The 72,089-nt window shown below is 34.8% G+C and overlaps 1 long non-coding RNA gene across 1 annotated transcript; it reads left to right on the top strand.

Annotated features, from left to right (window-relative positions):
• Positions 1-71,080: 71,080 nt before the first annotated feature.
• LOC110687595 lies at positions 71,081-71,566 on the top strand. The gene is made up of 3 exons (XR_002504454.1): positions 71,081-71,150; positions 71,248-71,350; positions 71,457-71,566. It is a non-coding gene; the product is annotated as an uncharacterized LOC110687595 (long non-coding RNA).
• Positions 71,567-72,089: the final 523 nt, after the last annotated feature.

The following is a 72,089-nucleotide window of genomic DNA, read 5'->3' as shown; positions in this document are numbered from 1 at the left end:
GCTACTATTGAGGATCTGCCCCCTTCTTAAGCTTTATGTCTTCTTTTCACGGCCTGCGTGCCGTTTGTTTCTATTTACCCGGCCAGGGGGGCGGGGTTCTGAATATTTGGCCGGTCTTTAATGACCGGCTTCTTTTTTATGCCAAAATATTTCGTTTTTGTTTTGTTTCAAATTTGTTTAAGTATCGAATACTCTGATATCCAATTGCACACTATACCGACTGTTTTGCATGGCCGATAGTTGCGGACAGGTACGAGATAGTTAGTCACGCCACCTATTCCCCTGGACGACTGGTTGTCTGTTTCCAGGCTAAGCGATCAGTCGGCCACTTCAAAGAATGAGTTTCCTTTAACAAAGTAGGAAGGTGATTTCCTACCTGCCCTGTTTGTTTTTTTTTTTGTTTTTTAGGCTAGAGACTCTAGTCGGTCTAGGCCGACTGTTCCCCGCCACATTTAATCTAGTGTGAACAGGCGCTTGTATGAACACCTTTCTAGTTTCATACTAAATTGTTGCCAAGTCGCCGAGTGACTGAGTAGTAGAGGTTTCAAGCAGTGGGTACCGGTTGTTCCCCTTTATTTGCCAATGTTTGTTGGCTATTAACTCATAAGATACCGACTGTTCTTATCCCAAGTAGTTCAGTCGGTTTGGTTGATACGGATGGTTACTGCGAACACTTGTTTGACCTGATTAGTCAGTTAAGTGAGAGGTATCCTTGTCCGGGAAACGGCTACGTGGTTGTCTTGGTTAGACAGTCGTATGGGTGCCGTGTAATGATTTTATAGAACAATGTTCCACCCAAAAGGGAGCTGCTCTCTGCGATGAATTTCATCAGGAGGGATGCCGTCGGACGCCTGCTATAATGTTGGGATAGGTCGAATTGAACTTATATTTGGATCAGTTGGCTTGGCGCCTGGTCTGATCATTTTAGCTATGAGCCTTTGATAGTTCTTGGTGAACTGTGTTATGGGAGAGTAGCCGGTTGTATGAAACAAGCGGCGTGCCCCTCTTAAGTAAGAATGAAAAATAAACATGGAGAGTAGCCGACTGTTTGTCAGTAGGCATGCCCCTCTTAGGTAAGAATGAAAATTAAACATGGAGAGTAGCCGACTGTTTGTCAGTAGGCATGCCCCTTTTAGTACAAAATTGAATGAAACATCAAACTTTTATTAAGTAGCCTTCGACTGTGTACATTATTCAAAAGAAATATTTCTTAAGATTATCTACATTCCAGGTTCGAGGCAACGGTTGGCCGTCTGGTGTTTCCAGACGGTAGGTATCGTCCCTGACCTCTTCATAGATTCGGTAGGGTCCTTCCCAGTTGGGAGTCAATTTGCCAGACTCATTAGCCCTACCAACTGCTTCCATTTTTCTAAGTACAAAGTCCCCCACTTTGAGTGGACGCCTGTGTACTTTTTTGTTGTATGATCTAGTCATTCTCAAGCGGTATATTTCATGGCGCAAGACAGCATTGCCCCTCCTTTCTAGGAGTGAGTCTAATGCCAAGCGCATGGCTTCCCAGTTTGCCTCTTCGTCATATAGCATTACTCGAAGAGTCGGCTCGTAGTGTTCTATTGGAAGAACAGCTTCCGCACCATAAGCTAGGAGGAATGGAGTTTCTCCAGTCGCCCCTTTTTCAGTCGTCCTAATGGCCCAGAGAAACATGTGGTAATTCATCCGCCGATAGGCCGCCTGCTCGTTCAATCTTTTTCTTGAGACTGTCTGAGATGATTTTATTAAAGGCTTCTACCTGGCCGTTTGCTTGTGGACGACCGACTGATGCAAAGTGGTGTGCAATTCCTTGGTCACCCAACCAGTTTTTGAGAACAGGCGTCTCAAATTGGGGACCATTATCAAAAACCATAGACATGGGAACCCCGAACCGAGAGATGACATTTTTCCAGATGAATGAGATTACATCCTTCGTCTTGATTCCCTTTACAGCCTCCGCCTCCACCCATTTAGTGAAGTAGTCGACTGCAACAAGTATGTACCTCCTTCCGCCTGTAGCAGGCGTATAGGGACCCAGAATATCCATGCCCCACTTAGCAAACAGTAATGGGCTATGAATGGTAGTGAGGTCAGTAGCCGGACGGTGAATTAGTTTGCCAAACCTTTGGCACTTGTCACATTTTTTCACCATCTCCATTGCATCTGCTTCTAAAGTAGGCCAAAAGTAGCCCTGCCGCCTTGTTCGTTGAGCAAGCGACCTACCGCCTATATGGGAAGCGCAGTAACCAGAGTGAAGATCGTCTAGTATCTCTCGTCCCTTTTCTAGAGTAACACACTTTAAGTAGGGTTGAAGGTACCCTCTTTTGTGAAGTTCTCCCTTTATCATTTCAAAACTGGCTGCCCGTTTTTTCAGCGCTGCCGCCTGGTGATGATCATCCGGCAGGGTACCGTCTGTTAGATATGCCCTGATTGGATCCATCCAGGTTGAACTTCTGTCTAGGATTCCAATAGGGTCTTCCTCGATGCTTCTCTTCTCCATTACGTCCCAAAAAACAGTTCGAGGAGTATCACAAGAGGCGGAAGATGCTAATTTTGAAAGTGCATCCGCCTGGTTGTTTTCTGATCTCGGCACTTGAGTCAGATGAAAATCTTCAAGGGAACCGACTGCCTGTCGTACCGCCTGTAAATACTTGATCATGGCCAGATGGGTTTCTTCGTATTCGCCATTATACTGACTCACTATCAATTGTGAATCGGAACAGGCGTCTATCTTTCGTGCCCCTGCCGCCTTGCACATGCGGATTCCGGCTAGTAAAGCTTCATATTCTGCCTCATTGTTTGAGGCCTGAAAACTGAAGCGTAGAGCATATTCGTACCTGTCGCCTTCTGGCGACTGACATATGACGCCTGCTCCACAACCGTTTGAAGTAGAGCTTCCATCCACATATACCTTCCAGACTTGGTCTGGATCTCGAGAATCAGGGGGACGAGTCATCTCAACAATAAAGTCAGCAAAGGCTTGCCCCTTCACTGCTTTTCTAGGCTCGAAAGTAACTTCGAGGCTCTGTATTTCTATGGCCCATTTGATCATCCGGTCTGACGACTCCACGGTGGTCAGTGGCCGCTTGATAGGTTGATCTGTATAAACGACGACTGCATGTGCCAAGAAGTAGGGCTTCAATTTTTTAACAGCCATGAAGAGTGCAAGACCAAATTTCTCTACTAAGGGATACCTCAACTCGGCATTTTTTAGTACATGACTGACAAAGTAGACCGGGAGCTGACAGCCGTCTCTTTCAGCAAGAAGAACAGCGCTTAACGCATGATCAGAGACGGCCAGGTACATGTAGAGTACTTCTTTGGGCAAAGGGCTGACCAACCTTGGCAAGGAATGCAAGTGAACTTTCAATTTCTGGAAGGCCGCCTCAGCATCCGGCCCCCATTCAAACCTTGCCTTCTTCTTAATGGCCTGGAAGAAGTATAAGCATTTGTTGCCTGATCGGCTTAGAAATCTTCCCAAGGCCGCCAGACAACCTGTTAACTTCTGAACCTCACGGACGGTACGAGGCGACTGCATGTTGATGACCGCCTGCACCTTCTCAGGGTTCGCCTCTATTCCTCTCTGATTGATAAGGAATCCGAGAAATTTCCCAGACTCAACTCAAAATACACATTTCTTGGGATTGAGCATGACATGGTGCCGCCTGAGTGTGGCGAAAGTTTCTCGGAGGTCCGACAGATGATCTGTCTGAAGCTTAGACTTGACAATCATATCATCAATGTATGCCTCGACGTTTCTCCCGATTTGATCAAAGAACACAGTGTTTATCATTCGCTGGAAGGTGGCCGGGGCATTCTTAAGACCGAACAGCATAACCGTGTAACAGTATAACCCTTGATCAGTGACGAAGGCCGTTTTCTCCTGATCTTTCTTCCATAAAGGAATTTGATGGAAACCAGAGTAGAAGTCCATAAAGCTCATTAAAGCATGGCCGGCTGTTGAGTCGACCAGGTTATCAATTTTAGGCAGAGGGTAACTGTCTTTGGGGCACGCTTTGTTTAAGTCTGTGTAGTCTACACACATTCGCCAGGTGCCATTCGGCTTTTTAACAAGCACCACATTTGCAACCCAGTCTGGGAAGTAACATTGCCGAATGAACCCTGCACCAAGTAGTTTTTTGACTTCGACGGCTGCCGCCTGACTTCTTTCTTCGCCATGGTTCCGTTTTTTCTGCCTTATCGGCTTCTTTTTCGGATCCACCGCCAGTTTATGTACCGCCAGGTCAGGACTAATGCCCGGCATTTCGTGGACTTCGAATGCAAAGATGTCCTTGTATTCTTTCAATAATTTGTGCAAATCGTCACCCAGGACTCTCAGAGCAGTCGTCCCAACTTTGACTGTTCGGTCAGGACGTGAGTCGTCTAAGGTCAAGTCCGTATGCTCACCAGCCGGCTGAGGGCGGAATTCATCCGACCGCTCCTCTACCAATGATTGCTATTTTCTGTCTTTTCTTGCGGCCCCCGTTTGGGCTGCCTTTCTCTTCTTGCCGCCTGCTTCTTGAACAGGCGCACTCTCCTTGACATTGTCAAGGTCTGTTTTTCCACCACTTGACCCAGCGGCCATAACAGTGGGCTTGATATCCGAGAGATAACACTCTCGGGCCATCCTTTGATCTCCCCTTAGGGACCCGACTGTTCCATTATCCCTCTCAAACTTGAGCAACATAAGAGATGGAATTATAACAGCCTTGGAATTATTCAGGGTTGGTCGTCCCAGAATCATGTTGTAGGCCGAGAGTTCTCCTACTACCAGGAACCGGACTACCATGTGTCGACCTTCCCCTTTTTCACCCAGGCGGATGGGTAAATCCACTCGTCCTACTGGGTGGACGACTCCTCCCCCAAACCCTACTAAAGGGTGGGATGCCGGATGTATGCAATCAGGCTGATATTTCAGTTTTGACAGACATTTGCTACTGATAAGATATGAGGAGCTTCCAGTATCTATAAGGATGCGGCCAACCCTCTGGTTGGCCACTTTACACTCAATAACGATAGGGTCGTCATGCGGCCCCCTTACCCCTCCTAGATCTTCTTCAGTGATGACAATCTCAGGAAATGAATATTTGGAGGGCCGTTCTTGGTGAACGGAATTTACATCTAGCCGCCTGATATTGTCTTTGTTGCCCCTAATAGTGGGACCGCCTCCTGCGAAGCCGCCTGCAATGGTGTAGACGACTGCATCATCTGTATCAGAGCTGTCGGCCTGTTGTCTCTTTTTGGCCGACTGCTTTTTCGAGGAAGTGTTCCCCGTAGATTTCTTGACATAAGGGTCAAGATCGCCTTGCTCAGCCAGGCGGTCCAGATACTGCATGAGACTGATGCATTCGTTGGTGTGATGACCAACATCTTCATGATAATCACAGAATTTTTCCTGGTTCCGGTTGCTTGCAGAACCCTTCATGGGGACCGGCTTCTCAATTGAGATCCGTCCCTTGATTTCCTTTAGGATAGCTTGGCTATCCTTGTTAAACGCATACTTTGGGGAGTATGGTTTGAATTCTTTTTTCTTCTTCTGGGACGGCTGTTTACAGGAATCAGCCGCCCAGACCTCTTTTCTTTTCTTCTCATCTTTGTTCGACAACTGTTTCTGTCGCCCTTCTTTTTTGTCGAACCTTTTCCCGTCCAACTGTTTTGTACTACAAAGATCAGTCGCCTGTATATAGGCTTCCGCTTCAATCAAGGCATCTTGAAGAGTCGCCACCCTCTTTCGGACCAAATCAAATTTGAATGTCGATCCGTCTTTCAGGCCTCTAAAAAAAGTCAGTATAGGCTACCTCATCCGGTAACTCTTGAATCTGTATTCTCATCAGGTTAAACCGCCTGATGTAAGAACGAAGTCCCTCCTTCTCGCCCTGCTGAATCGTTCATAAATCAAGGGTCGTCTTCTTCGCAGGTATGTTCATGGCAAAGTTGGAGGTGAATAAGTAAGCAAGCGTCCTGAAGTTATTCACACAACCAGTCGGCAGGTTGCCAAACCATTGTTGTGCGATTCCTTTGAGAGTCGCTGGGAAACACTTGCACCAAGTGGGATCATCCAACCCTTGAAGGTACATCAGGTTGGTGAATGCCATCAAATGGTCTTCTGGGTTAGTAGTGCCGTCATAGGCGCCTACTAATACATTTTTCACTTTGGCTGGCTGAACGGCTTCAGCAATTTCCTTGGAGAAGGCCAACGGCTGTTCCCCAAGTCTAAGCAACCGTAGCTGCCAGTCCATAGGTTGGGCATTCTTTGCTGCATGCCCACCAAACAGGGGTGGCTGCAAAAAATATTGTTGTTGCGGTACAAATGGTAAGTTTGGTACCGCCTGGTCACTATGAAAGCCGGACTGACGGGAGGTACCGCCTGACTGACTCTCATGATGCGACTGAGTATGCCTCATTGAGGTATTACGCAGACTGTCTTGGAAGTTTGAAGTAGAGGCCGACTCTGACAATCGGTCATTCTTTTTCTGCTCTAGCAATAGCCGAGCATCTGTGTATGTTTTCTTCGACCCGTCCGCCTGAATATGACGAACAGGTTTCCTCTTTCCTGGAGTAGGAAAGCGGTACTTTGTGAAATCAAGGGCAGGCGGCTCCCTCTTCCTAGAGTTAGGATGAGGGGTCGCCTCTCGCCCTTGAACTGGCTTCTTCCCTGAAGTGGAAGGTTTCTTAGCAGACTACTCCTTGGCCAGAGCAGGCTTCTTGTTGAGCAACTCTTGAATCTCTCCCTTGAAGCCCCTCATGAAGGTCATGAGTTCGTTTCTTGTAATGGGAGCAGACCCATCAGTCGGCTGCTGCTGAACAGGCGGTGCGCCTGCTGGATCACTGAGTCCGGTTTGAAAATGTTCCCGTTCCCTCCTTTCGGTATGACGGGTGCGTCGGGCCCTTAGGGTCCCGTCTGAAGCTGTGTGAGCTTCAACTTCGCATTCATTCTCAGTATCATGGTCCGACTGAACTTGAGGATCGTCTAGGGGACGCCTCTCGTCAGGAGTCGGTACAGACGAGGATGCCATCTCAGAAGTACTCTCCCCACAGACGGCGCCAAAAATGTTTCGGGGTTTTCTGATGTCCTGCGGGAGAGTTACAATTCCGAGACTGGAACCGGACGCCTGTACCTGCAAAACAAACGGATGCTCCGGATGATTGGAGATCCGCCTCCGACGGTCAAGTTAGTACTTGATTAAGGAGTAATTAATGCGGAAATTAAGGTGATTGGGTCTCTCTAGGTGAGAGCGTTAAATGTGCGTTATCCCCCTTAATGAGGATTAAGGGAGGTATTTATAACCTTGGGAAACGTGCCAATCCTAGGTTTAGGTTAACCTAGGGTTGATTGGGCTTCCCTCGGAAGTTGGGCCTAGGTGGTCGGTTTTTCCATTAGGCATGGAGTATGCCACGTGTCATGACATGATAGGTCCAGGGTGGACGAATAGGCGTGTGCCACGTGGCAAGCCCTGACAGTTCCAACTGGGGGACACTTGGCAGGACCTGATTGGCCCACGTGGCGCATTCCGATTGGTGGGAGCAAAATCCCCTAATCAGTTTTTAGGAGGGATTTGATACTTTAGAATGTTTACTTTACATTTTGTACAAAGTAAATGTTATAATTTAGGTACAAACCTTCTTTTTATGTAATAATGTTTTTGTAATTAGGCAAGCAATTTTGAAGGGAAAACAATTTATAATATGTTGTCAAGTGTCTTTTATAGTTTCGTCTTTAATAGTATGTAATAAATAAATAGATTACACTCACATTAAACATCCTGTTGCACTCCTTATCAATCTAGAGTCGCATACCACTACTTGCTAGTTGTAGAACATATGTTTCTTACAGGACTTTGGTTATGCGTTATAGTTTGGTGTGCTATTGATTTTGCAAATTTGCCTACAAACTATGCATATATAAGCAGGAATTATAGCAACAACATACACAAAGATTACAATGGCATTTTATTCTTGATTCGGAACAAACACAACTTAACAACAATACAGATAAACTACTGCTCCATGATTGGATAATAATACTTAGCATACTCCAAGAGTTCAAGATAGCATAGCTTCGGAGTTGTACGTGTTTAACGGCATATGCCATTAAACAAGCCATCACAGGTTAAGCCGAGGCGGGGGCAGCACGGGTCAGCCAAACCGCAAGGATCTCCCTTTCTTGGGCACCATTGGCGTGTTCCGGTAATAACAACATCGCAGTCGTAGCCATCACAGCATTGTTGGCCACTAAAATGGATGCAAAATTGGCCTTGTGGATAACAACTGAGATTATTATCATCACTAACTCCCGCCTCTAGCCCCTTGAAGCAGTATGTTTGAAAGCTTTAAGAGCAGTTGCTTCCCCTCCGGCTGCTCGGAAAATTCATTCCGGGCAGCCGCAGAAGTGTCAACCATTGTAGTAACAATGGCTATTATAAGCAGGAGAAGCACCTTACTTCCTACCCATTTCTTCATCTTCTTTCTTATGCTTCTTTTTTTCCCCCCCTTTTTTGAATGTGTAAGTGTAATTGTGTGTTTCAAAGAGGAGAGGAGAGGCCTCTTTTTATAACCCATATTCTTGTAATCAACTACTAATTGGAGTTCACATTCAATAAAGTAGGGTCATTAATAGTCATTATGCATTCTACTTAATAGTAATTGTCAATAATGGTTAAAATTTATATATAATTTCAACGGTTGGATTATATGTAGTTGGTATTTTATTTAGAACATATTTACTTTACTTTCTAATAAGTAATTCACGAACCCTGTATTCTCATGCATCGACATACACTATTAATGTAAGAATAATGATATATGTAACATTAAATAAACTTTCTAAAATGAAATAAAGTTGAAAATTTATGAAAAAAATCAATGAACTAAGCTTAGATTATTTTTGTTCTTATAAGCTTAAAATACATTGGTTCTTCTAAGCTTAAATTATTTTCGTTAACTTTACTTATTTTATTAATTTATCATAAGTTAACTAAATTTTTTTATTGAATTTTGCCAAAATTTTATATAATAAAATTGTTTCAAAGAGGAGACCCATCGATCCTTGCATTCAACTACTAATTGAAGTTCACATTCTACTTAATAGTAATTGTCAATAATTGTAAATATTAAATATATACTCCCTATGTATTTTATTACATGCTCTATTTCTCCATGCACGCAATTTTAGGGGAATGGTAGAAAGTAATAAAATATGATGGAAGTGAGGTTAGTTGAGGAAAAAAAATATATAAAAAAAGCAAAAGTGAGTATAAATGAGGAGAGGAGAGAATATGAAAAGTATTAAACTATGATATGAAGGGACCACTAGTCAGGAGAAGAATAATGAAATATTATCAAAAGTTTTTTTAAAAAAGGAAATAAAGCAAGTAATAAAGTATAGCCGTAAAAGAAAAGTGGAGCAAGTAATAATATACAAGGGAGTATTCATTATACTCCTATTGGATTATGTATAGTCGGTACTATATTTTGTTTGGAGCATATTTACTTTTACTTTTTAATACGAGTAATTCATAAATCATGTATTCTTGTACACAATGCAAGAATAAATGTAGCATTAAATAGATTTTATAAAATAGAATAAAGTTGGAATTCATGACAATATTAGTTAATTAGGCTTAGATTAATTTTGTTCTTATAAGCTTAAAATAGTTTGGCTCTTCTAAGCTTAAACTATTTTTGTTAAGCTCTACTAATTTTGATAAATTTATCTTAAGTTAATTATTTTTTTGTTGGATTTTCACGCTTTATTTATTTTGGTTAAAAAAAATAAATAAATTATTAGTACGATGTTGAATTGTACAATGTTGAATAAATAAGTTGAATAATTATTTAACAAAAGAGCGGCGGCCGGCGATATATAAATCGTTTATTGTTTTTTTTGTTGAAGTAAGAGACAATAATCATGCTAATTACATAGTTTTTAAGTAATTTAAATAATTTATGTGTGCTGAAATTTCTTGTTTGTCCCTCCCATTTTATAAGAATGAGATAAATAATACTACTATGCCTACAAATCAGCACCATTATTGTTGCAACGAACTGTATCAACAATCAACTCCAATAATTAAATTTAATCGTGATTCATGATTTTTTTTGGTAATACTGTACCCTTGATGCCCTATTTTTATTGTAGGTTCACGTTAAACACTCTGTAGTAGTCTTATCAATCTCATTAATTAGTAAATGACAATAGGACCAAAGATTTATCCTATTCTTAATTGCACACTCACGTTATCATGCACCCTCTAGAAACTCTTTTTATTCCATTAATATATTTGATTGTTTTTTATAAATTTAAAAAAAAAAAATTCCCATTTAAATAGTTTGTACGTTACTCCCTCTATTCCTTTTTTTTTTTATTTTTTTGTCTCATTTGCCTTTATACATAGTTTTCAATGCATATCAGTTTACTATTATCTTTGACTATGCATTATGAAAAAATTAGACTCGTAAAAAGTTAATATTTTGAAACGATACATAATATTTATATGAATCCAACAAAATTTCATAGGAACATATGTTATTTTTCTTATATTATCAAAGGTTCTATGTACACTATTAAAGTTTCTCAATTCACAAAATAATGATCCAATTTATAAAAATAATACAATTATACAGCGAATACTGTACCCCTTGAAGCCCTATATATCATTATTCCAGGTTCAAGTTAAACACTCTGTAGTAGTCTTATCAATCTAATTAGTAACTGAAAATACAAAGATTTATCCAAATCCCAATTCATAATCGCACACTCACATTATCAAACACCCTCTAGTAACTCTTTTCATTTCAATAACAGTGCTTATAAAGACAATTGATTTAAGTTGACGAACAACTTCAAGTACCCACAAATCCACAACAACCCATCTACTGTATGTTTGTAACCTAATCAATCAAGGAACATGATCTACTGTATTTTTGTAACCTAATCAATCCGTAAAATTAGCAAGCACGTACTAGTAAATTAGCAAGAATACGAGATAATATTTTTTTGTTTTGGTTTCTAATAAATAAAAGACTCATCCCCCAAAGAACCCGTACAGGCGTACATGTTATTAAATAAGAGTCTCGTTTCTTATTTAGACAGGGGCCTCCATTAAATTGTTGATCGTTCCCTTTAATCAAATAAACATTTCTATTAACAAGTATAATTTATTTTATTTTATTTTATTTTATTTTATTTTATTTTTTAATTTTAATGCACAGCTAGATGTAATATTGACTTATGATATATGTTGCGTTTTTTTTTAAAAAAATAAAAAAGTAGATTATTGTATTGTGTTTGGAAGAGTGAGGAAATTAAAGTTCTCTTTTTATAACCCATCAATAATGCATGCATGCATAATTTGATGAAACGGCAAAATTGGAGTTCACATTCATGATAGTAGGGACAAGAATAGTCATCATGCATTATACTTAATTAATATAGGAAAAATTGTCCAAAATAATTCGCAATTTGCCTCATTAAAATAATCCCAACTTAGGATTATTTTTTAATAATCCGAACTTTAATGTGAATTTACTTCTAATGGTCCCAACTGGTCACCTAACTTGTTATAACAAGTTACCTGACACGTGTCATCATGTAATTGGGTAAAAAAAAAATTCTAAATTTTTTTTTTCTTAAAAAAAATAATTAATTAAATAACTAAAAAATTGACCGCCACCTTTACACCCAGCCAACCACCCAATCCGCCCAGCCCTCCGTCCCTACCCCTACCACCGCGCCCAAAACCTTCCAGCGCCAGCGGTGGCACCGGCACTCTTCCTATCCCTTGCGCTGCCCCCTAAATTAAACCACCATTACCCCATCCCGAAACACACTCCCTCCCCCGAAAAACCCCTAAAAAAACTCCCCTCCCCCACCCACCGCAAAAAGCCCTCAAATGCCCCTCTTCCACCTTCAGGCTGGGGTTTCAAAGGTGGAGAGGGGCTGTTGAGAGCTTTTTGCGGCGGGGGAAGAGTTTTTTTAAGGGATTTTAGGGGGGGGGGGAAGAGGGGTTTCCGGATTGGGGTAATGGTGGTTTAGGTGGTGGCGCAAGGGGTAAGGGGAGTGCCTGCGTTGGCGCAAGGGATGGGGGTCTGGAGCGGTAGAGACGGGGCAGAGCAGGGAGGGTGGCAGTTGCCTACTGCCTGCTGGTGGTGGGTTTTGTTATTTTTTAATTATTTTGAAATTAATTTTTTTTAGTTAAGTGTAAATTAGTAACTAAAAACCTTTTTTTTTTTTTTTTTTTTTTTTTGTTGTTGTTGTTGTTGTTGAAACTAGTAAAAATCTTTTCTTAAGTGTTAATTAGTATTTTTTGACTTGTAAACTAAACTTAAAAAAAAAAATCTACCTATTCAACTGGTTGAAGGTCACTTGGGACCATTGAGAGTAAATTCACATCAAAGTTCGGATTATTAAAAAATAATCAAAAGTTGGGATTATTTTAAGCGAATGAGGCAAAGTTCGGATTATTCTAGACAATTTTTCCATTATTATAAAGTAATTGTCAATAATTTTTAAATTTATGTTTGCTACAATCTATTTTCTATGTTGTTCAAAATATCAAATAAAAAAGGGAAAATTCTCTCTGATAACCACAAACTTTTATTTTTTCTCGTTGGTAAAGTCTGAAATTTTTTATTATCAATAGTAATCACAAATTAATATTACTAAGCCAATGATAACTTAAATTAAACAATTTGTTAATTTCTTAACTATGGTTTAGCTATTAGACTGCAAAAAGACACAACTACCCCTATTTAATAACCCCCAACCAATTATGTCTAACCAATTCTTTCTTCTTCCTTTCTCATCCCCCTCCATACTTCCGGCCAACTTCCCCTCCGCTGCACCTTCATTTCCAACCACCCCTCCCCTGTCGACTCCTTTCCCTACACCCCCGCCGCTGCCCACCTCCCAATTATGTCCTTGCATCACTGCTTTCCCCTCATTCCCTATTATTCTCCGTCGAAACTCAGAAAAATGAAACAAACCCAAATAATAATAATAATGTAACTTGTCTTGTTGTTGTTGTTGCGACGACAACGATGATGATCTTCCTGCCATTTTTAACCCCTTTAAGCACAATTATTAGTAAAAATGAAACAAACCCAAATAATAATAATGTAGATGATATTATATATATGAACAGGGGGAGGGGGTGCTCGTTTTGGGATTGGGGTGTCGGTGGTGGGGGTCTCCGGCGGGGAGGCGGTTGAGACGCTGTAATGCGGGCCGAGTTGAGCGCCGGCAAGGGGAGGGGTGGCTGGCTGCCTGGCTGGTGGTTGGGTAGGGGTTTGGGGTTTTTTTTTTTTTTTTTTTTAAATAATTTGAAGGGTACTAATATAAATTCATTGTTACTTAACTAAGATTAACCCTGGTTAATTGTTTAATTATGTTTAATTATTATTAATGTTACCATTTGATTAGTAATATTAATTCGTGATTACATTGATAATCAAAGTTTTAGACTTTACCACTGAGAAAAACTAAAAGTTTATGGTTACCAGAGAGAATTTCCCAATAAAAAATAACTTAACTTTATTAAAATTATTTAAGTCCAATTAGTATAAGAAAAGGTAAGTAAGGAGAACATGTCCTTAACACTGTATAAGGAATTGTCAATAATTAACCATTTGCTAAAAGGACTATTTCCCAACCTAACCAATATAATTTAGAATTTATATTTGATATAAAGTGACTTTATAATTAATTGGTTATATACAACATGCTACATTGATACTATGTCATCCCATAACAAGGAACTGCAGCCGATCCTATAAGTTTTTTCTTATTTTAAACGTGTATGTCAATACACATTTTAAACTAAAAATATCTTTATTTTGTGTATTTTTAAATAAAACATAAAAGTAGAGAGAAGGATTTGGACCAGACCTAAACCCTTTTGGTTTTTTATGACCAAATATTTGAGGGTCAGATTTTTAAAAAGTGAGAGAGGAAAGGTAAGGGATATCCGTTCTCTATGCTTCCCTAATGAGGATTGAACCCTGAACCTAATAAAGTTTGATATTCTAAAACAACATTTGTCTGGATATATACTTTACTCTTGAAGCTGTATCATTATCATTGCACGTTCACGATAATCTGCAATAGTAATTATTATTAGTCTAATTAGTGAAGCAAAATATATACAAAGATTTAATCTAGATCCCAATTATTATTGCTAACTCTCGCTAGCTGTAGTAATCCACTTCAATCTATCAGTGCTAACTTTATGAACGGAGAAAATATCATCCTTCTTTGCCCATCTTCAACCTGTCGATTTTCTACTCATGAAAAGCTTCATTGCAATTTCCCTAAATTTATGAGGGTAATGATAAAATTAGCGGTTTTTGTATACGTAGCTAGTAGGTGTGTAAATAGACGTTAGAGGTGAGAGTACGTAGGTTTGCTTTTGTTGTATAATTGTGGGTATCATCACGGAGAAAATAGGGTTAAAAAGGAATTTTTTTTTTAATTTTTTTTATTTATTCTTTTTTTTTTGAAAGAAGGGTTAAACAAGGTTTAATACGGAGTAATAAGTAATTTAATCAGGGAAGTCTAGATAGATCCCAATTTATTATTGCTAACTCTCGCTAGCTGTAGTATTATTGGGTAGTCCATAATTGATTTTAGACAAATTTGCCTTTAAAACCAATAATGCATGGATGGATGGGTTATAAATAGAGGACTCTTCTCTCCTCTTTAAAACACACAATTACACTTGCACATTCAGTGGCTGCTCGGAATGAAATTTTCGAGCAGCAGCAGCAGCAGGAGGAGAAGCAATTGATCTGGATGATTTCAAACTTCCTGCTTAAAGGGGCTAGAGGCCGCGGGGTTGTTGATGATAATAACCGCCTCCGGTGGTGCCCAGGAAAAGGGGATTCTTGTGGTTTACTTGACCCTTGTTGCTCCGGCCTTCTCTGCACCGGCCCCATTGCCGGTAGATGCATTCATCTTTGAAGTACTCCTAATACATATTTTGGGAGTATATATTAAGTCTTGCTACTATGTACTATCATTGCATAGACTAGTAGTTAAATTCATCTTTGAAGTACTCCATCTGTTAAATTCTGTTGAGTGTTGGAACTTAGGCAGTCTGTTGCCTACTGTTCCGAATTTCTATTTTTTTACTTTTCAAATCAAGTTGTATTAATGATTATTACTAAATAAAACAATGTGTGTGTTTTAAATGTGGAATAAATAATGTGCTATTTTTAATTTTATAATTATGTCTAAAGGTTACAATGAGAGTCCTAAGTAGCAATTAAATGAGGTACTAACATTTATGTAACGTTAAAGTCACATGATTAGTTTTATACTCTAAAACACACACTTTCTCACATTAGAGCCTTTTATTAGGCTTGTAATCTGGATCCGGCCTCCTTATCCTACACTTGTATCTACTTTGAAAAGGAAAGTGAGTGGGATTATACATAAGTATATACTTTTGACGAGAAAAAAAATATATAGAAATTAAAGATATTTAAAATAAAAATACTCTACTTATGAAGCCCTATCATCATTACTTGTTCACGTTAAGCACTCTATAGTAGTCCTAATCAATCAAATAAGTGAAGGAATAGACAAATATATTATCCAAATCCCTTTTATTAATTGCACAATAATGATATGGTACGTTACACACAGGGACAGAATGACAACCTTTTATATATACATACATAGAGATAGGAGCATCATTTGATATAATTTTGCTTATTTTATATTTTAAAATTAGCAAAAAAAAGAAAAAAATGTTAAATGAGTAAAATTAAGTGCAAGTATATAAATTCTTTTAGCAGAACTAGGGGCTCTCTCTCTATTAATGACTCGCGTGACTACTGTGAAGACCCCCTTTCTCTCTCCGCATCCTGAAACTTCAGTCTAAGAGCAAGATTAGCCCTAAAGTCTTAAAACTTAAAATGACATCACTTTTTGATAGATCCCACTAAAAATGATGTCATTGTTATTAGCTAAGACTCTTTTAATACTCACTCATATTTAGCACTTTAGCCCTAAACTCACTTAAAACTTCTCATACCACATATTATTATAATTTATTTATTTTTATTTTTTACTCTTAGTAATAATAAAAAAAATAAAGTAGAGCCCACACTCAAGTCTTAAGTTGAGTCTTGAATTTTCAAAACTCAACTTGAGACTTAGCTAAGATTTCTCAAGAAAAATGGGATCAAACAAAGAGCTTTGTTTTAAAACCTAAGATGATGATGTCATGTGGAGTCTTAAGACTCAGGGCTAATCTTGCTCTAATTCACTTCAAATGGATGTTGCCTGGTCAAGGCAGAGTGGATTGCTCACTTCACCTTATTTGCCGAATTAAATTTATTTTTACTAAATTGAAATTATTTTTGCTAAACTTAAGTTAATTTTATTGAATTGAAATTAATAATTGTCAATAATTGTTTCAAAAATAATTTACCTTTATTAAAAAATAATTTAAAGCTAGTTAGTATAAGGCAAGGTTATTAAAGAGAACATGTCCTCCTTATAAGGAATTATCAACAATTAACTACTAATAGTCTATGCAGCAGTAGAACCTCCATCTTGAGTCATTTTGTAATTATTTTGCATCCGTGTATGGCTCAACAATCGGCCTGTAATGTTTCCGACTATTATTTTGGTGCAAACTTAGCTAGTACAACTAATCAGCTAACAACTAGTGGCGCCTTTTGTATATTGGCAGTGGCCATTAACTGCGTTGAAAACCTGTATTATGATATAATCTAAGTACCGTTTTAACATAAAAAAATAAATAAATAAAACTACTTATAGATAGGGCTATTTCCCAATTTAACCAATTTTAGTATTTTTATTTGATTTAGATTGACTTTAATTGGATATGCACAACATGCTACATTGCGACAACGTCACCCCATAAAGAGGGACTACAAACTTACAAAGTAATAATCCATAAATAGCACATTTTTAATGCACATTGTAAACCATAATAGCTATGTTTTTATAAAGTAAAGAGAAGGAAACATTATCAGACCTAAACCATCATGTTTTTTTGGTCCATTAATTACTAGTTAGATATTTTGAAAGTGAGAGAGGGGAGATAAAGGATACCCACCCTCAAAGTGTTATCCAATGATGATTGAACCCCCAATCTTATATGTACTAGTAAATATATTATTACGTATTAAAATTTGATATGTAATGATATTACATTTATAATGATACTTCACTGTCGAAGCCATATGATTATCTTACGTTCACGATAATCTGCAATAATGTTATCCATCAATTTTTTGATTTTGAGAAAAGGTTATCAATCTAATTATTAGTGAAGCAAAATACAAAGCTTTTATCCAAATCCCAATTATTAATTGCTCACTCTCACTGTAGTAATCGATTTCAACTCATTGGGCTAAGACTACTAACTTTATGAACGCAGAAAATATTATCCTATAATTTTTCCCTTCATTAATTTCTCTATAATTTAAAAGTTTGTTCGAAAAAATTAGTGGTTGTTGTACGTAGCTTGTAATTCTGTAAATAAATGTTAAATGTGTCAAAGAATTAATAATTAGCTGTCAAATTAGTAATTTGGTGAAAATATTCGACACAAACTACTTGTTGAAATAGTAAAACCAATTTTATAGTAGATCGAGCTTTAAAGGGACATTTAGAGAGTAGCTTTCGACAAACTTACTCCAGAAAAAAAAAAAAAAAAAATTTGCTAGCCCTATTAAATAAGAATATAGTAAGCTAATTCTCATTAGGATTATTAACGAAATCTCATTTAGAAGTATGCATGTTTGATTTCATTGCATAATTGTGGGCATCATCACGGAGAGAATTGGGTTAAAGGAGGTTTAGTAATAAGCAATTTGTTTTTTTTCAAAGAAATATATGTACATCAAGATTAGGGAAGTCTAGGTTAGGATGACAAGAGCATATATTGTACAAAATATATTTAAAAAAACAAAAATATGTTGAACGTAACTAATTAGTAAAATAAAAAAAAAATATTAATATTTAATATAATTAAAATAGCTTAATGTATATAAAAATATAAGTATTAAACGCTAAAAGTAAAAATAAACCAAAAAAAATATTATGATTTGTATTATATTTCAACACTCATATATATAAGTGGGTACCCGGAATCGGAACTGGTACCCGGTGGAACCAATTCCAATTCCTAAATTTTAGGACCCGGTTGTACCGGTTCCAATTCCGGTTCCAAATTTTAGGACCCGGTCCCAACCAATTCCGGATCCGGATCCTAAAATTTTGATCGGGTACCCGGTTTGCTCACCCCTAATTATTAGTACGAAGTATGTAATTAAAGATTAGTGTTGTTGTGGAGTCGGTTTTTGCCTGAAATAAGCTAATTAAGTGTATGAAACATGTGGTTGGGTAGCTAGCATGAGTGGGGCCATTATACCAAATTAGGAATGACCGATTCAGGCTAATAATAATTCTAAATATATACTTCTATAAAAAAAAATAGGCTAATAAATTTTGAATAAGGGCTAATAATAACTAAAAATTAGGTTTAATAATAGTGCAAATAAATTTAGATAATTCGTATATTCGGTATTACTCTCTCCATTCATCACTGTTTGTTACACGTGGAGTCTTTTTGTGAGAGACAAATAATCATAGCGTAACAAATTAAACAAAAAGGAAACGAGGGAGTAATAGTCTTGTGCTGATTAGGTCTGTAATTAGTTTAGCGTGCACTAATGCATATGCATTAATCTTGTAATCAGGATTTGCTCTTTTTGTTTGTAAGTGACCAGTATTGTCCATAACTGTTAATGCATTATTGGTTATTGTTGTCCTTAATTAATTTTATTTAGACAAATTTTCCGTTAAATCAATAATGCATGCATGCATGGAGGGGTTATATATTTAGAGGATTCTTCTCTATTTAAAACACACAATTACACTTACACATCTAAAGTAAGCTAGAACAAGATGAAGAATTGGGTAGGAAGTAAGGTGCTTCTCTTGCTTATAATTGCCATTGTTGCTACAATGGTTGATTCTTCAGATTCATTCCGAGCAGCAGGAGGAGAAGCAATTGCTCTTAATGATATCAAACATCCTGCTTAAAGGGGCTAGAGGCCGCGGGGTTGTTGATGATAACAATCTTAGTTGCTGGCCAGGTGGTCAAGGTTGCAATCCATTTGATGCGGGCAACCGGTGTTGCGACGGCTACAGCTGCCATGAATTTATGTGCAAATGGTGCCCAAGGAAAGGGGATTCTTGTGGTTTGCTTGACCGATGTTGCCCTGGCTTAAGCTGCGACGGCTCCTTTACCGGTACATGCCACTAAAGACTTAATTCAAAATACTCCTAATATGTATGTACTAAGTCTTGCTACTAGCCTATGACGATTATTATTGCATGGAATAATAGTAGTTTATGCATGATTCTCTGTATGTTTTCTGTTATGTTGGGTGTTAATCGTGTTGTATTAATGGTTATGTCTAAATAAAACAATGTTGTGTTTCAGATATGGAATTAAGTGCTATATTTATCTAATGATTAGGTCTATTATTTATTAGGGTTTGACTGAGTTAATTTTAGGACGGATGATCGATTTAGGTCAAGTTGAATCCAGTTCAGTTAATTCGATTCAGTTAAGTTCGATTAGGTTAAAGCTTGGTTTGTTATTGAGTCAATTTTAATTCAGATTCATTTCAGATTTGGTCATTTTTAAACCTAAGTAATAATTCATTTTTACCTTATTATCGGGTCATTATTAGGTCATTCATATGTCATATTTTCATATCGTGTCATTAGCACTTATTATTTTTTTGATTAGAGTAGTTCGTGTAGAAGTTTTATCTTTAAGTCAAGTTAAAATCAACATATTGATGACTAATCATTGCTATATAAGTGAGATGATCAGTAATGAACTACTGCGAAATTGATAGATTATAGATTTTGGTTGTTTATGGTTAAGTAAAAGAAATAAAGTTCATAACGATTAATATAACAAAAATTTACGTGAATCGAAGTACTTATGTTTAAGTAAAAAATGAAGGGTCAATAACAAGTTGGATTTAAAATTTTGCTTGGTTTGAAATCAAGTTGGGTTAAAATCAGGTCAAGTCAAAACAAATTAGATTGAATCGGTATTTGTCGGGTTAATATTTGTATCGGGTTGAGTTCAAATCGGGTCAACTTGGTGTCAGTTTGAGTTCAAGTCCGTTCAAATCGATGTCGTGTTGAGTTCAATCAAATCGATGTTAGGTTAAGTTCAGCTAAGGTCAAATTCGGATTCGATTTGGTTTGGATTTCGAATTTCACGGATCAAATTAGGCCAATTACAGTTCAAAACGAATGATTATTTTTGGGATAGGTCGGTTTTAACACTTTTAGGTAGGACATTAGTGTTGAATAGATAAGTTGAATAGCAAATGACGATATAGTTTATTGTTTCAAAGGGTACGAAGTAAGACAATTTTAGTGAGTTTAAAAAGGGTTAGTTGAGTGATAGTAAACAACTGAAAACAATAAAATAAAAATAAGACTTTTATTAAATGGCATGAGTTATGTGACAAATGAGTCTTTTAATTTAGAGAAGCTACTGCGTGTGGATGTTCGCACGCAAATTTCCGTGCGGCTGGCTTGGCTGATATGTTTTACTTGTTGGCTGATATGCGTTGGCTGATATGATTTTTATGTTGGCTAATATATTCTTTTTGTTGGCTGATATATATTTCTTTTTCCTTTTGTTGGCTGATATCATACATCATTTGGCTTATATGTTTCTTTAGTTGACTGATATATTCATTTTGTTGGCTGATATGTATATTTTAATTATTGGCTTATATATTTCATTTTGTTGGCTGATATGTTTATTTTGTTTGCTTACCTGTTGCTTTTGTTTATTGATTTCATCTTTTTGTTGGCTGATATGTTTCATTTGTAGGATGATATGTTTCTTCGTTTGGCTGATAAGTACCTTTTGTTGGCTGATATATTCCTCATTTTGGCTGATGTATTCCTCTTGTTAGTTGATATGTATCTTTTGTTGGCTGATACGTTTTTATTAATGTCTGATATGTCTCTATTGTTAACTGATATCAGACATTAATTAGCTAATATGTTACTTTTATTGGTTTATATACAAAGTATATACAAGTACAAATTATTTCTTTCTCTCTCCTCTTTCCCCCTCTTCCTCTTCCTCTCTTCCATTCTCTCTCTAGTTAGCAGATCCTCACGCCACCCCTCACTCCATCTTCTTCTCCTGCTCCTCACGCCACCCCTCACTCCCTCTCCTTCTCCTTCGTTCCTTAATTTCCTTTCCTCCTGACAAATCAGTCCGGCCACCGACCATTGCCACGCCGTTTTGCCGCCGCAGTTCACCGAACCCACTGCACCCTACCAACCACGACATCACCAGCGCGCGAAACCACCAACCACCGAACCCACCAGCCACAAATTGCCAACCACCGAACCTACCAACCACCAAATCACCAACCACCGACGCCGACGCCGTGCCATTAATACTAGGGATGTCAGTGGGGCGGGTCAAGTAGGAGACCCGCCCCAGTGGGGTAGGGATGGGTCCTGATTTGGTGGGTGGTGGGGCGAGGGTAAGGATGAAAATCATACCCGCCATGGGTGATGGGGCGGGGGTGGATTTTAGGTTGTCCCCGCTGATAGGCTAAAGTCGTATCACCTAATCAAAAGTAATTCCTAAGTCCTCTAGCTAAAGTAGATAGGGAAGTAGGGTCGAATCCACAGGGAAACAATGTTCTTTTATTCCTAATTAATTATTATAATCTAAATTATCAAGTAACCAATTTGTTTTTATGAGAATTAAACTAAAGGTAAACAATTAAACTAAGGCAAATTGAATAAGGGAGGAAATCAATAATAAAAGGCCTAGGGTATAGGTTCACCAATAAATAATATTCCAGGGTAGAACATAACAATCAATTATCAATGCATCAATTAATCAGATCGTAAAGGGCTTTCGCTACGTATTACAGTCACATAATTAATCTACCGGTATTAAATCGCATCTCTCGAATCTTGACTTAACCATTTATAAACTAACCTGCCTATTGAAACTAAGCCTAAACATCAATTCTCATCTATCGAATCTCCAATCAGTATTGCATAACTCATACAATTAAACCAGGCCTAATCTAATTGCATAGCATTTAATCAATCAATAGGAAATTAATCAATCATTAAAAATCAACAATAATAAATTACCCCTTCATATTATTCATGGATCCCCATAAACCCTAAAAATAAAACTACTCGGACATAAATAAATCTAAACTAATCAAAGCGATTAAATTAAGCATGATTTAAAGAAAGAATAAAAAATTAAGGAAAACAATTAAATAAAGCATAATAGAAATAATAATAAAAGACTAAACATGAAAACTGATAAATTAAACAAAAATAAACATAAGTATTTTAATACTAAAGCAATCATAAACGTAAAACTAAACTAAAAAACTAAAAGTAAGACCCCCTTCCCATAAAACTACTACTCCCCTTTTATAAGAAAAGTCTACTGCTTTTCAATACAAAACCCACTAGTAATAGAAATGCTAGTAACTAAATCCTAGGTAAAGTCTAAGAAATCAAGCCCTTCGTAAGAACCAAAGCTATTGGGCTTGTTTTGCAACAAGGCCTAACCGAATCAAAGTAGCAGCAATAATCACTCGCCCGGTTAGGCAATGGGCTGCTCTGTCGGGCCCGCTATTTTAACATGCCCAGCAACTGACTTATTTTGGTATTGGGCTTCTTCTTATTTTGGGCTCAAAATTCTTAACTTGCTTGCTCATTACTTGGTCCGAAATATTAATTTGAACCTCTTCACAAATTGAGCCCTTAATCACCGAACCAATTTCCTTTAACTCGATCTTGGGAAAATAAATATACGATCATAAAATACGATCTGACTCTAATATTTTCGTAGTGGCTCAAAAAGCTCGGGAATTATCATAATTCTGCAAATTTCTACAAAATAATACCAACTCTACAAAAACACTAGAAAACGTATATTAGTATTAAAAATAGCTCCGTAGAGCTCAAATAAGCACAAATATGATCGTAGGATGGGGAATAAAAATATATATATATTAGACTCATCAGCCGCCCCATCCCCGCCCCGTCCCACCCGCCCCATTTCGTACCCACCCCATACCCACATCTATATATTTTTTTAAAAAAAAAAAATTTATACTTTTATACCATTTTATATTAAAAAAATTTATGTAAAATAAAGTAGTAAATAACTAAATATAATATGTTGTAATAAACTTAATATTAACAATGATTTTTTTTTTAATTGTAATCAATATTAGTATATTACGTAATATTGTTATATTTAGGAGGCGGGGATTAAGTGGGTCTTGGGTGGGGATTAGGTGGGGGTGGATATCCAAGTGGGGGGGGGGATGTGGGGCGGGGATGGTTTTGGAATTGTACCTGTTGGGGCGGGGACGAGGATGAATTTTGGACCCGCCACGGGGATGGGGATGGGGATGGGGATGGGGATGAGAATGTTAGGCGGGGATGGGGATGGGAAATCCAATATCCTCTCCGCTCCGCCCCGCCCCGTTGACATCCCTAATTAATACCTCCAATTGTAAGTTTTTTTTTTTTTTGTTTTTTTTCGATTTAGGGTTATTTATTTGTTTTAATTTGTGATTTGTTTTGATTTTGGGGATTATTATTTGGGGATTTTGGGAATGTAGATCTGGATTGTGGTTCACTGAGTTTGATTTTGCAGGTGGTGGAAGGATGGAGGCCGTTGCCGCTACCGCTACATTCTCCACCGCACAAATTATTGGGTGCGGACGTCCGCACCCAATAGTTTGTGTTTAATTTATTTGGAAACGTAAAGAGTATTTTTTGCTTATATATATTCATCCTAAACTTTGCCTGCTAAATTTTATAAGTTACGGAGAACATAGTCTATAAACTCATTTATATGGGTGCACCATGGCCATTTAAGCATAAATATACATATTTATTTGTTTTTGAAGAAAAATACACAATAAATTACATATCATTTGAATTATTGACCCTTAATGTAGCTTATAGATAGCTAGCTTATTTGAAAATATAAGAAACTAGATTATTCTTCTTCTTTTTTTTTCTTTTTTTTTTTCTTTTCTTTTTTTTTTTACACGAGAAAGAAACTAAGCTAGAAATCAAAGATATGGAAAATACTTCTCATGAAGCTCTATCAGTATTACATGTTCACATCCATAGTGGCTTGGGCTTGCCTTGAAGCAATGAAATGGGCTAGAGCAAGAGATAAGCAAGGGATTCTTCTTTTATCCGACTCTGTGACCCTGCTTGATAATTTAAAGAATGACCTGGGAAAAGAGATTTCGATAATCTGGCTACTACAGGAACTAAGGGAAGTGGGATCACCGTTCCAAAGATGCACGATCCTAAGAGTCCCTAGAGATCAGGTTCAAAGGGCTAATGATATTGCGAGACGATGTCGGTTAACCCTTTCTAATTTGGAGTAGTTTTGTTTGTTTTTCCTTTGCTGTTGTCAAAAAAAAAAAAAAAAAAAAAAATTACATGTTCACATTATGATGGTTACTACAATGCCTGAACCCATCTTGGGTATCCGCCAAAATCCTCTCTCAGACATCATACTCCAAGAGCTTGCTAATATTAGCAATGATCAACCTCAGTGCGAGAGCGGCATTGGTAAACTTTGCTGGTCGCCTATCCTACCCTGTTGTGGCGGCAGCTCCTGTTAGGGGTGTACATAAACAGGACCGGACCTGAAAACCGACCTGAACCGGACCTGTTGGGACCGGACCTGTAGATTCAGGTCCGGTCCCGGTCCTTGAAATTCAAGGTTTCCGGTTCCGGTCCGGATCAGGTCCAAAACCGGGGTTTTCAGGTCCGGACCTGAAACCCGGATTTTTTATATAATATATATATAAAAAAAATATAAAAGCCTAAAAAACCTAATACTTCAACTATTCAGCAACGCCTCTTCTCCTCTCACCTTTTCTCTTATCCTTTCTGATTCTCAGTATCCCCTCTTCCTCTCTAATTCTCAATCTCCCCTCTTCCTCTCTGATTCTCAATCTCACCCTTTCTTTCTGGTTCTCAACGACTCCTCTTCCTCTCCTCTTCTCTCTTCCTGGCTCCAGCATCGTGGGATTGGAGCACCGTCGTCCAACATCGAGGCCCCGTCGTCCACCATCTGCCGTCACCAGAGTTTGTTTATACTTTAGTTTTAGTTGAATATAGGTTAGTATGTAGATCTAGTTTTATTTTTCACATAATTTACGATTATAATTATCTTTTTTAATGAAATTGTAATGTAAAATTATAAATTTTGTAATTTAAGTTTGTAGATCTATTTTTTCGAAATTTCTGTTTTTTTTTTCTCGGATTTTCTGACAATTTATGTATAATTTGTTTTTTGCGATTTTTTTGTTCGTTTTTTTGTTTTTTGTTCGGATGTTGGATGTATGTGTGGAATCGATTTGGGTTTTTTTCTTTTTCTTTCGTTTTTCTGGGTTGTGGGTGCGGTGGATGCCTGACGGTGGTGGGTTTTTTTTTCAATTTTTTCGTTTTTCTGGGTTATGGGTGGGTATCAATGGGTCTGGGTTGTTGGGGTTATGGTGTCTGGGTTAAGGGGGTTAAGGTGGTTAAGGGGTGAGTTGGGGTAGGTGGTAGAAGGAAAGAAGCTTGTGGTGGTGGGCTGTGCGTAGGGGTGTATGTATTAGTGGTGGTGGGTTGTTCGTAGGAGGTTGTTGATGATAGTTTTTAGTCAAAACTTTGGCTTGAATAAAGAAAAAAAAGGGAAAATACAAATTCAGGTCTGTTCAGGTCTAAACCCGGACCGAACCTGAATTTTCAGGTCTGACCCGAAACCGGACCTGTTGATTCAGGTCCGGTCTCCGGTCCTCAAAATTCTCTAATTCAGGTCCCCGGTCCAAACAGGTCCGGTCCAGGTCCGGTCCGGTTTTGGACCGGTGTACACCCCTAGCTCCTGTTGCGTTGTAGTTATTGATGGTATTGGAAACTGCACATGCTGAATCTAAGTACTTAATTAAGTTGGATTATCTAGAGTCGTCGTCATCATTGTTGTCGTACTTTAATTATCTATCTATTGTGTGAGTCTGTGAAAGCCGGATCTATCTCCAATTTGTTATGTTATCACTTATCAATACTCTATATAGAGCTAGTATATATTTGAGTGTCATGTAATTATGAGTTTTGGATTTAATTTGCTTCTTCGGTCCAGCAAAAATAAGGTGAATGAACGAGGTCTAAATGATACGGAATATAAGGTTAAAGTTCGGTTAATGGAACACTACTTATTATGTTTTTTATTTAATTGAAATAAATATTTATTGCCAAAATAATGAAGTTAGAGCAATTAGAAAATAGAGTGATAATAGTACACAAATCTTGGACAATAATATTACGTAGTATTTTAAATATTTTACCTTATATCTATATTAATTTATATTAAACAACTAATATATATACATTGAAGATATATGACATTATTCTATTTGAGTATTTGAGAAAATAAATATAATTGTCAAATTGTAAGGAAAATATTTTAGGTAACCAAAAAATATTGAAAATTTGAAAAAAAAAAAAAAAAAAACAAAAAACTAATGACGGAAAATTTTTCAATAAGGAAATAGATGACGTGTATCATTTCTGATTTCGCTTTTAGTATTTATTTATTTTAGTATAGTACATATTTATTATTTACAAGATTAGATCTCGTGAAATGCACAGTTGGTAAATAATTATAACGACAATAAATTTACCATTAACTAACATATTATGAATTGACTCACAAAGCGTTAGAAATTATGAAATATAAAAAATTAAGGAAAAATTAATGGGAATAATCCCACCTTTGGGCCGTTCGTTTTAAATAATCCCACCTTTGGGATTTTTTAAATAATCCCACCTTTACCCCTCGGTCTTTTTTAATGGTCCCAACCGGTCATACAACTTGTTATAACAGGTTACATGACACGTGGCGGCCTGTGATTGGTAAAAAAAAAATAACAAAAAAAAATAACCAAAAAAAAAAAAAAAACTGCCAGCCACCAGCCCAGGCTAGCCCCCTGCCGCCGGTACCTGCTCCGGCAGGCGCGCCAGCGGCTGCCGACCTCCTTCCCCTTCCCCTACTTCCTCGACAACCCCATTTTTAAGTTTAAAGAAGACAAAAATGGAGGAAACTCCATTGAAGCTCACGTATGGAGTTTGTATAAAAATGGGAACCTACTCATTTCTTCACCAAAATGCATGAAATTTGTATCAAAATGCTCACAATCCAACGTATATTCATTTGGTGCACGAATTACAAGAGTAGCTTAACCAAACAAAAAGCCCCAAATTGATTTTTTTTAGAGTTCTTCACACCCACCATCCCACCTTCGCCCTACCATCAACCATCCCAGAAACCCCCACCGTCCCACCTTCTGTCTTCCCGTGACGAAAATCAACCAGCTCACAAACCCCCACCCACCATCCCACCTTCGCACCATCATCAACCAACCCACAAACCCCCACCGTCACACCAAAACCCATGGAAACCACCCCCTCCTCACCTCCTGCCTCCACTTCCTAAACCTCCCTTTCTCCGTTTTCCTTCTATCTCTCTTTGTGGTGGTGATTGTGGTTCGTGCTGATGGGGGAAGGATGAAGGAGGTGGCTGCTGGGACGAAAATGGGGTGGGTCGGGATTTTGGCCGATTTCGTGGTGGTGATTATGGTTCCTGTTGATGGAGGGTGGATGAAGGAGGTGGTCATAGAGGATTGGAGGTTAGGATGAAGGTTGTGTTCATGGAGGAAGGGGGAAGAAAGGTGTTCATAAAGGGAGGAAGAGAGGTGGTCAATTGGTCATGGAGGAAGAGAGAGAAACTGGTGGTCTTTTAATTTTTTTATTTGATTTTACTTTTTTTTTTTATTTATTTTTGACCAATTAAGTAACGACACGTGTAAATTAAGCTTTTTTAAAAAAAAAATTTACCTACTCAACCGGTTCCAGGTAAAATGGGACCATTAAAAAAGATCGGGGCCCAAAGGTGGGATTATATATAAATATCCCAAAGGTGAGATTATTTAAAACGAACGACCCAAAAGTGGGATTATTCCCATGAATTTTTCCAAAAATAAAAAATGCGAATAAAATTAATTAATCATGTAATAGTTTTTAGGAGCGATTTGATACTTTAGAATGTTTACTTTACATTTTGTACAAAGTAAACGTTATAATTTAGGTACAAACCTTCTTTTAATGTAATAATGTTTTTGTAATTAGGCAAGCAATTTTGAAGAGAAAACAATTTATAATATGTTGTCAAGTGTCTTTTTTAGTTGGATTAATACCGTTTTTTAATCCCAACTTTCACCAATTTATTTTTATTAATCCCAACTTTGGATTATTCCTCAATAATCCCAACTTTGAGGTGGGTTATCATTCTTCAATCCCAAAAACTGGTGACCGGTTGAATGAGTTATTTTTTTTTTTTGAAAAAGTGACACGTGTTGTTATGTAATTGGTCTAAATATATAATTTTTTTAAATAATTAATTTTAGATTTTTTAAAAAAGAAACCAGCCCCTTAACCACCACACGCAACCTTCTTCTTCGGCGAACAACCCCTCCTCGCCAACACTACTCGCTCAATCCCCTACTAGTGAACACCATGACACAATCCCTCCTCCCTCGACGACGCGAGCCCACCGTACCCCGATCGGCCCAATGCGAACATCACCACCGCACCAAAAACCGCCCAATTCAAACTGCAGCAACTTTCTGCTTGCCATTCAAGCCGCATCAAACTTCCGCCATAAACGCACCAAGGAGCTCAACGCCAGACATCGCAAGGTCTTTTTCTCTCTCCTATCGATTTGTTTGCTTTTTTCATTTCAGATTCGATCCCTAACTTTGATTTCTTTACCCATATTTTATTATGATTTGGGTTTCTTTGGTTTGATCTTGATTTGTACAAGTGAGAAGCAGAGCTGGGCTACGATGGCGTGGTTGTTGCAGTAGTGAGGGTGGCTGTGATGTGCGAATTGGTGGCGATGGTGGTGAATGTTGCTGCAATGTGAGGGTTGATGTGGCCGCGCTTGCCGCTGCAATTTGATGCTGGGAGCAGGGGACTGGGATGGTGGCCATGGTGCGCAGGGACTGGGATGGTGGCCATGGCGAAAAAACCCCACAAACACGCCTGAAATGGAGGGGATGGTGGCTGGCTGGCTGCCATTAATGGAGGTGGAGGGGGAAGGGCTGTTAAAGGGAAGGGGGAAATAAAAAAAAAATTAATTTTCTGTTTTTTTTTTTTTAAAATAAAAAATTGGTGCAGTAAAAATAAAAAATAAAAAAATTGGACCACTCATGTGGCGACACGTGTCCAGCAACCTAAAATAGAAGGTTGTTGACTTTTGTTGACCGGTTTGGGTATGAAGAATGATAACCCACCTCAAAGTTGGGATTATTGAGAAGTTATCCAAAGTTGGGATTAATAAAAATAAATTGATGAAAGTTGGAATTAAAAAACAGTATTAATCCGTTTTAGTTTCGTCTTTAATAGTATGTAATAAATAAATAGATTGCACTCGCATTAAACATCCTGTTGCACTCCTTATCAATCTAGAGTCGCATTAGGATTGCATGCTAATTATTGTTGTCTCGTTGATTGCATGTTCACGTTAAAGATGCAGTAGCAGTCCATATCAATCTAAATCTAATAGTGGAGTAAGTGAGCAACTTCAGGACCTCACTCACCAATAACCCTTACGTGCCCCTAGGCCAACCATTGATCTCCGTTGGATTGTACCAAATTAAACTTAAAAATCTACAAGTCCGTTAATGAAATCAATGTATAATTTAACTTGAATAATATATAATTCTTTTATTTTTGGTTAAACGGATCTAATTGTATCAAAATCTTCTGACTTGAATATATAATTCAATTTTATAACAGTGTATACTTTCTTGTTTCCCAGTATTTAAAACAATTTTATTTTGATTTTGTTTCTAAATATTTACAACAAATTTATAAATTGCATTATTGTACAATACATTGTTAAATCAGTCTCATTGTATATTTTTAAATATCAATTTATTTACAATTTATACTAATACATAATTATATACTCCCACTGTATTGTTTCAAAAAAAAATGTACTCCCTCTGTATTTTTGAAAGCAGATAGTTGGAATTTGAAACCGGATGTTTATTGTAAGGAAGTTATGTTGTGGTTTTATTTGTAGTACATGTAACATTGGAGCTAGTAGAGCTTCTTTGGGTAGTTCTTCAAACTTAATCCGTAATTTGCAATTTCATTTTGTCTGTTGAGCTTATGGGTTAAAAATAAATAAAAAAATTCTACTCCTTCCATTTAATTTCATATTTAATTAACATTTTCAATGAGGTGCTGTATAGGTTGGTTTTGCTAATTGATGTGGGATACTGTAGTTGCAGAAAGGCATTTATGATGCAATTGTTGCTGATCTGAAAATCCATGAAACGATTGGTAGAGTAAATTTAATGTGCGCTGTTTAATTGCAATCTAATGTCGCTACGTTGCACAAGAAGAAAAAAAAAAGCTGATTAATAAGCTGATTTCATGGCTTATGAATATATAGACAATTGCATTTACATATTACGTACAAGTTTTAATCCTTCTACTTATATCTTTCATACCACTACGTGCTAGTTGTAGAACATATGTTTCTTACAGGACTTTGGTTATGCGTTATAGTTTGGTGTGCTATTGATTTTGCAATTTTCCCTACAAACTATGCATATATAAGCAGGAATTATAGCAACAACATACACAAAGATTACAATGGCATTTTATTCTTGATTCGGAACAAACACAACTTGACAACAATACAGATAAACTACTACTCCATGATTGGATAATAATAGTAGTAATTATATTATACAATACTTAGCATACTCCAAGAGTTCAAGATAGCATAGCTTCGGAGTTGTACGTGTTTAACGGCATATGCCATTAAACCAACCATCACAGGTTAAACCGAGGCGGGGGCAACACGGGTCATTCAAACCGCAAGGATCTCCCTTTCTTGGGCACCATTCGCATAATCCTGGTGGAGCATTGCAGACGTAGCCATCACAGCAATGTTTGCTTGCATCAAAAGGGTTGCAACCTGTGCCTTGTGGCCAACAACTGAGATTATTATCATCACTAACTCCGCCTCTAGCCCCTTGAAGCAGTATGTTTGAAATCTTTAAGAGCAGTTGCTTCCCCTCCGGCTGCTCGGAAAATTCATTCCGGGCAGCCGCAGAAGTGTCAACCATTGTAGTAACAATGGCTATTATCAGCAGGAGAAGCACCTTACTTCCTACCCATTTCTTCATCTTCTTTCTTATGCTTTTTTGAATGTGTAAGTGTAATTGTGTGTTTCAAAGAGGAGAGGAGAGGCCTCTTTTTATAACCCATATTCTTGCAATCAACTACTTATTGGAGTTCACATTCAATAAAGTAGGGACATTAATAGTCATTATGCATTCTACTTAATAGTAACTGTCAATAATGGTTAAAATTTCAATATGTTTTCAACGGTTGGATTATATGTAGTTGGTATTCTCATGCATCGACATAGACTATTAATGTAAGAATAATGATATATGTAACATTAAATAAACTTTCTAAAATGGAATAAAGTTGAAAATTTATGAAAAAATTCAATGAACTAAGCTTAGATTATTTTTGTTCTTATAAGCTTAAAATACATTGGTTCTTCTAAGCTTAAATTATTTTCATTTAACTTTACTTATTTCGTTAATTTATCATAAGTTAACTAATTTTTTTATTGAATTTTGCCAAACTTTAATATAGTAAATTTTGTTTCAAAGAGGAGACCCATCCTTGCATTCAACTACTAATTGAAGTTCACATTCTACTTAATAGTAATTGTCAATAATTGTTAAATTTTAAATATGTACTCCATATGTATTTTATTACATGTTCTATTTCTCCATGCATGCAATTTTAGGACAATGGTAGAAAGTAATAAAATATGATGGAAGTGAGGTCAGTTGAGGAAAAAAAATATACTTCCTCCGTTCTTTTTTTATTACATCATAGGGGTTTTGGAGGCAAAATTTGGTAGTGGAAAAAAGTAAGAGAGATAAACGTAAAAATACAAAATTGTCCATGTAATGTTAAGATAAAATAAAAAGTAAGTGTGAAAAAGTAAGGGTATGTTGGGTATTTGCAGTGTGAACATAGATATTTTTTTGTCTAAAATAGAAGTGATGCAATATTTGTGAAACTTCCCTAAAAGACAAGTGATGCGATATTAAAAGAACGGAGGAAGTATACAAAAAAAGCAAAAGTGAGTATAAATAGGGAGGAGAGAGAATATGAAAAGTATTAAAATATGATATGAAGGGACCACTTGTCAGGAGAAAAATAATGAAATATTGTTAAAAGTTTATAAAAAAGGAATGGAGCAAGTAATAAAGTATGACCGTAAAAGAAAAGTGGAGCAAGTAATAATATACGAGGGAGTATTCAATTATACTCCTATTGGTTTATGTATAGTCGGAATTATATTTTGTTTGGAGCATATTTACTTTTACTTTTTAATACGAGTAATTCATAAATCATGTATTCTTGTACATTGACATAGACAATTAATGCAAGAATAAATGTAGCATTAAATAGATTTTATAAAATGGAATAAAGTAGAGAAGACAATATTAGTTAACTAAGCTTAGATTAATTTTGTTCTTATAAGCTTAAAATAGTTTGGCTCTTCTAAGCTTAAACTATTTTTGTTAAGCTCTACTAATTTTGATAAATTTATCTTAAGTTAATTAGTTTTTTGTTGGATTTTGACGAACTTTATTTATTTTGGTTAAAAAAAAATAAAAAATTATTAGTACTATGTTGAATTGTACAATGTTGAATAGTTAAGTTGAATAATTTAACAAAAGAGCGGCGGCGGCGATATATAAATCGTTTATTGTTTTTTTTTTTTTTTTTTTTTTGTTGAAGTAAGAGACAATAATCATGCTAATTACATAGTTTTTAAGTAATTTAAATAATTTATGTGTGCTGAAATTTCTTGTTTGTCCCTCCCATTTTATAAGAATGAGATAAATAATACTACTATGCCTACAAATCAGCACCATTATTGTTGCAACGAACTGTATCAACAATCAACTCCAATAATTAAATTTAATCGTGATTCATGATTTTTTTTGGTAATACTGTACCCTTGATGCCCTATTTTTATTGTAGGTTCACGTTAAACACTCTGTAGTAGTCTTATCAATCTCATTAATTAGTAAATGACAATAGGACCAAAGATTTATCCTATTCTTAATTGCACACTCACGTTATCATGCACCCTCTAGAAACTCTTTTTATTCCATTAATATATTTGATTGTTTTTTATAAATTTTTAAATTTTTTTTTTCCCATTTAAATAGTTTGTACGTTACTCCCTCTATTCCTTTTTTTTTTTATTTTTTTGTCTCATTTGCCTTTATACATAGTTTTCAATGCATATCAGTTTACTATTATTTTTGACTATGCATTATGAAAAAATTAGACTCGTAAAAAGTTAATATTTTGAAACGATACATAATATTTATATGAATCCAACAAAATTTCATAGGAACATATGTTATTTTTCTTATATTATCAAAGGTTCTATGTACACTATTAAAGTTTCTCAATTCACAAAATAATGATCCAATTTATAAAAATAATACAATTATACAGCGAATACTGTACCCCTTGAAGCCCTATATATCATTATTCCAGGTTCAAGTTAAACACTCTGTAGTAGTCTTATCAATCTAATTAGTAACTGAAAATACAAAGATTTATCCAAATCCCAATTCATAATCGCACACTCACATTATCAAACACCCTCTAGTAACTCTTTTCATTTCAATAACAGTGCTTATAAAGACAATTGATTTAAGTTGACGAACAACTTTAAGTACCCACAAATCCACAACAACCCATCTACTGTATGTTTGTAACCTAATCAATCAAGGAACATGATCTACTGTATTTTTGTAACCTAATCAATCCGTAAAATTAGCAAGCACGTACTAGTAAATTAGCAAGAATACGAGATAATATTTTTTTGTTTTGGTTTCTAATAAATAAAAGACTCATCCCCCAAAGAACCCGTACAGGCGTACATGTTATTAAATAAGAGTCTCGTTTCTTATTTAGACAGGGGCCTCCATTAAATTGTTGATCGTTCCCTTTAATCAAATAAACATTTCTATTAACAAGTATAATTTATTTTATTTTATTTTATTTTATTTTATTTTATTTTTTAATTTTAATGCACAGCTAGATGTAATATTGACTTATGATATATGTTGCGTTTTTTTTTTTAAAAATAAAAAAGTAGATTATTGTATTGTGTTTGGAAGAGTGAGGAAATTAAAGTTCTCTTTTTATAACCCATCAATAATGCATGCATGCATAATTTGATGAAACGGCAAAATTGGAGTTCACATTCATGATAGTAGGGACAAGAATAGTCATCATGCATTATACTAATCAGCTCCATTATTGTTGCAACGAACTGTATCAACAATCAACTCCAATAATTAAATTTATTCGTGATTCATGATTTTTTTGGTAATACTGTACCTTTGAAGCCCTATCATTATTGTAGGTTCACGTTAAATACTCTGTAGTAGTCTTATCAATCTCATTAGTAAATGAAAATAGGACCAAAGATTTATCCTATTCTTAATTGCCTACTCACGTTATCATGCAACCTCTAGAAACTCTTTCCATTCCATTAATATATTTGATTGTTTTTTAAAAAAAAAATTAAATTTTTTTTTTCCCATTTGAATAGTTTGTACGTTACTCTCTCTATTCCTTTTTTTTTTTTGTCTCATTTGCCTTTATAATAGTTTTCAATGCATGTTAGTTTACTATTATCTTTGACTATGCATTATGAAAAAATTAGACTCGTAAAAAGTTAATATTTTGAAACGATACATAACATTTATATGAATCCAACAAAATTTCATAGGAATATATGTTATTTTTCTTATATTATCAAAGGTTCTACGTACACTGTTAAAGTTTCTCAATTCACAAAATGATGATCCAAATTTATACAAATAATACAATTATACAGCGAATACTGTACCCCTTGAAACCCTATCATTATTCCAGGTTCACGTTAAACACTCTGTAATAGTCTTATCAATTCAATTAGTAACTGAAAATACAAAGATTTATCCAAATCCCAATTCATAATCGCACACTCACATTATCAAACACCCTCTAGTAACACTTTTCATTTCAATAACAGTGCTTATAAAGACAATTCATTTAAGTTGACGAACAACTTCAAGTACCCACAAATCCACAACAACCCATCTACTGTATGTTTGTAACCTAATCAATCAAGGAACATGATCTACTGTATGTTTGTAACCTAATCAATCCGTAAAATTAGCAAGCACGTACTAGTAAATTAGCAAGAATACGAGCTAATATTTTTTTGTTTAGGTTTCTAAATAAAAGACTCATCCCTCAAAGAACCCGTACAGGCGTGCATGTTATTATATAAAAGTCTCATATCTTATTTAGACAGGGCCCTCATTAAATTGTTGATCGTTCCCTTTAATCAAATAAACATTTCTATCTACAAGTATAATTTATTTATTTATTTTTTTTATAATTTTGATGCACTGCTAGATGTAATATTGACTTATGGTATATATTGCGTTTTTTTTATTGTATTGTATTGTGTTTGAAAGAGTGAGGAGAGTCCTCTTTTCATAACCCATCAATAATGCATGCATGCATAATTTGATGAAACGGCAAAATTGGAGTTCACATTCATGATAGTAGGGACAATAATAGTCATCATGCATTATACTTAATTAATATAGGAAAAATTGCCCAAAATAATTCGAACTTTGCCTCATTAAAATAATTCGAACTTTGATGTGAATTTACTTCTAATGGTCACAACCGGTCAACTAACTTGTTATAACAAGTGACCTGACAAGTGTCATCATGTAATTGGGAAAAAAAAAATTTAAATTTTTTTTTTCTAAAATATACTAATTAATTAAATGACTAAAAAACTGACCGCCACCTCTACCACCAGCCAACCACCCACTCCGCCCAGCCCTCCGTCCCTGCCCCTACCACCGTGCCCAAAACATACCAGCGCCGGCACCGACACTCCTCCTATCCCTTGCACTTCCCCCTAAACCACCAATACCCCATCTCGAAACACACTCCCTCCCCCGAAAACCCCTAAAAAAATTCCTCCCCCACCGCAAAAAGCCCTCAAATTCCCCTCCTACTGTAATACCCCGTATTTTTGAAAGGTATTTTAGTCTCGTATTTTGACGTATTTTTTCTAAATTAATTATTTTTCTTAAGAGTTTTTTAGTTTTGAAGCCAAAATGATATTTAAATTTTGGCGCCTAAATCATTATTTTACAAAACTAATTGGATAATCCAATAAATGAAACTATTTTATACCTATGTTATAAATAGTATTTTTGATTTCTCAAAATTAAATAGCTAAACCAAAATTATATTAATTCGGTAGATTAATTAAATTGTATTTTCGGTTTTCATAGAATAAAAATCTAAATTGTTTTAATATCTTTCCAAATTAATTATTTTCATGAAATATATTTTTAAAGAATTAATTTTCAGATTTTATATAATAAAAATCTGATTTAATTAATTATTATAAGTCAAATTTTTCGGCCATCCCAATTATTTAATAAAAATCTGATTTTATTCTTTTAAGTATTAATTTTCACAAAATAAACTTTATTGGATTATTAATTTTAGGTAAATAAATTATTTTACAAAATCCTTAAATTAACATAGAAGGACCGAAAATATTGAGCAATATTAAGCACAATATTTTCGGCCACTCATGAATTTTCTAAATGGTTTTAATTTATTTTATTAAAAATAAAAATCCTTTAAAATTCCTTATTTCTATTCTTAAATCTAAAATCTCTTGATCTTATTCTATACTTGCACTCCAAGCTCAAAACCTACTAAATAATATTTCATGACCAAATAAAATCTAATATCCTTCCATACATTTAAAACCCTAATTTTTATTCTTTAAAATTTCCATAATTCATACCACCCTAAATTTCTATAAATTCATCACCTACACCTATAAATACCCCCTCATACCTCTAATATTCTTCACACCAAAAACTCAATTCTCTTCTTCTCTTTTACTCTTCTTTTCCCTCAAACTTTTCTTAATTTTCTTGTTCTCTTTTCCAAAAGAAAATCTGCCCGTATATCTTTGGAGCCAATTTTCGAGCCCTTCTTGTCAGTTTTAGGATTTTTCTATTTCACAAAAAATTGTTCCTCTCAAAAAATACTTGAGTTTAGGCTCAAGAATCACCCAATTCGGAGTTATATCAAAGGCGTTATGACCTCTGCAAGTCTGCATATTCTTTCCAACGCAAATTCAATTCTCTTTAATCCTATTCCTTTATTTTCTTCATGGTTAGTTTTCTAAAATATATATACCTATTCCAAAGTTATAATTTTATATTAAAGTATTATTTTAAAATATTTTTATAGTCCATGCACATTAGAATTGAGTTTATGTCTAAAGATGTTGTGATAACCGTATGGTTATGTTAATTGCAAGATGTATTCGTGATTGAACTTTGAAAGTGCGAAGTGTTGATTGATATTCGGAATTAAGGTACGTTATTTGGTTTGATATCTTCGAAAGTTGTCTATGAAATCATGTTTTAATATATGTTTCTTATGAAATTATGATTTATTATGCTTCTTATGAAAATATGATTTATTAAGAAATTATGTTTGTTATGTTTCTTATGAAATTATGTTTTATTATTTTCGTATGAAATTATGTCTTATTATGTTTCTTATGAACTTATGTTTTATGATGGCTTGAAATTAATGATTTTGGTTAATCAAAAGAGACTTTGAATTACGATTGAAATTATTAAAAAGGATTGGATTAAAAGTGATTTACAAGTTTATTGATATTCAAGAATAATGGATTTTAAAAGGTGCTTTTAAGCAAATCAATCGATATGGTTATGAATCCCACTTAGGGAATGGATTAGAGAAGACTATGGACTTTGCATGACCTAGTCTTTCCCAAAGAATAGCCTTGAAATAGTAGGAGACTAGCTTGGGGGGTGTGCACACTTAGTGAGGAATTGGTTTTGGATTGTAATCGATTGAGTTTTAAACTTGTCTTGAAAGCATTGAATTGGAAAAGCTCTTACATGAGTATGGCATTGGAATTCTTTGAATTAAAATTAAATGATTTAAATTATGTTTTACTTATCTTACACATAATCTACTTAGCATAATTTGCTAATACGTGCTTTTGTTTTTGGCTTTGCCCCGTTTACCATTTATGGTAAGCAGGTGAATGTTTCAGGTGGATGTTGATTGATGCATCCGGAGTCCACGGGAGTTTCACCTAGTTTAGGAAAAGTTGGAGTCGTTTTTGTGCCACGAATTATGAACAAGTTTATTTAAAGTTTATTAATAAGAATAAAGAATTTTTCCACTGCAAAAGTATTTTTAAAGTATAAGCCTTGCGTTATCACGCGGCGGTAATACGCCCAAGTCTATCTCTATGGTATTTATACGTATTCTCTACACATTCCGTAGAGGGAGATTTGGGGGTGTTACAAAATGGTATCAGTTTGTCGGGTCTTAAAACAAGATTAAAAGTTGAAATAAAAAATTGGATGGGTAGACTTAAGTTGGGCATATAGGATAGAGTTTCGCATTTAAAAATAAAATAAAATAAAAAATAAAAAAAACACCTATTTTCTTCTTTGGAAAGATGATTGAGAAAAGGATGCTCGGGTTCTCATAATGAGGCCTATAATGGGTACGCCTCTCTGTCTAGGCAAGGCTCTCCCCGACGTTGTGGGTAACTTACCTGGGAGACGCGGGCTCGACCATCCTATATCATGAGTCAAGTACATTATAAATTTAAAAATAAAATGAATTAAAATTTTCTAAGTTTCAAAACTATGTGTGCATGTAAGTTAGTATAATATGAATTTTTTTAAGAAGTCCATGGACATGATCTTTTGGGTATATATGTGGCCCATATATGTTAAACTTATATGTTTATGAACATTGGTATGTTATATGAATACTTATTGAATTATTGTTGTTTAAACAGACGTTGGATGATATTAGAAAGAAGTACTTTAACATTCACTACTTAAAAACCGATGCAATCAGCGTTAGCGATTTTGTGACTGGAATAACGGTGCTAGCTCTACACTATTATGAGAAGTACAACCTTGAAGTTTTGACTCAACCTCCTTGGCTAGTTTTGTTGGCATTAGCCCACTTACCCAAGCTTAAGAAGTACTATCCTCTTCTAGAGAAGTATGGGGAAATTTGGGAAGGGAAATGATGGACAAGAAACCAATGTTGGTGGAAATGGGAATCAAGGAAACAGTGAAAAACCCAAGAGATTGTATGAGAAGAACCACCCTGGGAAAGATTGTGAAGGTAACCCAGTGATGTGTCATTATTGTCAAAAGCTAGGATACCGTGAATATGAGTGTTTCAAGAGGGAATCTGATGTCAAGGCATGGAAGGTTCAAGAGAGTGAAAACCCATTTAAACCATCTCAATTTAGTGGATCACAAATTAGAACCAGAAACAATGGAGGGAATGTTCCTAAGGGGCGTGTGTTCATATTGAATAATTGTGAACGTGAAAGCTCTGAATAATTTGATGTGTTCTCTATGTTGTTAGAATTTTAATTAGTTCAAGCTTTTTGAATCCTTCTATGCGACTCTCATAAAAGTTGAATTATAATAGTATTTGAATTTTCAAGATTCATGTGAAGTTTTCATGAGAAACATAATTGCCCGAATTCTTAGTGCATGTTGAAGTTTTACGGAAATTTATTCCAAGGTGGAAGATTGATAGGCGGTCGCATACCTAACAAAAATAATAAAAACCTAACTAAACCTCCTAATATGTAGTAGGGTAAGTCAGGGTCGATCCCACAGAGAAGGTTAGACTAAACAATGGTTTCTATGAATTACAGTAGCCGAATCAAGATAAAATAATGAGTTGAATAATATATACTATGAACTAACAAAATAAATCTAATAATAATAAAGACTCTAGAATTAAGTATCACCACTAATATAATCAATACAAGATAAATTCCTACCCCAACCAATTAATTATATGTTCACAAGGAAAAGTAATCCCTAGATAATACCAATGGTCTTTCTCGAGTTATCATTGGCTTCTCTAACCCACAATCAAGCCTATTCTCATGGAATCATGCAAATTAGAGACATTAAGCACATTACTCTAACTTCCTAATTATCCATTCAACTACTCTCGTGATGAATATCAAACCCTTAATTGATCTATTCAAATCCGTTAAAACCCAACTCTCGCTGCGATTAAAACAATGGAATAATAACAATACTATTTATCTCTAATCTAGTATTGGCATAAGCGCAATCAATTAAGCATGAACAATATAAATAATTAATTGAGAGTTTAAAAGAATAAATCAAGTATTAACCATATTAGGGTTCAACCTAAATCTAGAACAACAATTTACTCTAACATATTAACAAAAAAAAAAACAAGAACAATAAATAATAAAGAAAACATGAATAAATAAAGAGACTAAAAGAAAATACCGAATCTTGAATTGAATTGAAGGTAGAAAGCTTGAATCTTGAATTACAAAAGTAAAGAAAATAAAATAGAGAACTAGTTCTTAACAATGTAAACTAATGAAAAAAAAATAAAACTTAATCAATAATAAAACACTACTTAATGTATATATAGGCCTAGGAAGATAAAAAGATAAACATCTTTTCTTGGCGCACAAGGACTCCAGGAGGCACGAACGTGCCTCTATGCGTGCATAAACTGATGTGGCTACTGACTTCCAAGCACTGACGTGCCTGGTTTTGGGCACGGACGTGCCTGCTCTGCTGCGCGTATCACTCATCTTAAATCAGTCATAACTTCATATCCAGAGCTCTGTTTGAGGTGTGTAATATATCGTTGGAAAGGTATTCAAGTCTACTTTCCAATGCAATTTTAATAACTCCATTATCATTTGTATATTAAAAATTATGAGCATAATAGTGAACAGGTGTCATATTTGTCAAGTATTTCATCAACGTTTTGCTTCATTTTCACTCAAGTTCGTCTCGAACACATGTTTTGATATTCTTAAGCAATATGTTTTCATACTCCATGATTATTATACTCAAGATTAGCCAACCATACTCCATTTGCATATAAATCACCTAAAATTCATCAAAACACACAAACGAAGAGTAGTAGAGCACAACTTAAGCAAATAATGCAAATATACACCAAAGATCTCTAATTTTGTAATCAAATGAGCTTAGAGACCCACCTAAAACATGTTCAAAATAGGACCTATCAAATTCCCCCACACTTAGCCTTTACTCGTCCTCGAGTAAAGCAAACTAAAAAGGAAAAATAAAACTAATCTAAGAAAGCAATAAACCTAATACTCACTGTCGTAGGAATCACGATTGCATTTAGCGTATGCAACAAGCCCTTTAAACCCCTAGGCTACCCTAGTGGACGAGTTTGGTCTCGTGAAGGTTTTCAGAAGGCATACCCACAAAGCCCAAAAAGAAAAAAAAAAATGAAAAAGATCATTCAACCTAAAGAAAAATTAATTAAACTAACCTAACACAACTAATAATCTAAGTTAAATTATAGGTCCACTCCCCCACACTAAATATTTGCTTGTCCTCAAGCAAAGAAAGCTTTGTGAATCTCCAAAATCATTAAGATCATTCAAGTGAGAATTATGAAAATTAATAAAAACATTTTGTTCAAAAACTATTTTGAGCATCACAAGTCAAATAGGCATGGATGAAATAATAGTTTAATAGCACACATCCTTTAATGGCCAACCAATCTTACCGCTTCCTTCCCCCAAGCTTGAATCTTCCATAGGGATGCTCAACCGTATTTGCTCATACCTCACTTCGATTTGATGACCCTCATCGGGACTTGCACAAAATCTTGCCCTCCACCATTAGGGACAAACATACACGATGAAGATCAAGAGGACTTTTGAAGGGTAGGTTAGGGTGATAAGGTGGGAAAATGTAAATTGGGAATGTGGTGCTAACTTAAAATAAACCATTGGAGGAAATAACGTATAACACCTACGGCCGTGAGATGATATAATTACAAAAAAAATCCAACTAGGATGAAATCCACGCAACATAGCTCCAAAAATTTATAACAACATCAAACATGTCATCTTTCACCCTCTTTTTTTTTTTTTTTTTTTTTTTTAACCCTTTCTTCTCACCATTTGTCATCACTTTTTTTTCAAATAGAACTTTTCTCTTCTTCTTTCCAACTTCCACTTGAATATCATACCATCCTTATTGAATAATTTTGATGATACAATCCACTTTTCAAAACTTGAACTCACGAAAAACATATGCTTGCAACGTAAGGTAGCAAAGAAAATGATTGTAGGCTCAACATGGCTAGCAAGAGGTAGATTAGATGTAAAAACAAAAGAAAAGAAGTCCTAATTATGTACTCTGAAAGCTCTAAACAATAAGAAGAAATGCCTCAATCATGTCCTCTAATGTATTTAGTCTTAGATCTCGGGAAGGTAAAATGCAAGTCCCAATTTAGGCGATCAAGAAGGAGGAAAAATAATGATAGTGAGTCTTACGAGGTTCGTGGCCCTCCACTAAGGCCTCATTGCACAAGGGGAAAGAGAAAACATCTTACCACAAACCATTGCCATAAAAGGTTATATACCATCTTACATAATTAATAATCAATCCAATGCCAATCAACTCATGACAAAAACAAAGAAAAACAATTTATTTTCATTCATAATCACTTGTTTCACAAATTGAATTGGAAATTCAAATAGGACAAGGATGACATCTGATACTACACGGCATGAACAAATCCTAATCTCATAATCAAGTCAAACCAATATCCATGGCAAAAAGAGAGATAGATTCTCACAAACTTGAAAAAATAGATAAAGGGAAGAGTATACCAATGGTGTGGTGGGTGAAAACCCGCAAGTGAACCTCTTTAAATGAGATCAAGGACCTAGAAATAAACTGCAATGAACCATAGTAGGAACTCTTCTTAGATCATCACTTGCATAAAACACTAAAAGTTAGATAAAAATAAAAATAAAATAAAATAAAAAGAAAAAAGAAAAGCAATGTTAGTAAGCTTGGTTCTCCTTGTTAAATAGCTCATCGATGCCCTTAATAGCTTGTCAAATGCATCTGCATGCATCTCACAAAATATTAGATAGCAAAATATAAGAGAAAGAATATACAAGACACAAAGAACTCTAATAAACTTCCAAAAAGAAAAAACAAGACTCAAAATAAAAAGAAAAGTTATTTACAACTGTATTAGACTCAATAGGAATAACAAAAGACATATTTACATTAGTGACACCCAATTGAGAATCCTTATCTGCAAAAGTATCATGGATTGATGGAGGTGAAAGAACGAAAGATGAAAGATAGAAGGGTAGAGAAGTAGGAACATCAAGTTTCCTTGAGAATGGGACGTGAGGCTAAAAAAAACGTCTTGGATAAAGACTCACTAATCTCCTCTCTCAAAACCTTACATTCCTCAATAGGCTTTTCTTCCTCAAAAACATTTACTTCATCCTTCCGTTCCTCAAAAACCACAAGATTCGAAAAATTACCCTCCACAACTTGACTTTCATCCACAATACTCTCTAAATCATCATCATCATCATCTATATATCCAAACTCAAGAGGACTAACAATACCACCATGGTCTCAAATTCACTAGAAAATTTATTAGGCTCTTCCTCATTCAATTGAGCATTTTTAATTTTAAGATCATGAATCATAGATGATAATTTAGAGTTCATCCTAGTAAAACTAGCACTTATCTCTTATAGAGATCTCTGGTTACTACTAAGGCTAGCACAAAACTCTTGTGCAGATCTCTCAAAACTCTCAGTATGATTTTTCATACTCTCAAAATGGTTTTTCATATTAAGTTCTGCGGAAGATATGAGCTCTTGCAGACGAGAGACAGTTTCAGAATCATATTGGGGCTCTTGTGGATGAGGGAAATTTTGGAAATCATAATAGCTGGAGGGGTCATAATTGTGCACATAAGAATCACTATACGGGACATGAGATAAATTATAGGAATCCATGCAAAATTTTTGAGAATTTTGATCAGATGTATCAAAATCAGAAACATGATAATCCCAAGCATTATAACCATAACCCCCATAATAACCATAAGGATAATCCCCATTATAATGATTCTAATCCATGATTAATTAACAAATAAGCACAAGGAATTAAAAGAAAAAGGAAAAATAAAATAGTTACAAAAAAAAAATAAAAAAAATAAAAAATAATAAAAAGAGGAAAAAAAAATATATTTACAAACTCAACTAATAAACTCAAAGAAAACCAAATTAATGCGTTACCTTCCCCGGCAACAGCGCCAAAATTTGATAGGCGGTCGCACACCTAACAAAAATAATAAAAACTAACTAAACCTCCTAATATGTAGTAGGGTAAGTCAGGGTCGATCCCACAGAGAAGGTTGGACTAAACAATGGTCATCATGCATTATACTTAATTAATATAGGAAAAATTGCCCAAAATAATCCGAACTTTGCCTCATTAAAATAATCCAAACTTTGATGTGAATTTACTTCTAATGGTCACAACCGATCAACTAACTTGTTATAACAACTGACCTGACAAGTGTCATCATGTAATTGGGAAAAAAAAAATTAAATTTTTTTTTTCTAAAAAAAACTAATTAATTAAATAACTAAAAAACTGACTGCCACCTCTACCACCAGCCAACCACCCACTCCGCCCAGCCCTCCGTCCCTGCCCCTACCACCGTGCCCAAAACCTACCAGCGCCGGCACCGGCACTCCTCCTATCCCTTGCACTTCCCCCTAAACCACCAATGCAATACCCCATCCCGAAACACACTCCCTCCCCCGAAAACCCCTAAAAAAATTCCTCCCCCACCGCAAAAAGCCCTCAAATTCCCCTCCTACTGTAATACCCCGTATTTTTGAAAGGTATTTTAGTCTCGTATTTTGACGTATTTTTTCTAAATTAATTATTTTTCTTAAGAGTATTTTAGTTTTGGAGCCAAAATGATATTTAAATTTTGGCGCCTAAATCATTATGTTACAAAACTAATTGGATAATCCAATAAATGAAACTATTTTATACCTATGTTATAAATAGTATTTTTGATTTCTCAAAATTAAATAGCTAAACCGAAATTATATTAATTCGGAAGATTAATTAAATTGTATTTTCGGTTTTCATAGAATAAAAATCTAAATTGTTTTTATATCTTTCCAAATTAATTATTTTCATGAAATATATTTTTAAAGAATTAATTTTCAGATTTTATATAATAAAAATCTGATTTAATTAATTATTATAAGTCAAATTTTTCGGCCATCCCAATTATTTAATAAAAATCTGATTTTATTCTTTTAAGTATTAATTTTCACAAAATAAACTTTATTGGATTATTAATTTTAGGTAAATAAATTATTTTACAAAATCCTTAAGTTAACATAGAAGGACCGAAAATATTGAACAATATTAAGCTCAATATTTTCGGCCACTCATGAATTTTCTAAATGGTTTTAATTTATTTTATTAAAAATAAAAATCCTTTAAAATTCCTTATTTCTATTCTTAAATCTAAAATCTCTTGATCTTATTCTATACTTGCACTCCAAGCTCAAAACCTACTAAATAATATTTCATGACCAAATAAAATCTAATATCCTTCCATACATTTAAAACCCTAATTTTTATTCTTTAAAATTTCCATAATTTATACCACCCTAAATTTCTATAAATTCATCACCTAAACACCTATAAATACCCCCTCATACCTCTCATATTCTTCACACCAAAAAACTCAATTCTCTTCTTCTCTTTTACTCTTCTTTTCCCTCAAACTTTTCTAAATTTTCTTTTCCTCTTTTCTAAAAGAAAATCTGCCCGTATATCTATGTAGCCAATTTTCGAGCCCTTCTGGTCAGTTTTAGGATTTTTCTATTTCACAAAAAATTGTTCCTCTCGATAAATACTTGAGGTTAGGCTCAAGAATCACCCAATTCGGAGTTATATCAAAAGCGTTATGACCTCTGCAAGTTCTGCCTATTCTTTCCAACGCAAATTCAATTTTCTTTAATCCTATTCCTTTATTTTCTTCATGGTTAGTTTTCTAAAATATATATACCTATTCCAAAGTTATAATTTTATATTAAAGTATTATTTTAAAATAGTTTTATAGTCCATGCACATTAGAATTGAGTTTATGTCTAAAGATGTTGTGATAACCGTATGGTTATGTTAATTGCAAGATGTATTCGTGATTGAACTTTGAAAGTGCGAAGTGTTGATTGATATTCGGAATTAAGGTACGTTATTTAGTTTGATACCTTCGAAAGTTGTCTATGAAATCATGTTTTAATATATGTTTCTTATGAAATTATGATTTATTATGCTTCTTATGAAAATATGATTTATTAAGAAATTATGTTTGTTATGTTTCTTATGAAATTATGTTTTATTATTTTCGTATGAAATTATGTCTTATTATGTTTCTTATGAACTTATGTTTTATGATGGCTTGAAATTAATGATTTTGGTTAATCAAAAGAGACTTTGAATTACGATTGAAATTATTAAAAAGGATTGGATTAAAAGTGATTTACAAGTTTATTGATATTCAAGAATAATGGATTTTAAAAGGTGCTTTTAAGCAAATCAATCGATATGGTTATGAATCCCACTTAGGGAATGGATTAGAGAAGACTATGGACGTTGCATGACCTAGTCTTTCCCCAAGAATAGCCTTGAAATAGTAGGAGACTAGCTTGGGGGGTGTGCACACTTAGTGAGGAATTGGTTTTGGATTGTAATCGATTGAGTTTTAAACTTGTCTTGAAAGCATTGAATTGGAAAAGCTCTTACATGAGTATGGCATTGGAATTCTTTGAATTAAACTTAAATGATTTAAATTATGTTTTACTTATCTTACACATAATCTACTTAGCATAATTTGCTAATACGTGCTTTTGTTTTTGGCTTTGCCCCGTTTACCATTTATGGTAAGCAGGTGAATGTTTCAGGTGGATGTTGATTGATGCATCCGGAGTCCACGGGAGTTTCACCTAGTTTAGGAAAAGTTGGAGTCTTTTTTGTGCCACGAATTATGAACAAGTTTATTTAAAGTTTATTAATAAGAATAAAGAATTTTTCCGCTGCAAAAGTATTTTTAAAGTATAAGCCTTGCGTTATCACGCGGCGGTAATACGCCCAAGTCTATCTCTACGGTATTTATACGTATTCTCTACACATTCCGTAGAGGGAGATTTGGGGGTGTTACACCTACTCCACCTTCGAGCTGAGATTCGAAGGTGGAAAAGGGCTGTTGAGAGCTTTTTGCAGCAGCGGAAGAGTTTTTAAAGGGATTTTAGGGGGAGGGAGAGGGGTTTCGGGATTATATTGGGGTAATGGTGGTTTACGTGGTGGCGCAAGGGGTAAGGGGAGTGCCTGCGCCTGCGCAAGGGATAGGGGGTCTGGGAGCGGCGGTAGAGACGGGGCAGAGGGCTGCGCGGAGCAGGGAGGGTGGCTGCTGCCTACTGCCTGCTGGTGGTGGGTTTTGTTAATTTTTAATTATTTTGAAATTAATTTTTTTTTTGAGTTAAGCGTAAATTAGTAACTTAAAACTTTTTTTTTTTTTTTTGTTGAAAGCACTAAATTTTTTTTCTTAAGTGTTAATTAGTATTTTTGACTTGTAAATTAAACTTTCAAAAAAAAAAAAAGTTACCTATTCAATCGGTTGAAGGTCACTTGGGACCATTAAGAGTAAATTCACATCAAAGTTCGGATTATTAAAAAATAATCAAAAGTTGAGATTATTTTGAGCGAATAAGGCAAAGTTCAGATTATTCTAGGCAATTTTTCCAATTCTTTCTTCTTCCTTTCTCATCCCCCCTCCATACTTCCGGCCAACTTCCCCTCCGCTGCACCTCCATTTCCAGCCACCCCTGCCCCTGGCGACTCCCTTCCCCGCATCCCCCGTCGTCCTTGCATCACTGCTTTCCCCTCATTCCCTATTATTCTCCGTCGAAACTCAGAAAAATGAAACAAACCCAAATAATAACAATGTAACTTGTCTTGTTGTTGTTGTTGTTGCGACGACAACGATGATGGTTTTCCTGCCATTTTTAACCCCCTAAAGCTCAATTATCACTAAAAATGAAACAAACCCAAATAATTATAATGTAGATGATATTATATATATGAACAGGGGGAGGGGGTGCTCGTTTTGGGATTGGGGTGTCGGTGGTGGGGGTCTCCGCGGGGGAGGCGGTTGAGACGCTGTCAGCCGGGCCGAGCTGAGCGCCGGCAAGGGGAAGGGGGGCTGGCTGCCTGGCTGGTAGTTGGGTAGGGGTTTGGATTTTTTTGTTTTGTTTTTTTTTTAAAAATAATTTGAAGGGTACTAATGTAAAGTCATTGTTACGTAACTAAGATTAATCCTGGTTAATCGTTTAATTATGTTTTATTATCATTAATGTTACCATTTAATTAGTAATATTAATTCGCGATTACCATTGATAATAAAAAGTTTTAGACTTTACCACTGAGAAAAACTAAAAGTTTATGCATATGGTTACCAGAGATAATTTCCCAATAAAAAATAACTTAACTTCATTAAAATTATTGAAGTCCAGTTAGTATAAGGAAAGGTAAGTAGAGAGAACATGTCCTTGACACCGTATAAGGAATTGTCAATAATTAACCATTTGCTAAAAGGACTATTTCCCAACCTAACCAATATAATTTAGAATTTATATTTGATATAAAGTGACTTTATAATTAATTGGTTATATCAGCATGCTGCATTGCTACTATGTCATCCCATAACAAGGAACTACAGCCGATCCTGTAAGTTTTTTCTTATTTTAAACGTGTATCTCAATACACATTTTAAACTATAATATCTTTATTTTGTGTGTTTTTAAATAAAACATAAAAGTAGAGAGAAGGATCTGGACCAGACCTAAACCCTCTTGATTTTTTATGACCAAATATTTGAGGGTCAGATTTTTAAAAAGTGAGAGAGGAAAGGTAAGGGATATCCGTTCTCTATGCTTCCCTAATGAGGATTGAACCCTGAACCTAATAAAGTTTGATATTCTAAAACAACATTTGTCTGGATATATACTTTACTCTTGAAGCTGTATCATTATCATTGCACGTTCACGATAATCTGCAATAGTAATTATTATTAGTCTAATTAGTGAAGCAAAATATATACAAAGATTTAATCTAGATCCCAATTATTATTGCTAACTCTCGCTAGCTGTAGTAATCCACTTCAATCTATCAGTGCTAACTTTATGAACGGAGAAAATATCATCCTTCTTTGCCCATCTTCAACCTGTCGATTTTCTACTCATGAAAAGCTTCATTGCAATTTCCCTAAATTTATGAGGGTAATGATAAAATTAGCGGTTTTTGTATACATAGCTAGTAGGTGTGTAAATAGATGTTAGAGGTGAGAGTACGTAGGTTTGCTTTTGTAATATAATGTGTATTAACATGTGTATCAAGTTTGAATGTGTCAATTATTCTGAAATAAAGACTACCCATGTAAGAAGTATAATCTTTAACAATAAGTTCTAATAACATATGCTTGGATAATATACAAAAATAATAGGTATTTTAGTTTTTTAAGCTTCTCTCCTAAATATGTAGATTTTTAAGTTGGGGTCTTACCCTTGAGATGACGCTTCATTACTTGCAACTATTTGTATTGATGAAGGGCGGCGTGAATTGAATTGTTTCGAGGAGAGATGAAGGTAATTTGGTGACTCAACCAGATGAATTTCTAAATTATATTTCATTGCTCCCACTGTTTTTTTAGTGTTATACTTATCAAACATGACATTTTTTTTTTCTAAATACATTTTCATTTTTGGCATACTACTCTATTGTAATGTTATATCTTCCTCTACCGATTCAATGATAGTTCCTCACTCAAACCCATTATTAATTAATGTCAATTCATTTTGCCTTTTATTAGGTAGTTTATTGCAATATTTTACATGTAATAAATAATTTTTCATAATCTTTAAGTTATTTTTCGCATCTTTCATTTGATCATATAATTTAGTGTAATGTTCGGGTTTACGATTTTTCTATTCTCAATAGTACTTTATTCAAAATAAATTTACTTAATTTAATTTTTTAACAATTTACACATTCCGTGGATTGACGTGAACAATTACAAATGTAATATCATGAATTGCATAACCATTTCACTATATAATCAAAATTAACACTCACTTATCATCTTCATATATGAACTATATATAGCAAGACTTTCTACAACGAATTGTTTAAAAATGAAAAATACGATAATAATAAAAATGATTGAATTAATGGCTCGATCAATTTGAATTTAATAGATGTCCCCAACTGCCATATCATCTATCCCATGGGAGATGGTAGCGAGTATGGTGCATGCTCTATATATAAATGAGCTGTCGGATCAAGCAATCCTGATTATATAATACAAAAATATATCTAGGATTGTAGGAATATAATCAGAATCTCATACGAGTATTAGATATTTTTCACCCATAAAAGATGTCCAAAAAAGAAAAAAAAAACAATCTAATATTAAGCCCTATCCAAATCATCTTATTTTAACTACCTATTTCTAAAAAAATGAGTTCATAAGCTCATATATTAAGGTTAATAGGTTCTGAGTTATTAAAACATCTTATATAATCACTATTTATAAGTTCTAATCAACAACATAATATTAAAACAAACATCAAGATTGACACGTGTTACTTTCCAGTGCTTTTTTCCCCTCCAAAACTCCCTCCCTATTTAGCAAAAATCTTTATTTTTAGAATATTTGTATACTGCAAATATAATAATATTATTCCTAATCTTATATATTATCTTTAATTAATCATAATTGTATTCCTTTTTATTTTGTATTCTATTTACTTAAAAATAGTTACACAAGATTTTGAGACCTTTTATTTGAGGGAGAATAAGCAATAATGTAGAATTGGTTGAAATATGGTTGGGAGTTTAAAATAATGGAGCCAAAAATAAAATATTAACATTAAAATTATCATTATATATAGTTGTACAATACACTACAAAATTAAGTCAATATAGCAACAACTACAATTTGTTTCTATTCACTAAAAATCCGTTGCCAACTCTAGTAGGAACGGGTTGGAAACAAAAATTTATTGTTGCTAAAAGGCTTGTTGCCATGGGATTTTGGCTACCAGTTGCAAAATAATTTTGTCGCAATATTGCATTCATTTTAATATAGTTTCCATGATGGTTGTTGTTCTTGGTGAATGCGTTGCCAACTTTGGCAACAGATTACTATTGGTTGTTGCTAAAAGTAGCAACAAATTATTAATGTTGGTTCCTAAAAATAACAACAAATTATTAATGTTGGTTCCTAAAAAAATAGCAACAAATCATTAATATTGGTTGCTATGAACACTACGAAACAAAAACTGAATCCCTATTAGCTATTCGGTTCAACCCGATCCCTTTACCAATCCGAAACCTCCCTCACTCGGATCAACTCGGCCCGGCTTTGCATGTAAGGCTCTTTGAATCCCCAATCGCAAGAATTGCAATTGGTAGGAGTCGAACCGGTGACTTCAAAATCACATGCTGAAACTTTTACCAACTATACCAAGTACTATTTGTTGACTTCTATGCACATAATTGGTAATAAGTGAATGAAATACTAGAGACGGAATTGAAAACGTGTCTCTAAATTAGGTACGAAATCAAAAATCCGCCTCTAAATTAGAGACAAAATTGAAATCCGTCTCTATTTGATGTCATTATAGCAACAAACAATAAGAAGAGTGTCTCCAAATAATATTATACTTAATAGTAAAAAGTGGCCTACATATAAATTAAAAACAAAATGTAACACAACTTGTTTCCAACGGCAACAAATAAATATTTCATTGTCATTAACTGACATTGGTTATGGCAACAAATAAAAAAATATGTTATCATCTAGCAACAATAGTTTAGACGACTTGTTTCTAATGGCAACAATTCAAAAATCCATTGCCTTTGTTTGTTTCTAAATCAAAACAAATAAAATATCAGTTGCCATAGTTTGTTGCTATATGGCAACAAGACAAAAATATGATGCCATCTAGTAACAACTAGCAAGACAATTTGTTTTAAACAACAACAAATCAAAAACACGCAGCCATTAATTATTAAAAAACTAAAGCATAAAATGTCGCTTTTAATTAGGCAATGAAAAAAATTATTTTCGTAGCTATTTAGCAACATTTTAAAAATCTATTGCCAAACTTAGTTGCTAAAAAGCTTTAATTTTTGTAGTGAATAATGGGGTTCAATGGTAAAAAAAAATATTTCTATTCATGGTGTTGATTTGAAATGTTATGAAACAATAATATTTGATTTAGCTTTCTGTTAAATATTTTTGTAATAATTTTATTAATTTATAACTTTTTTTCCTACAAAAAATCTTTACTAATACTAAAACAGGTCATGCTTATTTTCTAAAAAAAAAAAAGTCATACTTACATCGAACAAATTGGACATATGTCATGCTATCATTAAAAAAATTTCCTGCCAATACAATATAAGATGTCATGTTTAAGTGTTTTTTTTTACAAAAATTTATAATTATTCTACTTAGCTTATTTTTTGAAAATACATTGTGTACATATATTTTTTTTAACTAAATTAATTTATTAATAAAAAACCATACGTCATCTATGTTGTCTAGTTTTATTGGGAATAGTATGCAATCTATGCATCATTGATGTAATATAAGTATACTGTACTATTTTTAAAATAATTTAAACACAACTAACCAACAATAATATATTTTTTTTTTCTCAATTGTAGTTTTAATAACTTTTGCCTTTTATTTCATCTTTCTTATATACATTGCATATTTTCTATTCCACATGAGTTGCCTCATTTTTATATTATATAATAAATTAATTATGGGAAAGATTATTATTAATATCGTGCATCGCACAGGCACTAATCTAGTAATAATTATATAGAAGTTCAAATAAATTCACAGATTAGTGAAAATTAGATGAATAGAATAACATAATGTTACGACTTGTAGATAATTTTTGAGTCATACTATGTACTTGTGAATTACATATGTTTAAATATGCCTTAAATTAGGTTTAGGAGCAGTGAGCTATAGCTCGTTAGGTAGCTTAGTAGTTTGTGTTAGAACCCTTCCTTTTGTAGTCGTACTGACAAACTATATGTGGTTTCAAGTATAGAGAAAGAATGGTTAGTCCCTTAATGGTGAGTAGGTGACCGAATGACTAGAATGTGATCAATTTATAGTTCCTACACCATTGTTCATTCATGTTCCTTTTTGACACTGCACGTACAAACTCGTAAAACATGCATGATTACACTTGTTTCTTTTTTCTTTTTCTATTTATTTTTTATTTTTTATTTGGTGGAAATGGGCAGAAATTAAATTAAATAACTGTCATCCAAGACAGAAACGTACAATACAGAGTTACACCCATAAGGGGGGGTCAAAATAAGGTGGTACATCACCCAGCAAGATCATAGTCTGACTAATAGGAGCATAGTTAGAGTTAGAGTAAGTTTCAAGCAAAAGAGGGGGTGGGGTTAATAACACTGATTTACAAAGAAAAGCCTCAGGCTTAGTGACCCCAATTGGCCGAACTCACTTGATACTTCTCATACCATATATTATTATAATTTATTTATTTTTATTTTTTACTCTTAGTAATAATAAAAAAAAAATGTGGGGCCCATACTCAAATCTTAAGTTGAGTCTTGAATTTTCAAGATTCAACTTGAGACTTAGCTAAGATTTCTCAAGAAAAATGGGATCAAACAAAGAGTCTTGTTTTAAAATCTAAGATGATGATGTCATGTAGAGTCTTAAGACTCAGGGCTAATCTTGCTCTAATTCACTTCAAATGGATGTTGCCTGAAACTCCGTCTGAGCATCCTGACCCACACATCGAGTTACGGCACCACTACCATGACCCGGTGGCGTTCGATCTGGTCAAGGCAGAGAGGATTGCTCACTTCACCTTGAGTCATTTTGTAATTATTTTGCATCCGTGTATGGCTCAACAATCGGCCTGTAATGTTTCCGACTATAACAACTAGTGGTGCCTTTTTGTATATTGGCAGTGGCCATTAAATGTGTTGAAAACCTGTATTATGATATAATCTAAGTACCGTTTTAACATAAAAAAATAAATAAATAAACTACTTATAGATAGGGCTATTTCCCAATTTAACCAATTTTAGTATTTTTATTTGATTTAGATTGACTTTAATTGTATATGCACAACATGCAACATTGCGACAATGTCTCCCCATAAAGAGGGACTACAAACTTACAAAGTAATAATCCATAAATAGCACATTGTTAATGCACATTGTAAACCATAAATAGCTATGTTTTTATAAAGTAAAGAGAAGGAAACATTATCAAACCTAAACCGTCATGATTTTTTTGGTCGATTAATTACGAGTTAGATATTTTGAAAGTGAGAGAGGGGAGATAAACGATATCCACCCTCAAAGTGTTATCCAACGATGATTGAACCCCCAACCTTATATGTACTAGTAAATATATTATTACGTATTAAAATTTGATATTCTAAAACTACATTTATAATGATACTTCACTCTCGAAGCCATATGATTATCTTACGTTCACGATAATCTGCAATAATGTTATCCATCAATTTTTTGTTTTTTGAGAAAATGTTATCAATGTAATTATTAGTGAAGCAAAATACAAAGCTTTTATCCAAATCCCAATTATTAATTGCTCACTCTCACTGTAGTAATCAATTTCAATCCATTGGGCTAAGACTGCTAACTTTATGAACGCAGAAAATATTATCCTATATTTTTTCTCTTCATTAATTTCTCTATAATTTAAAAGTTTGTTTGACAAAATTAGTGGTTGTTGTACGTAGCTAGTAATTGTGTAAATAAATGTTAAATGTGTCAAAGAATTAATAATTAGCTGTCAAATTAGTAATTTGGTGAAAATATTCGACACAAACTACTTGTTGAAATAGTAAAAACCAATTTTTATAATAGATCGAGCTTTAAAGGAACATTTAGAGAGTAGCTTTCGACAAACTTACTCCAAAAAAAAAAAAAAAAAAAAAAAAACAAAAAAAAAAATTGCTAGCCCTATTAAATAAATATAGTAAGCTAATTCTCATTAGGATTATTAACGAAATCTCATTTAGAAGTATGCATGTTTGATTTCATTGCATAATTGTGGGCATCATCACGGAGAGAATTGGGTTAAAGGAGGTTTAGTAATAAGCAATTTGTTTTTTTTTCAAAGAAATATATATACATCAAGGTTAGGGTAGTCTAGGTTAGGATGACAAGAACATAATTTATGGTACTCTGAAGTGGATAAGGGGTTGAAATTAAGGCGGGTTAGTTGGCATTATTAGTACGAGAGTATGTAATTAAAGATTAGTGTTGTCGTGGAGTCGGTTTTGGCCTTTAATAAGCTAATTAAGTGTATGAAACATGTGGTTGGGTAGCTAACATGAGTGGGGCCATTATACCAAATTAGGAATGACCGATTCAGGCTAATAACAATTCTAAATATATATATATATAAAAATAGGCTAATATATTTTGAATAAGGGCTAATAATGACTAAAAATTAGGTTTAATAATAATGCAAATAAATTTAGATAATTTGTATATTCGGTATTACTTTCTCCATTCATCATTGTTTGTTACACGTGGAATCTTTTTGTGAGAGACAAACAATCATAGCGTAACAAATTAAACAAAAAAGGAACGGGGGAGTAATAGTCTTTTGTTGATTAGGTCTGTAATTAGTTTAGCGTGCACTAATGCATATTCATTAATCTTTGTAATCAGGATTTGCTCTTTTTGTTTGTAAGTGACCATTATTGTCCATAACTGTTAATGCATTATTGGTTATTGTTGTCCTTAATTGATTTTAGACAAGTTTTCCATTAAATCAATAATGCATGCATGCATGGAGGGGTTATAAATAGAGGATTCTTCTCTATTTAAAACACACAATTACACTTACACATCTATAGTAAGCTAGAACAAGATGAAGAATTGGGTAGGAAGTAAGGTGCTTCTCTTGCTTATAATTGCCATTGTTGCTACAATGGTTGATTCTTCAGTGGCTGCTCGGAATGAATATTCCGAGCAGCAGGAGGAGAAGCAATTGTTCTTGATGATATCAAACATCCTTTTTAAAGGGGCTAGAGGCCGCGGGGTTGTTGATGATAACAATCTTGGTTGCTGGCCAGGTGGTCAAGGTTGCAATCCATTTGATGCTGGCAACCGGTGTTGCGACGGCTACAGCTGCCATGAATTTATGTGCAAATGGTGCCCAAGGAAAGGGGATCCTTGTGGTTTGCTTGACCCATGTTGCCCTGGCTTAAGCTGCGACGGCTCCTTTACCGGTACATGCCACTAAAGACTTAATTCAAAATACTCCTAATATATATTTTGGGAGTATGTTAAGTACTTATGTATGTACTAAGTCTTGCTACTAGCCTACGACTGTTATTATTGCATGAAATAATAGTAGTTTATGCATGATTCTCTGTATGTTTTCTGTTATGTTGGGTGTTGGAACTTGGCAGTCTGTTGCCTGTTCTGAATATTTACTTTTCAAATCAAGTTGTATTAATGCTTATGTCTAAATAAAACAATGTTGTGTTTCAGATATGGAATTAAGTGCTATATTTATCTTATGATTAGGTCTATTATTTATTAGGATTTGACTGAGTTAATTTTAGGACGGATGATCGATTTAGGTCGATTTGAATCCAGTTTAGTTAAGTTCGATTAGGTTAAAGCTTGGTTTGTTATTGGGTCAATTTTATATCAGATTCATTTCAGATTTGGTCATTTTTAAACCTAAGTAATAATTCATTTTTACCTTATTATTGGGTCATTATTAGGTCGTTCATATGTCATATTTTCATATCGTGTCATTAGCACTTATTATTTTTTTGATTAGAGTAGTTCGTGTAGAAGTTTTATCTTTAAGTCAAGTTAAAATCAACATATTGATGACTAATCATTGTTATATAAGTGATATGATCAGTAATGAAGTACTGCGAAATTGATAGATGATAGATTTTGGTTGTTTATGTTTAAGTAAAAGAAATAAAGTTCATAACGATTAATATAACAAAAATTTACATGAATCGAAGTACTTATATATGTTTAAGTAAAAAATGAAGGGAAAATAAGTAGTTGGATTTAAAATTATGCTTGGTTTGAAATCAAGTTGGGTTAAAATCAGGTCGGGTCAAAACAAATTAGATTGAATCGGTAGTTGTCGGGTTAATATTTGTATCGGGTTGAGTTCAAATCGGGTCAACTTGGTGTCAGTTTGAGTTCAAGTCCGTTCAAATCGATGTCGTGTTGAGTTCAATCAAATCGATGTCAGATTAAATTCAGCTAAGGTCAAATTCGAATTCGATTTGGTTTGGATTCAGAATTTTACGGATCAAATTAGGCCAATTACAGTTCAAAACGAATTATTATTTTTGGGATAGGTCGGTTTTAACACTTTTAGGTAGGACATTAGTGTTGAATAGATAAGTTGAATAGCAAAGGACGATATAGTTTATTGTTTCAAAGGGTACGAAGTAAGACAATTTTAGTGAGGTTCAAAAGGGTTAGTTGAGTGATAGTAAACAACTGAAAACATTAAAATAAAAATAAGACTTTTATTAAATGGCATGAGTTCTGTGACAAATGAGTCTTTTAATTTAGAGAACCTATTGCGTGCGGATGTCCGTACGCAAATTTCTGTGCGGCTGGCTTAACTGATATGTTTTATTTAATTTGTTGGCTGATATGTTTTACGTGTTGGCTGATATGTTTTATTTGTAGGTTGATATGATTTTTATGTTTGCTATATTCTTTTTGTTGGCTGATATATTTATTTTTCCTTTTGTTGGCTGATATATTTTTTTTCCTTTTGTTGGCTGATATCATACATCATTTGGCTTATATGTGTTCTTTAGTTGGCTGATATATTTATTTTGTTGGCTGATATGTATATTTTAATTGTTGGCTTATATATTTCATTTTGTTGGCTGATATGTTTATTTTGTTGGCTTATCTGTTGCTTTTGTTTGCTGATTTCATCCTTTTGTTGGCTGATATGCTTCATTTGTTGGATGATATGTTTCTTTAGTTGGCTGATAAGTACCTACCCTGTTGAACTACTAATTTTGTTTCAAAGAGGAGACCCATCCTCGCATTCAACTACTAATTGAAATTCACATTCTATTTAATAGTAATTGTCAATAATTGTTAAATTTTAAATATGTAATCCATATGTATATTATTACATGCTCTATTTCTCCATGCACGCAATTTTAGGAGAATGGTAGAAAGTAATAAAATATGATGGAAGTGAGGTTAGTTGAGGAAAAAAATATATAAAAAAAAAAAGCAAAAGTGAGTATAAATGGGGAGGAGAGAGAATATAAAAAGTATTGAAATATGATATGAAGGGACCACTAGTGAGGAGAAAAAAATGAAATATTGTTAAAAGTTTACAAAAAAGAAAATGAAGCAAGTAATAAAGTATGGCCGTAAAAGAAAAGTGGAGCAAGTAATAATATACGAGGGAGTATTCAATTATACTCCTATTGGATTATGTATAGTCCGTACTATATTTTGTTTGGAGCATATTTACTTTTACTTTTTAATACGAGTAATTCATAAATCATGTATTCTTGTACATTGACATAGACAATTAATGCAAGAATAAATGTAGCATTATATAGGTTTTATAAAATGGAATAAAGTTGGGAATTCATGACAATATTAGTTAACTAAGCTTAGATTAATTTTGTTCTTATAAGCTTAAAATAGTTTGGCTCTTCTAAGCTTAAACTATATTTGTTAAGCTCTACTAATTTTGATAAATTAATCTTAAGTTAATTTGTTATTTTTTTGTTGGATTTTGACGAACTTTATTTATTTTGGTTAAAAAAAAAGTAAAAAATTATTAGTACTATGTTGAATTGTACAATGTTGAATAAATAAGTTGAATAATTTAACAAAAGAGCGGCGGCCGGCGATATACAATAATCATGCTAATTACATAGTTTTTAAGTAATTTATGTGTGCTGAAATTTCTTGTTTGTCCCTCCCATTTTATAAGAATAAGATAAATAATACTACTATGCCTACAAATTAGCTCCATTATTGTTGCAACGAACTGTATCAACAATCAACTCCAATAATTATATTTAATCGTGATTCATGATTTTTTTTGGTAATACTGTACCCTTGAAGCCCTATCATTATTGTAGATTCACGTTAAACACTCTGTAGTAGTCTTATCAATCTCATTAGTAAATGAAAATAGGACCAAAGATTTATCCTATTCTTAATTGCACACTCACGTTATCATGCACCCTCTAGAAACTCTTCCCATTCAATTAATATATTTCATTGTTTTATTTAAATTTTTTTTTTAAAAAAATTTCCATTTGAATAGTTTGTACGTTACTCCCTCTATTCCTTTTTTTTTTTCTTTTTTTGTCTCATTTGCCTTTATACATAGTTTTCAATGCATGTCAGTTTACTATTATCTTTAACTATGAATTGTGAAAAAATTAGACTCGTAAAAAATTAATATTTTGAAACGATACATCACATTTATATGAATCTAAAAAAATTTCATAGGAATATATGTTATTTTTCTTATATTATCAAAGGTTCTACGTACACTGTTAAAGTTTCTCAATTCCCAAAATGATGATCCAAATTTATACAAATAATACAATTATACAGCGAATACTATACCCCTTGAAGCCCTATCATTATTCCAGGTTCATATTAAACACTCTGTAGTAGTCTTATCAATCTAACTAGTAACTGAAAATACAAAGATTTATCCAAATCCCAATTCATAATCGCACACTCACATTATCAAACACCCTCTAGTAACTCTTTTCATTTCAATAACAGTGCTTATAAAGACAATTCATTTAAGTTGACGAACAATTTCAAGTACCCACAATTCCACAACAACCCATCTACTGTATGTTTGTATCCTAATCAATCAAGGAACATGATCTACTGTATGTTTGTAACCTAATCTATCCGTAAAATTAGCAAGAATACGAGCTAATTTTTTTTTGTTTTGGTTTCTAAATATAAGACTCATCCCCCAAAGAACCCGTACAAGAATATATGTTATTAAATAAAAGTCTCATTTCTTATTTAGACAGGGTCATCCATTAAATTGTTAATTGTTCCCTTTAATCAAATAAACATTTCTATCTACAAGTATAATTTATTTATTTTATTTTTTTTATAATTTTGATGCACAGCTAGATGTAATATTGACTTATGGTATATATTTCTTTTTTTTTTTAAAAAAAAAAAAGTAGATTATTATATTGTGTTTGAAAGAGTGAGGAGAGTCCTCTTTTTATAACCCATCAATAATGCATGCATGCATAATTTGATGAAACGGCAAAATTGGAGTTCACATTCATGATAGTAGGGACAATAATAGTCATCATACATTATACATAATTAATATAGGAAAAATTACCCAAAATAATCTGAACTTTGCCTCATTAAAATAACCCAACTTTGGATTATTTTTTAATAATCCGAACTTTGATGTGAATTTACTTCTAATGGTCCCAACCGGTCAACTAACTTGTTATAACAAGTTACCTGACATGTGTCAACATGCAATTGGGCAAAAAACATAAAAATAAAATAAAAAAGTTTTTAAAAAAATTTATTTTTATTAAAAAAAAAATTTAATTAAATAACTAAAAAACTGACCGCCACCTCTACCACCAGCCAACCACCCACTCCGCCCAGCCCTCCATCCCTGCCCTTACCACCGCGCCCAAAACCTTCCAGCACCGACGTCGGCACCAGCACTCCTCCTATCCCTTGCGGCGCTGCCCCCTAAACCACCAATACCCCATCCCGAAACACACTCCCTCCCCCGAAAAACCCCTAAAAAAACTCCTCCCCCACCGCAAAAAGCCCTCAAATGCCCCTCCTCCACTTTCGGGTTGGGGTTTCGAAGGCGGAGAGGGGCTGTTGAGAGCTTTTTGCGGCGGGGGAAGATTTTTTTAAGGGATTTTAGGGGGAGGGAGAGGGGTTTTGAGATTGGGGTAATGGTGGTTTAGGTGGTGGCGCAAGGGGTAAGGGGAGGGCCTGCGCCGGCGCAAGGGATATATAGGGGGTCTGGAAGCGGCGGTGTAGACGGGGGAGGGCATAGGGAAATTCTCTCTGGTAACCACAAACTTTTATTTTTTCTCATTGGTAAAGTCTGAATTTTTTTATTATCAATGGTAATCACAAATTAATATTACTAAGCCAATGATAACTTAAATTAAACAATTTGTTAATTTCTTAACTATGGTTTAGCTATTAGACTGCAAAAAGACACAACTACCCATATTTAGTAACCCCCAATTGTTAGAATTTAGAGTGTATGAGAGGAGAGCCCTCTCCTTGGTAAGTAGAAGCCGCGGCTGGATGCCTCGGAAAGCCGCGCCCGCGGCCTAATATGCCGCGCCCAGCCATCTCCAGAATTTGAGGGTGAATGAACCCGCGCCCACGGCAAGGGTCGTCGTGCCCGCGGGTCACCCTGTCCGCGCCCGCGGCAAGGGTCGTCTTGCCCGCGGGTCACCCTGTCCGCGCCCGCGACCCTGGTAGTTGCGGTTTCGTTTATTCTTTTAATTGCAAAATTAAAAGAAGAAGGAAGTTCTGTTTTTTTTTTTTTTGGCTCTCTCTCTGATTTTCTTCTCTAAGTATTCTCCACATTTTCTCTAAAATTTCTTGCAAACTTTTGTGAGAAAAAACTCTTTCAATTAATCCAATTTTGGTGTATTTGTCATCTTGATTTCGATTCTAGTACTAAGAATGAAATTGCTGTCAATTGTATCTCAAAGAGGATTTTCGGTTTAACCCAATTACTGTGTGGGGGAAATAAACCTCTTTAGGAAAGTGTATACACGCCTTTGACAATGTATCAAGGTTTGAGACTTACGTGGTCATCGATATTCTCATGTTCATGCTTGTTGGTGTCGGCTTGGAGGAAACGCAAGTTTGATTCTTCACACTAGTGTAGTCTTTGTATATTTTCAGCAATTTCATTGACAATTCAAATACTTGATTGTAATACTTTGCTTAGTATTTGATATTTAGAATTATAGTGTAATCATATTTTAGGATTTGTTCCCACACATTGTTTTAAGTGTTTTCTTGATTGAAACCACTGTAATCCTGACAATCTAAAGAGGTTTAATTTAGTATTTATCAAGTATGTCTAGTGTGAAGGAATTAACAACAAATTTCGTCAAACTCAAGAAGTTTGATGGTGTAGAGTTTAGGAGATGGAAGAAGAAAATGCATTTTCTTCTTGCATCTCTTAATGTTGCCTACGTGATTAGTACTCCAAGGCCGAATGAACATGAGAATGAGACCTTGGAATCCGTTCGGTAGAGATTGAAATGGGACAACGATGATTTTATTTGTCGTGGTCATATCTTGAATGGTGTGGAGGATGACTTGTTTGATGTCTACCAAAACATTGAGTCGGCTAAGGAGCTTTGGGAGTCCTTAGAAAGCAAGTACATGGCGGAAGATGCATCAAGTAAGAAATTTCTAGTTAGCAATTTTAATAATTTTAAGTTTGTTGATGGTCGGTCCATAATGGACCAATTTCATGAATTGCAACGTATTTATGGTAGCTTGGAACAACATGGAATAGCCATGAATGAGTTGTTTGTTGTTTCTAGCATTATTGACAAATTACCCCCTAGTTGGAAAAGTGTTAAACATGATTTAAAGCATAAGAAAGAGGACATGACATTGTCCGGTTTGGCCACCCATCTTCAAATTGAAGAAGGGATTCGTGCCATGGAAGAAGCTAAGGATGGAAATCCTAGCACATCTACCGTGAACATGGTAGATGAAGGGAGAGCTAGTGCACCTACTAGTGGAAAGGGGAAGAATAATAATTCTTCCAAAGGAAAGTCCAAAAGGCAAGCAAACAATAACAAATTTGCTTGTTGAGAATGCGGTAAAGTTGGTCACCGCGCATGATGAAGGACTGCTTTTCTTTAAAGAAAAGGATGGAGAAAGCCAAGGAGGGCCGTGCTAATGAAAGTAAAGACCCACCCACCAAAGGTAATCCAATTCATGAGGTTGAATTTAATTTCGATATGGATTTAAATGCAACGGATCCTAACATTTTTATGGTACAGGATGATGACTCATGGTGGATGGATTCGGGGGCTTCAAGGCATGTATGCAAGGTGAAGCATTGGTTCAAAACCTTTCCTAAGGTTGTTAATGGAGAAGACCTCTACATGGGGACTAACTCTACTATCAAGGTCCTTGGAAGAGGACAAGTTGAGCTTGTGTTTAGTTCGGGGACTGCAATTATTCTTAGGAATGTGTTGTATGCTCCGGAAATTAGTAGGAATCTTGTATCCGGGCCTACCCTGAATAGTCTTGGCTATAAGCTTGTATTTGAAGCTAATAGATGAATTATTACTAGGGGTGTAACATTTGTTGGTCGTTGTTATTTGGATAATGGTTTGTTTAAACTCTCATTGAGAGAGAATTGTGTTATGGATGATATGTGTTTGAATGTTGTTGACAATGTTAATCAATGTGATTTGAATTTGTTTGATTTATGGAATTCAAGGTTAGTACATGTGAATTACAATTAAATGCTTTTTATGTCCAAACAAGAATTTATTCCTTCTTGTGATATTTCTCATACAACATGTTGAACAAGATCACTAGAACTCCTTTTAAGAGAGTTGAGAGAAGTTCTAATATTTTAGAACTGGTCCATAGTGACTTGTGTGATTTTCATTGGCATCCTTCATTGGGGAACAAAAGATACATGATTACGTTTGTAGATGATTATTTTAGGTTTTTTTATGTGTATCTTTTGCATTCCAAAGATGAAGCTTTAACAAAGTTTGATATTTATAAAAGAGAAGTAGAACTGCAAGTAGAATCGTTTATTAAGAGAATAAGAACTGATAAGGGAGGTGAGTATTATGATCTGGTTTATTTCCAATCTTTGGGCATAATTCATGAGACTACAGCTGGTTATGCACCACAATCAAATGGTGTAGCTGAAAGGAAAAATAGAACCCTAGAAGAAATGGTTAATTCCATGTTATCTTACTCAGGTTTGAGTGAAGGGTTCTGGGGTGAAGCAATGTTGACAGCATGTCACATTCTTAACCGGGTTCCCACTAAGGGAAAATAATCTACTCCTTATGAACTTTGGTACAAGAGAAAGCTAAACTTGAAGTATCTCAAGGTTTGGGGTTGTAGGGAAATCGTAAGAGTGCCTGGCAAAAAGAAAAAAGCTCGGTGAAAGGGGCTTGGATTGCATTTTTATAGGTTATGTTGAGCATAGAAAAACCTATAGGTTCTATGTAATAGAACAAAATGACTATATATCGATTCATTCGGTTATTGAGTCAAGAGATGCAATTTTTGATGAAAACCGTTTTTCATCAATGAGTAGACCTAAGGATCTACAGGTTAGTGCCAAAGGAAAGGAGATTGTTGATTTTGATGATCAACTTGAATCTCGTGAATGTTCTTCTAATAATGAGGATGAGACTCCTCATGTTAGAAGAAGTAAGAGACAAAGGAAACCTAGGAACCTTCTTGATGACTTTATAATTTATTTAGTTGAAGGGTCTAGGGATGTCCTTAGTTCCACTACTCCATATTGTTTCAATGTGGATAGTGACCCAAAGACTTATAGCGAGGCCATATCTTCTCAAAATAGTGCATTTTGGAAGGAAGATATAAATGATGAGATGGATTCAATCATGGGAAATAATACCTGGGTCTTAGAGGATTTACCTCCCGATTTCAAACCTCTTGGTTGCAAGTGGATTTTCACTAGGAAAAGGAGGCCGGATGGCTCTATAGTGAAATTTAAAGCCAGATTGGTTATCCAAGGCTTTAGGCAAAAGTATGGTGTTGATTATATCGATACCTATGCACCGGTTGCAAGAATTACCTCCATAAAGTTATTGATTGCAATGGCTTCGGTATATAATCTAGTGATTCATCAAATGAAAGTCAAAACGGCATTCCTTTATGGAGAGCTAGAGGAAGAAATGTACATGAAACAACCCGAAGGGTTTGTTTTGGAAGGACAAGAAAATAAGGTGTGTAAATTGGTTAAGTCATTTTATGGACTTAAACAAGCACCAAAGCAGTGGCATCAAAAATTTGATGACACAATTTTGTCCTTTGGATTCAAAGTGAATCAAGCTGATAAGTGTATATATAGAAAATTTGATGACAAAGGTCATGGTGTCATCATTTGTCTATATGTTGATGATATGCTTATCTTTGGTACAAGTCTACAACAAGTAGAATTGACCAAGGAATTCTTATCCTCATCTTTTTAGATGAAGGATTTGGGGGAGGCGGATGTCATTTTGGGCATCAAGATCATTAGGGACATTGGAAGACTTATCCTAAGTCAATCTCATTACATTGAGAAGATGATCAAACGGTTTAACATGTTTGATAAGTGTCCTGTAAACACCCCCATGGAACCTAATGTTAAATTAGTTAAGAATTCGGGGAAAACAATATCCCAATTAGAATATTCAAGGATAATTGGATCCTTGATGTATGCCATGACAAGTACAAGACCAGATATTGCATTGACTGTTGGAAAACTTAGTAGATTTACTGGTAACCCGGGTGCACAGCATTGGTTTGCAGTTCGGAGGGTCTTGAGGTACCATAAGGGTATGTTGGGTTATGGTTTGTCTTATAGTGGATTTCCTTCGTTTTAGAAGGATATTCTGATGCAAGTTGGATCACTTACAAAGAGGATGACTCTTCTGTAAGTGGTTGGGTGTTCATGTTTGGGGGAGGTGCCATATCATGGTCTTCCAAGAAACAAACTTGCATTGCCAATTCCACTATGGCAGCGGAGTTTATTGCTCTTGCCTCAGCTAGTAAGGAAGCTGAGTGGTTGAGAAATATCATGTTAGAGTTGCCTTTATTGCCTAAGCTAATGTCACCGGTGGCAATCCATTGTGATTCTAATTCGGCTTTAATAAAGGCATATAGTCAAGTGTATAATGGTAAGTCTCGGCATATTTCACTTAGAAATAGCCTAGTGAAAGAGCTTATCAATGATGGGGTCATAAGTCTTGACTATGTTCCTACAAAAATGAATTTGGCGGATTGCTTTACTAAAGCAATGCCAAGGCATTCCATCTTATTTGCCATGAATGGAATGGGTTTATGTCCAAAAACACGAATTTGTGAAACCCAAACTAACACTTGAAGAAACATCAAGTCTTAGATTCAATGTGGTTGAATTACATTTTTTATGTTTATTAGCAATCTTTGTGACCCATATTGCTATGATACTTGTGATGTTAAGGTAGCGTCAGTTTAAAGTTCTCAAAGATTTAGAGTTGAGAAGCTCTAAATGAAGGTGTCTTATCACAAGGGCACTATTACGTATATGAGAACCTACCTATATAAGTTTAAAGTTTAGCTGCTTCAAGAAGTCTAGATGGACATATAGACTTTGATGAACTTATGAAAGATACAGACACATGGCTGTTTAAAAGTGTCAAGTGATGATTAATTCGATTTGTCTTGTGTGTACTTCACCTTCGAATGGTTGGATATATCCGTGTGATTCAATCCATATGGAAATCATGGGATATAATCATCGTTAAGTGTGTTGTACTAGATGTCAATTCAATCCGAAGGGACATTGGCATTGATGCATGAGATGTGGCTTAATTGATAGAAGTGGAGAAAAGTTTAAAAGTTATACACTCTAAATGGGGGAGGATTGTTAGAATTTAGAGTGTATGAGAGGAGAGCCCTCTCCTTGGTAAGGAGAGGCCGCGACTGGATGCCTCGGAAAGTCGCGCCTGCGGCCTAATGTGCCGCGCCCGCGGCATGGGCGCGGCCAGCCATCTCCAGAATTTGAGGGTGAATTTCATTCACCCTGTCCGCGCCCACGACAAGGGTCGCCGCGCCCGCGGGTCACCCTGTCCGCGCCTGCAGCATGTGATGTCGCGCCCGCGATTCTGGTAATTGCGGTTTCGTTTATTCTTTTAATTGCAAAATTAAAAGAAGAAGGAAGTTCTGGATTTTTTTTTTTGGCTCTCTCCCTGATTTTCTTCTCTAAGTATTTTCCACATTTTCTCTAAAATTTCTTGCAAACTTTTGTGAGAAAAAACTCTTTCAATTAATTCGATTTTGGTGAATTTGTCATCTTGATTTCGATTCTAGTACTAAGAACAAAATTGCTGTCAATTGTATCTCAAAGAGGATTTCCGGTTTAACCCAAGTACTGTGTGGGGGAAATAAACCTCTTTAGGAAAGTGTATACACGCCTTTGACAGTGTATCAAGGTTTGAGACTTACGTGGTCATCGATATTCTCATGTTCATGCTTGTTGGTGTCGGCTTGGAGGAAAGGCAAGTTTGATTCTTCACACTAGTGTAGTCTTTGTATATTTTCAGCAATTTCATTGACAATTCAAATACTTGATTGTAATACTTTGCTTATTATTTGATATTTAGAATTATAGTGTAATCATATTTTAGGATTTGTTCCCACACATTGTTTTAAGTGTTTTCTTGATTGAAACCACTGTAATCCTAACACCAATAGGGGTGTACAAAATCTAGACCGGACCTGAAACCGGACCTGAACCGACTTGATCCGGACCGGACCTGACCCGGACCCGTTGATTTAGGTCCGGTCCCGGTCCTTGAAAATCAAGGTTTCCGGTTCCATCTGGACCAGTCTAAACCCGGGGTTTTCAGGTCCGGACCTGAAATCCGGAAAAAATGTATTTTTAAAAAAAAAAAAAAATTCAAAAATCAAACTAAGGCTTGACTGCTAGTGACGCTTGTGTTTCCTCTTTCATTTCTAACCCTAACTGGCTGTCTGGCTAACTCCCTCACTCCCTGTCTCCCACTCTCCTTCACTCTCACTCTCACTGTCTCTCAGCCCAACGCCCACCGCCCACCGCCGACACCTCTCTGCCTCCCTCGCTCTCTCCCACCACATGAGACAGCCACCGCGCGAACTCCGGTAAGTTTTTTGATTTTTTTTTAATGTAAATCTAAATTATCTAATTATGTTTGGGTATTTTGTATTCGAAATAATAAATTAAGTGTGAGAATTTATATGTTTATTCATGTTTCAATTGCTTATCATGATTGTTTGATGTTTGCATGTTGAATTTCTTTTTTTTAGTTCATTTCTTTCGAATTTATGTTCTTTTTTTTTTTTGGTTTTTTTGAGTTTAGGATTTAGAATTGATAAGAAGTATGGTTTATTTTCGAATGTCTTACGAATTTATGTTTTTTTTTTGGTTTTTTTGAGTTGAGGGTTTAGAATTGATAAGAAGGTATGGTTTATTTTCGAATTTCTTACGAATTTATGTTGTTTTTTTTGGTTTTTTTTGAGTTTAGGGTTTAGGGTTTAGAATTGATAAGAAGTATGGTTTATTTTCGAATGTCTTTCGAATTTATGTTTTTTTTTTAGTTTAGGGTTTAAGGTTTTAGGGTTTAGAATTGATAAGAACTAAGAAGTATGGTTTATTTTAAGTTAATAATCCTAGATTCACTCTGGATCACAGCCTTTGAATCTCTATTAGGCCAAATTTAAATAAATAAATAAATAAACGTAGTGCATGATTTGTAAGAGACTCAGATGATTAAGATTAAATAAGTTGGCTAACTTGTATGCAGTTCAGGGGTTCTTATTCTTGTTCTTATTCTTGCAGACTTTCCCAGGGCTAACATGGGAGTGAAGGAACCACGGATTCTTATTCTTGCAATGTAAGTTGTTCTTAAATTTTTTTTATAAAATGGTATATGTACATAATTGTTACTTTAAAATTACTTATATTGTATATAATTATATTGTAGATGGAGAGCTCTCAATCCAAAAGGTCTGCTTTTTTTACTGATAAATGTCACAGCCACTTTCTGAAAAGGATATGGAAGAATTGCATTCTACTTTGCCTCCTGATAAGAAGCTAAAAGCGGGGCGGGAATATATATGGAACAGAAAAAGTAAGAGGAAAGCTGAGTATTATTGGAAATATTACTTAGAGTACGTCGAGAATGGAAAACTACGAGATGAATGTAAGTTTTGTCCTAAAACTTTTGCTGCTGATGGTAATCTTAATGGTTCAAAAAATGTTAAAAACCATGCCGAATCATGTCTTGGTAATCCTGTTAATATAGAAAAAGAAAAAGGCAAAGAAAAGCAAACTAAATTGTATTTTGATCAAGAACATGAGAGTGGTGAATTAAAGTGTGGGAGTAGGATTATTAACTTGAATGATGTTAGGGAGGCATTGATTCACATGATTATTGTTGATGAGTTACCATTTAAGCATGTGGAAAAACCTGATTTTAGGCACTTTGTGCAAGTTGCATATCCGCAATTTCACATTCCATCTCGTGTTACTATTGCTCGTGATTGTTTAAAGTTGTATTATAGTGAAAAAGAGATTGAGAGAAATGTTTAAGTCTTGTCAAAGAATTTCTGTGACCACTGTTACTTGGACTTCAATACAAAGAATTAATTATATGTGTCTTACAGCTCATTTCATTGATAATGACTGGATAATGACTGGAAATTGAATAAAAAGATCATAAATTTTTGTCCAATTTCTAGTCATAAAGGAGAGGCTATTGGAAAAGCAGTTGAGGCATGTTTAGAGTATTGGGGTATTAATGATAAACTTTTTACTATCGCTGTTGATAATGCTTCTTCAACTGATGTTGCTTGTGCACACTTGAGTAGAATGGTTAGAAGAACAGGATGTGTTAATGATGGAAAAAATCTTCATGTTAGATGCATTACTCATATCATTAATTTAATTGTGTGGGATGGTATTAGAGAGCATGGTGTGTGCATTGATAGAGTTAGAAATGCTGTGAAATATGTTAAGAATTCTCCTGCAAGAATACTTAGATTCAAAGATCTTGTGCAAAAAGCAAACATAGATTCAAAATCTTCTTTATCCTTTGATGTCCCCACTAGTTGGAACTCCACATACATAATGTTGGAAACGACTTTGAAGTTTCGACGTATTTTTAGTGAGTTATCTCTTCCTGATGAAGAGGATTTGAATGACAATGAAAGGCCTCCCGAACCCGAAGATTGGGAAAAAGTGGAGAGGTTGGTTTTGTTTCTAGAGGGGTTTTATGTGTTGACTAAACGAATTTCTGGTTCCCATTATGTGACAGCTAATAAAGGCTTAGGAGAAATTGCTTCTATGTATGATATGTTGAATAATTGGGAACAAAGTGGGGACTTGAATTTTCAAGCTATGGCCATTGCAATGAAAAAAAAAGTTTGATAAGTATTGGGGGGATGTGGATAAAATGAATAATTTCATTTATGTTGCTCTTTTTCTCGACCCTCACTCTAAGATGGTCATTGTTGAATTGACACTAACGGATATGCATGGGCCAGAAAAGGGTATGAAACTTGCTAATGATGTGAAGGAGTTCACTTACTCTTTATTTGAGGAATATAGAAAAATGTATGCTACTTCTAATATTCCAGATAATGGAGATAATATGTCAATGGATACTGACAATAGTATAGGAGTGCATTCTGATTATGTGAAGAAACTAAAAGAAAGAGCAAAACGATTGAAGGGGACAAGTGGGTATGCGATAAGTGAGTTGGATAGGTACTTAAATGATCAATTAGGGCCGGAGGAGGAAGAACAAGATGCATTAACATGGTGGGGTAAGAATGGTCAGCGTTATGTGATTCTTAATCGCATGGCACGTGACATGCTAGCCATCCCATTGTTGACCGTTGCATCGGAATCTGCTTTTAGTACGGGAGGTCGTACTCTAGATCCATTTCAGAGTTCTTTAACTCCTAAGGTAATGCATCTTTATCTTTTTATTTTATAAAATCAAGTTTGTTTATATCTAAATATGACTTTGTTATACACATTTATGTAATACTTTTGTATTGAAGATGGTTCAAGCGCTACTTTGCACACAAGATTGGCTTAGAGCTAAGGGAGTGCCAATCGTTGATGTGGAAGAAAATTTGAAAGAGTTAGAGGAAATAGAGAAAGGTAGTATTAATTTTATGTACTTGAAATTTTGTTACACCAAATTTATTATTTCATTGTTATCAATCATTAATATATTCACATAAAGTCTATATTGTTTTTTATTTAGAGGTGCAACGTGGTGAATCTAACGATGTAGACGATGAAGTTGTTTTCGTGGACTCATTAGTGTGAATCACGCAATCAAAGGGAAAACAACTCATCAAAATTCAAGTTGTCCTTGGAGAATTTATGTAATTCTAGTACTTGAGACTTAAAGAGACTTTATGTAATGTTATGAGTTTTTGTGGACTCATTTGTATTTTTGGTGTTTGGGAATTGGGACTTTATAGACTTTATGTAGTTTTATGATTGATAATTTGGGTTTGTATGTAATTATTAAATTATGCAACAGGTCTAAAAATCACAAAACAGGCCCATATGCAGGTCCAACAGGTTATTTATTAAAAAAAAAAAAATCACAAAACAGGTCCATTCAGGTCTAAACCCGGACCAGACCTAATTTTTTCAGGTCTAGCCCAGAACCGGACCTGTTGAATCAGGTCCGGTCCACGGTCCTCAAAATTCCCAAATTCAGGTCCCCAGTCCAAACAGGTCCGGTCCGGTTTTGGACCGGTGTACACCCCTAACCCCCAACCAATTATGTCTAACCAATTCTTTCTTCTTCCTTTCTCATCCCCCTCCATACTTCCGGCCAACTTCCCCTCCGCTGCACCTCCATTTCCAGCCACCCCTCCCCTGC

This window comes from Chenopodium quinoa, unplaced genomic scaffold, assembly GCF_001683475.1.
Source record: "Chenopodium quinoa cultivar QQ74 unplaced genomic scaffold, ASM168347v1, whole genome shotgun sequence".
NCBI lineage: Eukaryota > Viridiplantae > Streptophyta > Magnoliopsida > Caryophyllales > Amaranthaceae > Chenopodium > Chenopodium quinoa.
The sequence above is the reverse complement of the archived record's forward strand: the minus strand, read 5'-3'. Positions and strand labels throughout refer to the sequence as shown.